The sequence below is a fragment of the Aethalodelphis obliquidens genome, unplaced genomic scaffold (genome assembly GCF_003676395.1).
Source record: "Aethalodelphis obliquidens isolate GAN/ISIS:26980383/991018 unplaced genomic scaffold, ASM367639v1 scaffold30, whole genome shotgun sequence".
Lineage (NCBI taxonomy): Eukaryota > Metazoa > Chordata > Mammalia > Artiodactyla > Delphinidae > Aethalodelphis > Aethalodelphis obliquidens.
The window spans coordinates 3,596,970-3,668,091 of record NW_020837974.1 but is presented as its reverse complement, the minus strand read 5'-3'; the positions used below and the strand labels follow the sequence as shown (position 1 = coordinate 3,668,091).

The following is a 71,122-nucleotide window of genomic DNA, read 5'->3' as shown; positions in this document are numbered from 1 at the left end:
CAAGAATAGGGCAGTGAAAACCTAGAGACCCTTCCCCTCGAGTCACAAGTTGCTAAGATCACCATCTTGCATTATTGATGTCCAGTGTTTTATTATTGCGTGCACATCAATTTTTTTTTTTCCGCACCGCGAGGCTTGCAGGATCTCAGCTCCCTGACCAGGGATTGAACCCAGGCCACAGCAGTGAAAGCGCGGAGTCCTAACCACTGGACAACCAGGGAAGTCCCAGGTGCTCATCATTTTTAAAAATTAATTAATTTATTTTTGGCTGCGTTGGGTCTTTGTTGCTGTGCGCGGGCTTTCTCTAGATGAGGTGAGCAGGGGCTACTCTTCCTTGTGGTGCGCGGGCTTCTCATTGAGGTGGCTTCTCTTGTTGCGGAGCACGGGCTCTAGGCACGGGCTTCAGTAGTTGTGGCACGTGGGCTCAGTAGTTGTGGCTCATGGGCTCTAGAGCGCAGCCTCAGTAGTTGTGGCACATGGGCTTAGTTGCTCCGTGGCATGTGGGATCTTCCCGGACCAGGGCTCGAACACATGCCCCCTGCGTTGTCAGGCGGATTCTTAACCACTGCACCACCCGGGGTAGTCCCCAGGTGCACATCATTGTAAACCATCCCCCAACAAGTCATTATTACTGTTTTTATTTTTCTGTAATCATCCGTATGTCTTTATATCCACCAACAGATTTTCCATGTCTTTGCTCATCATTCCTTTATTTTTTTAAACGGGGTACATTTTTTTTCTTTTATTCTTGGTTTTTTTTAATTCTTTTTTTTTTTAATATCTCTCTGGAGAAATATATAATTGTTCACTCATTCAACAAGTATTTCTTGGGCAGCTGCAGACATTGTAGCCCTTTTCCTAGAAATCCTACTCATTTCTCATCACATTAAATGAATTACTCAGTGTTTTATATCTTTGCCGCTGCTGTGAGTGACAGCCTATTGTAGTGGGTTTCTGTCACCGTTCTATTTTCTAACTAAGTATCCCCTGGTCTGTAGAAAACCATTCGTAACCACACACCTAGTTGAGCATCCTTATTGGTCCTAACACATTCCCGTGGTTTTCCAGGTAGACAGTCACATTGTTTGAGGATAATGATAATTCTGTCTCCTCCTTTCCAATATTTTTTGGCTTTTTTTGTTTTTATATTTTATAGTAAAATATACATAACAAGATCTCCCATCTGAGCCATTTTTAAGTGCACTGATCCGTGGCTTTAAGCATATTCACACGCTGTGTAACCAGCACCGCAATCTATTTCCAGAACCTTTTTATCACTCCAGACAGAAACTCTGTCCCCCTTATGCAGTCACTCCCCACCACCCCTGCCCCGGGCCCTGGCACCCACTCCAGGCCCCCTGGGCGATGCAAGCGTCCTGAGTCTTCTTCAGGGCTTGTGGCTGGGGCTGTCTTGCCCCTTTTCCCTGGGCAGCGCCTAGTGATTCGTGTTTGGAAAAGCAGCCTCTTTTCCTGTCTCCAACCTCAAACGGATTCAAGATCCAGCCCCGAGTGGGGGTCTGCCCCTGGGGTCTGTACCCCAGGCCCCTGTCCCGGAAACCCAGTCTCACTGCTTTGCCTTTGAATCTCTCAACCTGAGAATTTCTCCTTTTTTCTTTGGAGCTCAGTTATGCATTTGCGTGTACAGCCGAGAGCAGGGGTGTCTGTATCCACCAGTTTATTCCTGTTGCTCAAACCCTCCACCAGACCACACAGCCTCCTGCAGCCTTCCATTCACGGAGCAGGACCAACGAAGCCTACATCTCCGCCGTCCGTCCACACACCCCCAGGACACGAGCTGAGGCTCTCAGGGCCTCTCTCTGGACAAGTGAATAGTGTTATCTATTCAATGACCAGTCTAAAATCAAAGTAAGGCAAACCCTTGAAAGGATTTGAGGGCTGAACACGAATTCTAGATGATGCCGGCTGGGTAGTCGCATCTCTTAACTGGCCTGTTCCTTTACCAGGTTTTATTTTAAGCGCTTCAGAGCATTTGTGTTGCTCTTGCGAACATTTGCTCAGAGCTCGTTGGCGGCCCAGCCCTCCCCCAGCTTATGCAGATATCAATCCTCCCACAAGGCGGCTCCCACGAGACTGCAAAGGACAGAGACAGCACATTCCGCAAAGCTCTGGGTCCTCAACCACCGGGGGCCATGGTCGGGGGAGGCGGGGCTTGGGGGCGAGGCAGCCTCTCCGCCGCCCCCAGAGCCTCGATTCAGCTCTCCTGCGATGGAGTTGGTGAAGCCTCCTGGACGCAGGGCTGCCGCGTGAAAGGCTCCTCTTCTTGTGTTTTAAAAATATGAATGTATCACAGATGTTCAGCGTAGTACGGGGTTGGGGAAGATGTGAATCAATCGGAAGTCTCACATGCTGCAAGTGAGAACCGGTGCAATCCTGGGGTTTCCCCCAAAGGCGGTGACCATCACCCCGTCCTTCCTGCAGGTCACCGCTGGTCAAGGGAGTGGATTTCCCTCCCTTAAACCTGCCCTGATCTCCTGGCTGGTTTTGGCCAAGAGAATGAAGTCCAAGTGACACTGCCACTTATTATGTTATTATTATTATTAATTTATATTTTTGGCATGTCACGTGGCACACGGGGTCTTCATTCCCCCACCACGGATCGAACCCGTGCCCCCTACGGTGGAAGCGTGGAGTCCTAACCACTGGACTGCCAGGGAAGTCCCTATTACTATTATCTTTAAAGAAGCCTGACAGCTTCCACTTCCACTCTTGGGAAGTCAGCCACGGGGTAAGAAGTCTGGTGCCTGGGGGCCGCCATGCTGTGAGGAAGCCCAGGCAGCCACGTGGAGGGGGAGGGGTGGCATCTCAGGGCTATTCCAGCCAAGTGAGTGAAGATGCTTCCGGGATGTTCCGGAGAGTGGAGAGAAGCAGGGCCCAGCCAGATTGCCGAGGAACAAGAAATCGTTTAAAAGCCAAGTTTGGGGTGATTCGTCACGCAGCAGGAGAGCTCTAGCAACAACCATTTTGGAAAACACTTTGGCGCTGTCTTCTGAAGCTGGACATTTGCATATCTCGTGCCCCAGACCCCCCACTCCTCGGCATTAACCCCACAGGAATGCCCCCAAAGACGCAGGCACACAGTGTGTAACAGCCCAGAGTGAAAACACCCACCTGTCCGTCCACAGGACGAATGCCGCTGCTCTCACACGACGGAGAAATACACAGCAAGGAGAACACACAAATTCCTGCCGCGCACCAGGATGGGCCTCACAGATGTAACGCTGAGTGAAAGAACCAGACACAAGAGCGTGGCGTTGGGTCTCCGTTTCTAGCAACCGGACGCAGTTCCTCGTAGACCAGGGGCAGCATGGAGGCGGGGAGGCGGCCCCAGAGGCCTCTGCGGTGCCCAGGAGGGTGGAGAGGAAGGCTCGCCAGGACGAGCCTGTCCTTCACTACCCCCTGGAGGACTTCCTGGCCGCTGGGCCCCCACCCCACCCCGCGTTGTGGAGCATCAGGCACGAGGATGAAAGTGCCCGTGCTGAAGAGTCAGGCAGGCAGTGAGCGCCTCACGGGCGCCAAGCCGGCCCGACCACTGACTGTGTCCAAAAGCTGGTCCTCCTACCCCATTGTTTTGAGTTTAAGGCTCGCTCTCTGGCCCTGAGGACAGTGGTCCTTACTGTGGGCCGAGGCCCGCAGCGTCAGCATCTCCTGGGAACTCAGCTAATGCACAGGCTTGGCCCCATGCCAGCCACTGTATCGGAATCTCTCGGGTGGGGACTTCCCCCGCGGTCCAGTGGTTAAGACTCTGCGCTTCCACTGCAGGGGACGGGGGTTCGACCCCTGGTTGGGGAACTAAGATCCCACGTGCCGTGCGGCGAGGCCAAAACAAAAACCAAAAAACCCAGAAACTCTGGGGTGGGTTCTGACGAGCCCTCCGGGTGGCTCTGGTTCATACTCACCTTCTGAGGCCAGTCTGGGCGGGGGGATCCCACAGAGGGAAGGAGAAATGCAACCACCAGCTTCCCCCGGCACATCGTCTTGGGTCAGGAAGCTTTGTGGGAAAGGAAAGTAACGCTTACCGAAAGCTGAGGGCCGAGGGCTGGACCAGGTGCTTTCAGTAAATTATTTTGCCTAATGGATAAGCTGTAGGTGTGAAGGACTACTACGCTCACCTGTGAGGAAACCAACGCCACGGGGTTAATAACCTGCGCAGCAACCTATGGGAGGGGTTTGAATGTGTCCCGCCCCAATCCATGTCCATCTGGAGCCTGAGTTTATTTGGAAAGAGGGTCATTGCAGATGTAATTAATTAAGGCTCTTGAGAAGGATCATGATGGATTTAGGGCCGGCCTTCTACCCAGTGGCCAGTGTGCGCAGCAGAAGAGGAGAGGACACAGACACACACAGAGGAGCCATGTGAGGAGGGAGGCGGAGGCTGGAGGGGCGTGGCCACAGCCAAGGGACGCGGGGCGGCAGAAGCTGGAAGAGACAGGCTCCTCCCCTAGAGCCTTTGAGGGAGCGTGGCCCTGTCGACACCCTGACTTTGGACGGCCGGCCTCCAGAACCGCTAGAGAATAAACGTCTGTGGTGCTTGGTTAAGGCCACCCTGTGATGCCAACCCAGCTGGCAAGCGGTCCAGCTGGGATTTGAACCCGGGTTCGCCGCATCGGAATAGACACGAGTCCTGGGCTCCTAAGAAAGGAGATGGCTGCCTCCTTGGTACTTCGTGCAAAGTCCCCCTCATTCTCCAAACAGCCCAGGGCCCCCGCTGGGCACGGTCCCTCAGGGCACAGGCCCAGCTGCCCAGGGTTGGGGGCTGCCTAGGGCCCATCTGGGCCCGTCTTTATTGGCAGGGACCCAGCCTGGACAGAGGGGCAGGGAGGCTCGGGACACGTTTGGTTTTTCTTTGCAATGCAGACGAAGGTCTGGGTTCCCTGTGACTGCGATGCTTTCTGCCACAGGCCACGTGCTGTGGCCGGTGGGCTGTTAGGTGGTGCTTCAGTGAATGACGGAGAGGACATATTTTCCGATCCCGCCTCTGGCCTAACTGAATGGGAACTTCTGGGAGCTCTGGGTGCTGTCGCTGGCCTGGACCCAGACAGCAGCCACGGCAGGGAAGCCCCCAGGCCCCGGCGTGCTCAAGCAGCCAGCCCTCCTAACCCGACAAGGTTCCCCCGCGCTGTCTTTTGCAGACTCAGAGTCTGATCAGCGGCCCTGCTCTGCCTGGCTCTAGGACAGCCCTCTCCAAGCGGAACCAAGCAGGGAAATGCATCCCTGCCGTTCTTCATTCTTTTTTTAAAATTTATTTATTTAATTTATTTATTATTTTTGGCTGTGTTGGGTCTTCATTGCCGCACGCGGGCTTTCTCCAGTTGCGGCGAGCGGGGGCTACTCATCATTGTGGTGCGGGGGCTTCTCATTGTGGTGGCTTCTCTTGTTGCGGAGCACGGGCTCTAGGCGCACGGGCTTCAGTAGTTGCAGCACGCAGGCTCAGTAGTTGTGGCTCGCGGGCTCTAGAGTGAAGGCTCAGTAGTTGTGGCGCACAGGCTTAGTTGCTCTGCGACACGTAGGATCTTCCCGGACCAGGGATCGAACCCGTCTGCCCTGCATTGGCAGGCGGGTACTTAACCACGGTGCCACCAGGGAAGTCCCTTTTTCTCTCTTTTTAAGAAGAGCTTTATTGAGATGGAATTCACACACCATGCAATTTGGTGGGTTTTTTTGGGCATATTCACAGATATTGGCAACCCTCACCAGTTGATTTTAGAGCATTTTTATCATCGCAAAAAGAACCCCCCTCCCTTTAGCTGTCAAGCCCATCTCCCTGCTCCTAGGAAACCACGGGTGTACCTTCTGTCTCTGTGGATCCGCCCCTTCTGGACTTTTCCTATAAATGGGACCACACAGCACGTGGCCTCTGTGTCTGGCTTCTTTCACTTTGTGGCGTTTTCAAGGTTCATCCACGCTGTCAGCACGGCCTGCCTTCTGATGGCTGAATGATACCCCTGGCTGCGGATGGACTGCATCTTGTTGTCCGATCATCACTGACCCCCTGCCGGGCCACTCACTGTCCTCCTCCCTCCCCCTCCATCCTCCCACGGCGCCAGAGGCCGGCCTGAAATTCATCCTGGCGAGGCTCAGGCCACACCTGACTTTTCCGGCTCCTTTTTGACCTTTACGTATCTGAGCCTAACAAGGCTCTGCTTTCCTGCAGGGAACATTATTATGGGAGAAACACGCAGTGGAAACAGAAAGGGGAGGAGCTGAGCATCTGTGGGGAGCTGGCTGGCAGGGCCGTGGACCAGCCACGGTGACCTCGAGTTTGGTCTCTAGAGTCGTACTGAGCATTGGCTGGTCTCCACTAGGATGAACATGTAATCGAATCACCATTTATTCAACTATTATCTCCCTATGTGGGTGTCCCCAGGCTCAGAAAAGTCAAGGGGAGCTAAATATGGAAATAATGCGAAGAAACACACATCAGGTGTGGTCCCTGATGATTTGTTATTAAACAGAGTGAGACCACAGGGCATGGGGGTGGGGCACCCATGGGGGTCAAATGTCTCCTATTTTCTCAATAAGGAAGGTTCAGCCCAAACAGAAGATGCAGAAAATTCCCAGGGTTCCCGGGCAGTGACTGCGTTCAAAATAAAACAAACAACCCTGGTCAGAAAAGAGGAGAGAGGGCACTGGATAAGGCCGGGCTTTGAAAGGCAATGAGGAAAGCAAGTTCAGAGTTTGCCTGAGCAAACGGACGTGAGAATTTATAGGCAAATTGAGCTCATTGGGTTCCATATGGCAGATTATACGACTTTCCTGAAAAGCCCAAGAGAAAAATGTACTTAGGTGTCATTTTCCAAATTTATCCTCTGAGATAGCATGGCTGTGTCTGCAAAACCCAACAAAACCCTTTTAATTCCTTTCATCCACTCTCGGAACCTACCGAATATTTACAGACCGTAAAGGAAATAGCCTGTTCTGGAGGAAACTGCAGGCTGCAAGGGAAGCAGCAGGGTGCAGGGCGGGAGGCCTGAAACGGGACTGGAGGAAAAAGACAGCAAACATGTCCCCACAACCGGCCATTAGCCCTGAGGCTGCTAAGGGGACCCGCCTGACTTTGGGGACATTGACCAGGTGATGGAGGAGGTGGCCTGCCGGCTTGCACGTCCAACTGCCCACGGCCACATGGCTACTGAGAGCCCAGACCAGAGTCCCAGTGGCTGGGATACCACACACACAAACGCACACGTGTGCAGACGGACACGCACGGCTACCCACTGCGTGTCCCAAATTCTCCTACGTTCAGTCCTAACCCCAAGCAGGTGGGACTCTGGGAGGTGATTAGGTCACGTGGGCAGAGCCCTCATGACGGGATTAGTGCCCCTAACGAAAGAGACCCCAGGGAGCTCCCCACCCCCTCCGCTGCATGAGGACACAGTGAGAACCAGGACGAGGGTCCTCGCCAGACACGGAGCCCCCGCGCCTTCCAGCCTCCAGAACTGTGAGTAGTGAACGGCTGTTTCTGAGCTGCCTGGTGTCTGGTATTGTTTTAACAGCAGCCTGAACGGACTGACCCACAGACACGCACATGTGACTCACACACACACTACACACATACACACAGGTGCACAAACACATCCCTCACACACTTTAATCACGTACATCAGACACACATCACACGTGTGCACACACACCACGCACACGTGCACCACAACGCACACGAGCATGATCGTGCACACACCCGGCATCACTCACACGAGTCCCACACACGTGCGTGCACACTCGTGGTTTCAGACTCCTCACCCCTGCTCTGCGGCCCCAAACCTCTGAACACCCTGTGCGCCCACCACAGAGAAGGCATCGTTTCCAGGCCTTGGTGTCCAACCCACATGTCCTTTGTCAGAGAGCACATTCCAGTTTGGGGGGGGCTGGAAAAATAAGACCCCCACTACTAATGCAGGGAGAACATGGGGTCGCTGCAGAGCTGAACGGTAATTTAGAGAAATCAACTTATAAAGGGACCTCTCCGTGGAAGGAAACACACCACGATGTCAGCCCAGAGTTACCCGGGGGGATTGGAGGCGACCTTGATCCTCCTGACGGCATCCCTATGTTTCCAGAATGTTCCATGTTGAGCCTCTACATTTATAGTCAGGAAATGGTTACTGAAGTTTATGTTTGAACCAGGGATCAGCTGAAATGTGCTTGTCTTCAACCAAGACGACCCCTCGTGGTCCTTGTGAATCTGTCCCTACGTGGCCCTCCTGCCCCAAGTGTTCAGTTGCGAACCTGCTTCAAATCAGGAGGCGGGCTGGAGAGGCACAGTGCTCCGGGGACGCCAAGACCAGCACAAGCCAATCACGGTGGTCCGGAGGCAAACTTCCCCAGTGGAGGTGGACGGACCGGGAGTCAGAGCCCTTAGAAGCCCTCACGGTGGCTTCCCTGGTGGCGCAGTGGTTAAGAATCCGCTTGCCAATGCAGGGGACACAGGTTCAAGCCCTGGTCCGGGAAGATCCCACATGCCTCCGAGCAACTAAGCCCGTGTGCCACAACTACTGAGCCTGCGCTTAGAGCCTGTGAGCCACAACTACTGAACCCGTGTGCCCGCGCACCTAGAGCCCATGCATTGCAACAAGAGAAGCCACCGCAATGAGAAGCCCGTGCATCGCAACAAAGAGCAGCCCCTGTTCGTGGCAACTAGAGAAAGCCCACGCGCAGCAACGAAGACCCAACACAGCCAAAAATTAAATAAACAAATAAATAAATTTAAAAAATAAATTAAAAAAAAAGAAAAAAGAAACTCTCACGGCCTCAGATCTTGTCTAGTCCGGATGTCATGGACTGAACCGTGTCCCCTTCCTGCAAACTCGCACGTCGAAGCCCTAACCCCCATGTGGTAGTATTTGGACGTGGGGCCCTCAGGGTCAATCAGGTTCAGATCAGGTCAGGAGCGGGGGCCCTGGTCTGAGGCGATTAGTGCCCTTATTAGAGGAAGCAGACACCAGAGATCTCTCTCTTCGCCATGTGAGAATGTAATGAAGAGGCTGGTCTGCGAGCCAGAGTCCTCCCCAGCAACTGAGTCGGTGGGCACCTTGATCTTGGACTCCCAGCTTGTGAGAATAAATGTCTGTTGTTTAAGCCACCCCTGTCTGTGGTACCCTGTTGTGACAGCCTGAGCTAAGACAGCCCATAGAGTGAGTCATGCCCACCAGGGGTCACCCAGCCCTGCTTCACCTACCAGCAACGGGGCCTCACTGTCTCGCCAACACTGGCTGTTCACGATGTTGTGGAACCGCCATCTCTTTCTAGTTCTGAAAAGCTTTCATTGCCCCGGAAGGAAATTCGTGCCCACCAGCAGTCGCTCCCCACCCTCACCCCACCCCCCCAGGCCCTGGCAACCTGATGCCTGTCTCTGGGGGTTTCCTATAAACGGAATCACACGATATTCAGTCTTTGTGTCCGGCTCCTCTCACTAGCATCGTGTTTTCGAGGTCTTTTTTTATGGCTGAATAATATTCTATCATGTGGATGTACCACCTTCTGCTTACCCATCCATCCGCCTGTGGACATGTGGGCTGTTTCACTTTTGGAACATTGTGAATAACGCTCCCGAAACCGTTCGCGTACGACCACCTGAGTACCGGTTTCCAGTGCTCTGGGTACACGCGCACGCGTGGGATCGCTGGGTTGTGTGATCCTGCGTTGTGCGTGTTGAGGAACCTCCAGACTTTCCATGGTGGGGGCCCTGCCTGGCGCTGCCCCCAGCCCTGCACGAGGGGTCCCGTTTCTCTGCCTCCTGGCCAGCACTGTCACCGTCACTGGTTTTGATGACCACCCTATCCCAACATGTATGCAGTGGTTGTTTTTAAACAGGTCAAATTATCAGGATTCCAGAACTGATGAGAACAACTATGGCTTACTGAACCTCTTCCCGCCAGCTGGGTGACGGGGGAGCCTCACCCTCCTGGGACAGCCCTTGGGGTCTCTGACGGGAGGGTGCAGACGCCTCTCGGCTGCGTTCACCTTTCCGGTCAAGTTCCGGTTCCCTCATCACCTTCCGGGCTTGCGTTCCCATGCGAGGGCGGCCCGTCCGCACACAGGTATGACCAGCCGGGCAGCTCAGCCCCTCACTCGGTGGCTGGCACGGCTGAGTCACGCACTGCCCTGCTGGGTTTCTCCAGGGTCTCGGCTAGCATGCCTGCGACCACACTTGGGGATGCCGGCCCAGGACCCAGTCGGTCACAGGCTTCCTAGGGACCCCAGCTCACGCTCTCTGCTGCCACCAGGCCCAGGAAATCACGTCCCAGGAGTACCACTCTGCTCTAGCCTCCACCCAGCCCCAGGCTCCCAGCCTCCCCGCAAGGCCGACTGAAGGACAGACTCAGGACAGAGGCGACCACGGAGCAGGGCCGCAGACCCACTTTCCTGGTCCCCGGGGGCACTGAGGCCCCTTCCCACCAGCAATGACATCTCCCTTCCACTTCCCCGGCCCCAGGGATCCTTCTCCTGCCATGAGCTGTGGGCCGTGGTGACCAGTTGGAAGGCTGACGGGCCTCTTCCCTCCCCGACCCCGCATCAATCCTGCCAGTGGGACAGGAGGAGGGAGGAGGGAGGCCCCACACAGGCCTCTGAGTGCCCATCGCTGCCTCTCAGGGGCTAAATGGGGAGAGTGGAGGGTCTTCCAGGGAGAACCAGCCCCCCGAGGCAGACACCTGCTGCCTTTGGGGAGGGTGGGATTGGGTTCTGCCCTGGGCGGTGGGGTGAAGGGAAGCAGGGCTGGCAGGGAAGGAGAAGTGGTGCCCAGAGGAGGCCTGGCCTTAAGACCGGATCAGCAACGCCACCTGGCACTTATGGCTGTGTGTCCTCACACAGGTTGCTCAACCTCTCTGAGTCTGTTCCCACATCAGGGACAGCAATGCCTCCCACTCGTGACAGCTGAACGAGGAAACATACCTAGTGCCAGCAAGTGTGTTGCACACAGTAGGTGCTCAGGAAGTGGAGGCTGGTGTCATCAGGGTGTCACCGGTTGGTCCCTTCAGTCCACGCTCAGTCCAAGGTCTTGCTGGGATGGTCGGGGCAGTGGCTCTGCGAAGGGCAGGGCGGGTCCTGGGTCTCATAGCCGGGCTGGGCTGCAGGGGCCTCTGCGTTCAGAGTGGGGCAGCCCACACCCCCAGCCCAGGCTGTCTGGGGAGCTCCTGACGGCGGGCCTGGGGGCCCACCCGCCCGCCAAGCTGGGTTGACTCAGCTTCAAGGTGCGCGCACGCAAGCCCCTGGCCCCCGGCCGGCTCTCCGCGTTCCCACCCTCTCTGTGCTCCTGGGGCAGACGGGGCTGGTCATTAGACCAGCCCTGAAGCAGGTGGGTGGAGACGCCCACACCCAGATTCCTCACAAGGAGGCCAAATTCTCACGGGCCTCTGGGATAGAAATGATCCAACCATCATGTCAAACACGGCTTCATCATCTCCCCCCAGGAGCCTGGTGGCTTTTACAGATTTAGGAACATTTCCTCCACCCCCGCCAAGCCCTCCCTCTATGTGTGGGACCCCAGAACCTGGGAACTCATCCCGCCTGCTGGAGATGGGAGCGAGGGGGCTGATCGCACACTCCGATCATGGGCAAAAGGAGCAGGAACTAACCTACGCTAACCAGAACTGAGCTGTGTAAAAGAAAATGAACCAGGAGAGACTCCCCACACCCCTCGAGCAATGGGACTTGGAAGAAAGCAAAGTTTCTCCCCTCAACGGGCGAGGCCCCGGCTTGCCCTGCGACAGGTCACACCTCAAGAGCTGGCAGGATGGAATGGAGCTTCCCAGGATGCATCTGCTCATGGAACCCAAGATGTAAATGACCACCGAGCTGGCGAGAAGCCAGGATGCAGGGCTGGCGTCAGCCTCCGTGTGACCAAGCTGTCTCCTGGGGGCAGCACAGGGCTGGCTGGGAGGGGGAGCCTGGACCTCGGCCACGCTGGGGCCTCACCCTGGGAGAGATCACCCTGGCTGCGGGTCCCCAGGGGGTGGGTAAGCTGGGCTGGGGGCAGACGGCAGAGGCTCTGCATCCTGTAAGGGGCTCAGGGAAGCCCGAGTGGGTGGGGAGTGGGGAGGGTGCCTCAACTAAGGCTCTGGCCTCCTTCTCCAGACACCGCACCCCACTTTCCCAGGGTGCCCGGCCCCCCAGAACAGCAGCAGGGGAGCAGCAGTGATGGAGCCCCAGAGGGAGGCCCCCTGCAGGGGACACTTCACACAGCATTTCCTGAGGGGTTTGCACAGGGCAGGGGGTGTGCCGTCTGCCGCCAGTCTGAGGTCACAGCAGCCAGCTATGGTGACAATTGGAAGTGTCCTCCTTCATCTGAAGATCTGGGACCCACGCACCACGTTGCATTTTTAAGTGGCAACAGATCAGGTCCTCTCTTGGGAAGGGCACACCTCTCTTGTGAGGGCCGCCACAAGCTTCCACGTGGCCCCTGCCAGCTGCAGGGACAAGGGCGGGGGCGGGGCAACAGCCAGCGGAATGAAGTGACCCTCTCTCAGCCCCACCGGGGAGGGGAGAGCCGCCCTCAGGAGCACAGTGATGCCCAGGTGGCAAGGAGAACAAAGCCGGGCACCTCCCGTGTCTCCCACTGTGAGTTCTCCCAACCAGGCACCCCGCCCAGTGCGCCACCCCAGGCAGCCCCACAGATGGGCCACCCCGTGTCCCGCAGCCTGGGGGCCGAGAGGAGGAGGAAGGTGGCGAGGCGGCCTCCCCCTGCGCGTCTCGCTTCTCGTGTTGGGATCTGCGCCGCGGAGGATGTAAGGGCACGCGGCTGGGAGACAGCATCGGGCCCAGCCTCACCCAGGGGCTGGGGGTCCACGGGGTGCCAGGGGCGGTGGCTTCTGTTGCAGCCGCTGCCCAGAGGAAAAACCTTACCCTGAATTCCAAGGAAGAGCCCTTAACTGTAGCCTAACTGTGAACCAGAAGATTTTCATAGTTTCAAATATATTCACACTTTTTATTTGGAAAAGAGCACAGCAACCGCAGAACTAGATAACTCTGCACACTGCCCTCGCAGGTGAACGGAGCGGGCCGAGGGGGGAACTGCGAGGCTGCGGGACCCCTAAACACACGGGGGCACAGCCGAGCCCCAAACACGCAGGGTAAGGACACGCGTTTCTCCTCCTGTGACGCTGCCCGGGCCTGGCGGAAGGGAAGGGACGCAGAAGCAGGTTCCCTTGGAAAGCACAGGTGGCGGGGACCTGCCCACAGCAGCATCGCTCCTTTTGCTTCCCGCACTGGCTGTTTCCCCCGAGAGGTCACAGCCTCCAGATCCCCGCGCCCTCGCCGAACCCAGCTGGTGACAACGCCCACCTGTCCTCGCACCGCCTCCCGGGAGGCCTCGCGATGAGCGCGATGAGCGAGAACGAGGTGGGAGAAGACGGTGACCAGCATCACCCGGGGCTGCACGTGGGCGGAAGCGCGGCTGTTTGAGAGCCACCCGGTTGTTATTCCCCGTTGCCGCAGGGACAGCGCTGATGACACGGGCAGGGGACCTGCCAAGGGCTTCTGGTTTAAAACTCACTTGATTTTACTGAAGGGCTTGTTCTAGAGCTCTGCCTCTGAAAAGCTGGTTTGAACAGAGCATCCCAAGGGCACCATCTCAAAAGACGGTGGTTGGCGTTTATAACACCCTCTGCTTAGGACGCACTTCGCCTTGTTATGCCAGGTGCTCTATTCCCCACAGGCCCAGCTCCCAGCCGTGTGCAGATGGCAGTGTGACCCCCCCGACCAGCCCGAGCCCGCGGGGATGAGGCGCTAACTCCATCGGGGAAGGTGGACAGTGGGGGCAACGGGACCTCCTCCAGGGAGGAAAAGGGAGCCCTTCTCCCCCCACCCCCCGTCATCCGCCTTCACACTCACTTGAGGAAAACACCTGGCTGTTCTGAAGGAACTCGGGTACCTCTTCGTGTTTCGCCTCTAAAAAAAATAATTTAATACCGTAGGAAGAAAATCACAAATGCTCTCCCTTCGACAGGAACCAAAATCAGCACATGAGGAAATCAGGAGAGACTCATGGAGTCTCGTAAGAAGCAGAAGGCTGTCCCAGGTGTCTCCTCCGAGAGGATGGCGGCCACGAGGGGGCCGGCCTCAAAGATCTCAGGCACGGACGCAACTCCAGCAGCTACGAGCAGCTGGCCTTTCAACCTCCCCGGCTGGTGTCACTCATGCCTTATTCAGTAGCACAGACACAACACGTTTCTTGGTTTTGATATAAAAGCAATGGATTCTCCAACCCGGAGGGAGATTTGGGACACAGCAATTCCGTGACAGAAGGATCTGCTCCAGGGACTTCCCTGGTGGTCCAGTGGTCAGGACTCCGTGCTTCCACTGCCAGGGCCCGGGCTCAATCCCTGGTCGGGGAACTAAGATCCTGCAAGCCACACAGCACGGCCACAATAAAAAAAAAAAAAAGAAGGATGTGCTCCTAAAGGAAGCCACCAAACCAGCCCTTTTAATCAGAACAGACGTGAGCAGAGCGGCTTCATCTTGTCTCCGCCCCATCACGCACAGGCTAATGATCTCCACCAACAGTCACGCTGCCTCAGGGACACCAGGAGCACATACCTGCTTAATCCCACCATCCTGTGAGACTCGGGTTTTTTTTTCTCATCTTTCAGATAAGGCCAAGAATTCCAGTAGAAAGAAGCGTATAACCTGTTTCACAAAGGACAAAAATCAATTCTGGACGCACAGCTTTGTAAGATCTCAGCTGGGCTGCAGGACTCTGCTGTTTCGCTATAATATTCTAAGTAGAGTGACAGTGCATTTAAATATGGTACAAATGAGCCGTATGGCCTGTGAGTAGGCAATGAATCGATGAAAACAAACAACACAGGTTTTTTTTTTTTGAAAGCCAAGAATGACAGTCAAGTCATTTCTTGCCTTTTTTTAAAAAAATATTTATTTATTTATTTATTTGGTCGCACCGAGTCTTAGTTGCGGCATGCGAACTCTTAGTTATGGCATGCATGTGGGATCTCAAGTTTCCTGAGCAGGGATTGAACCCGGTCCCCCTGCATTGGGAGCGCGGGGTCTTAACCACTGTGCCACCAGGGGAGTCCTAGGTTTTAATTTCTTAATGCAGTTATAAAATGCTACCAGCATTAATGGGGCTTCTGGTCCAATGTGGTAAGGAATGTTACCAGTAAGCACAACCATGGCTTAGACACGTACAATCACACACATACAAACACACCCCGCCCTCCCCCCATACATACTGACAGTGCATACGACAGGCTCACCGATAAGGAAAACGTAAGAAGGAATAATTAAATTACATCTCAGTAAAGAAGGAAAATACAGGGCTGAGGAATCAAAACAGTCTCTTTAAACTCGGAGCTTCAAAAAGATTTAATTCTCCCAAATTAAAGACTTTTCTGGTCAGATACCTTAGGGAAGGCTAAGGGCTGGTCACGCCTCCAAATCCAATGTTTTTTGTGCTTCACAAAATCCACAGAATAAAAAGGTACAACACGGGCCAAGGATTTTGACCTGGGTAAGAACTAAAATACACAGCAGTGAAATCTGTCTGCTTGGCTATTAGCAATCATTACATATTTTCAGTAAGAAATAAGTTACTCACGAAGAGAATCCCGTGTAAAGCGTCCCCCCAAACCAAATGCCAATGGCTGGAGTGCACTTTGTTTTCACATTTCTGACACCCACACCCGAGCCCAAGTTCTCAGCCCACCCACCTGGAGTTTAAGAATGATTAAGTACACTTGTAAAATAACGTATTTGGATTCTCAGCTGTGCTAGCTACGGTTTCACATGTACATTTAAAACCAGAGATCCCGTCATTCCCTGCATGCAAAAGAGGACCTACAGAGATTTTTTTGGGGGGTTGGGGGACAAACACCACCCCCGAGCATGGCTCACGGGCAGCCCCGCGCCAGCGCATCACTGGAACTGCAGCTGCCGGCTGGCCACAGGCCGGGAAGATGACCCCATTGCTGGCCGTCCTGTGCTCCTTTGCTAAGCAGGGACCTGGGCACTTCTCGTCTCTTCAGCACGTGGTCACTGTTGGCCGTGGGGGAGACGAGATTCTCTCTCTTCTCTCCTCCCCAAACGAACCCGTGAACAGGCAGAGCTCGGTCGCCCACTCCTGGGCTGCGAGCCCTGACAGAGGGCAGGGCTGGACGCTCCAGGCGACACCAGGAAGGCAGGAGTTCATGTCCTGTCTTGGCCGGAAGGGGGTTTGTGCTGGGACGAGAGCGCAGGCCCCAGGGTCTGGTGGTGAACCGTAGCCACGTGGGTGGTGCTAGCGTCTGAGACGCGCCAAGTCTCCAGACCGATGCCCATGTCCACCCACTGCTCTGGGCGTCCAGGGGATGAAAGGGAACCACACAGAACCTGGTGTGCGGAAGTGGTTTATACCGATTCCCACCGGCTTTGTGCTCAGGAACCAGAGCTGAAGGAAAACGATGCGTTCGGTTCCGTAAGACGGGTTTCTGTTTCAATGCTGGCTGGGCGCCCACTTCGAGTTACACGTCGCGAGAGCCGTGAGGCAGGGACGGCTCCCGCTGTCCAGTCCAGAGCCCGAGGCTCCAGGTGCCACCGCCAGCAGTGGTAGAATCGGGGGCTGAATTCAGTCCTTACCTCCAGGTTCAAGCTGACGCTTGGCCTCATCATTTAGAAAGTACAAAAGAGCTGGTCCCGATGCACGCCAAGTCCATCAAGTTTCCCGGCAGTGACAAGTAATCTTAAGTTTGGAAAACTATGACATAAAAAATTAACACTGGTGTGTAGTTTGGGGGTTCAGCCACCCAGGACACGTGCTCTGCTGGGTCTGGCTGAGTCCCCCCTCGTCCTGGCAGAGTCCTGCTGTCGACCAGTCAGCGGCCTCTGGCCTTCCTGTCCAAGTCTCCTGCAGGGGCCTCAGGCCGGTGACGCTGGGACTCAGACCCACGTGGAGCAGAGGAAGGGATATGCTTGGGCAACGGAAAAGGCAAAGGGAAGTGCAGGGGCGCTCACCCCTCCAGAAGCTGGTCAGCAAACACCCACCCATCCTTTCAGTTCTTCTCAACCAAGAATCCTCGGACCCCCTCTCGGGGGCGCGCAGGTCACAGTGACCCGGGTGAGCAAGGAGCTCTCATGTCCGAGAAGACAGTGCCTGGGCCAGCTGGGCCCCACGGCGGGGGGAACTGACGCTGACCCCGTCTGCTGGGATGACTGACCCCAAAGAACGACGAAACCACGTGCCTTTCACAAGAGAAACCTGGCGAAGCAGATCTGGTTCCCCCAATCACCCCAAGCGTGGAGTCGACCAGCAGGGCCGGGACCAGTTGACAGGGAGGCTGCTCTCTTCCTGGGCAACACAGCAGCCACGGACACCCCGACACTAAGGAGCTGGACGCCGAGCCTGCTTCAAGAGACAGAGAGGGAGGGAGCTCCAGGCACAGCCGGGTGGACGGGGCCGCCGGGCCCCTCTGTCCTCGCTCAGGGCTCAGCAGGGGCCCGGGTGCCAGACCCATCGCCGGGGCTTCCTGTTTAGTCAGGGATCCAGGACAGACGCACAGAGGCTCTGGGGGAAAGCTGACTGTGTTCCCACCTTCTCCTCTAACGTAGCACTTCACATCGCTGCCACAACGAGCGTTTCTGCAATTCTGCTGCGGTCACATGCGCCCCGGGCACCCCTGCCACCAGGCCAACCACTCGACAACAGCCTGAGGCTCGGGGACTGACCTTGGAGCTGGGCACTGGACGGGGGCAGTCAGTTTGACAACTGCTTCCCCGTCACGAGCCACTCGACCGCCACAACCCAGGTACACACACAACCCGGAACAGACACCGCAGACCCTTCCTCTGTTCAAAGAGGGAAGGCAGACACTGTCGCTTTTCCGCTTCCAGCCTTAACCGTCACCGTCCCCAAGAAGCCAGAACCCACTTTTATGCCGCCAACTCCTCTTAAAATCTCTCAAAACTTTAACTACTACGTGTCTTCGTTTGGAATGCAGAGTTCGAGGTATTTGAGGTTGTTTAAATTCTATGAGAATGAGAAGGGAAGCCAGGCAAACACTGAGCTTGTGACCACAATCTCTCATCACTTTTGCTGATCAATTTTGAAGACGAAAACAGATAGGCCCAGGTCACCCTGTAAGCAAGATGTCTCCAGCCAGCTTCCTCTCACCTCCTCCTGACACAGGTAGGAAGGACCCCCCCCCCCAGACAATGGAGCTCGAGCTAAGAGCACAATTCAGGTGCCTATCACATTTGAATTCTGTGCTTTATGGGCAAAGAAGCAGCTACAAACGTTCCTTAAAAAAACAAACACAAAAACACACACACGGGGCTTCCCTGGTGGCGCAGTGGTTGAGAGTCCACCTGCCGATGCAGGGGACGCAGGTTCGTGCCCCGGTCCGGGAAGATCCCACATGCCATGGAGCGGCTGGGCCCGTGAGCCATGGCCGCTGGGCCTGCGCGTCCGGAGGCTGTGCTCCGCAACGGGGGAGGCCACAACAGTGAGAGGCCCGCGTACCGCAAAAAATAAAACAAAACAAAACAAAAAAACACACACACAGTTGTCCAACAGGAAGATCACAGCAAAGACCAGATGATTTACCTACGTGGCCTTCCCTCACTCTGTTGCTCCTTGGCGGTCTTTCAAGCTCACGTGCTATCAGAGAAAAAGGTTTTCAATGTTGGGAAGAACCTCTCTCTTCTAACACCCACGTGGAAAACAAGACCAGAAACAAAAATCCACCGCAGAAGAAACCCCAGAAAAATCCAATTTGGAAAGAATTTAATTAACAAAATAAAACGGGGAAAACGGTCCCGGAGGGGCTCTAGGGAGAGGGGACCCCCTCCAGGTCGCCACCCGGCCCCGCCTGACCCGCTCCGGTCGCTGCTGCCTTCTCGGGGCCGCTCCTCAGTCTGTACAGATTGAAAACCCAAACGCCTGCAGGTGGTTAGGAAGTGGCTCTCCCAGGCTGGATCGGCACATTAATACATGCAAAGCAAGGCGGTTTCAACGGCTTCACCGAACAGTTAATTTTGGCAAAATGAGAAAACCAACAAAAAGCTGAAATTCATAAGCAGGATTAAAAGCCACTGAAGTGAAACCAATGTATTTCTCGACAGTATGGAGCGAGACTACAGCTACAATCTTTTTTTTCCTCTTGAAGTCTCTGCCATTCTCTCCCCCAACTCAGGTCAAAGTTCATAGCAGCATGACGCAAGTCCTCTGTCAGCGTTCTCACAGGTCACGGTCAGTCTGTCCGGAGGATCATGGGAGGCTGCTCGCTGTCGTCCTCCAGCCGCAGGGCGCGGGCCTCGTCCTCCAGGCCTGCGCCGCCCACCGCGCCCAGCTCGTCTGCGTAGGCTGCGGAGAGAGCGGGCGCTTCAGGCCGGGCCACGGGTGGGAGACCTCGAGGCCACACCCGAGGCGGGACCTGGGCCAGCGGGGAGCTCAGAGCCCATGGGGCTTGGAATTCTCGCCTCTCCCCTGACCAGCAAGCTCCCTGCAGCCTCAGGCACCTCAAGAGGAAGTCGCTGACCTTCCAAGACCCACGAAGGCCAGAAAGGGGCGGGCATGGTAACAGGGCCCTGGTGCACAGGCTGCAAACCAGCCTTGGTGAGTGGCGGGACGCTGAGGACAGCGACAGGGACACAGCCTCCCCTAACCGTAAGAGGCCTTCATCTCTAAGAGTAAAACAGTGAGCAAGGACGTCGCAGCGTGAGCAACCACAGCACCATCCGGGTGAGGTCCCGGTGGGCCTGGGGGGAGACGGCTCACAGGGCGCCCCGGTCTCCGCTGTGCGTGTCTGCCCGAGGGCCTCCCCGCTCCGTCCTGCCCGCCTCCCAGCAGGGCCTGCCTGCTGAGTGATTCCGCAGCCGGGAGGGTAAAGACTGAGGGTGCAGGGCAGCTTTCCAGCTGAGGGGCGGCAAGCAGGGAACAATCCATGTGCACCCAAAACCACGAGGACTGCCGCTTCTTCAAAGATGGAGAAAACGAACTCAGCCTCGCGAGGCCTTGACAACCGCACTTTACAACAGCTGGCCTGTCTCAGCGCCCCTGCCCCCGCCCCTGCCCTGTCCCCGCGGCAAGAGGCAGGCGGGCAGCCCTGGTGAGAGCGAGAGCAGGAAGCACGAGACCCACGGGCCTGGCCTGATCTGCCTTCCAGGCCCGTCCGCAGCCCTTACCCAGTGCCGTTGGGGACGAAGGCACGTGAGGACCCTTGGCCACAGCCGTGCTGTACGTCTGCGTCACCAAGGGGCAGTCGTGGGACGTGGAGTCTAGGATCTCGTTGGTCGTCTCCATGCTGCCGTCCAACCTGGAAGGGGAGAGACAAAATGACAGCAGGGACAGTCAGGGGCACGAGGACAACACAGCCCGTGGGCCAGCTGGGATGGACCTGCAGCCACAAGGCAAAGGCCCCTCGCGGGAAGAACACGCATGCGCTCGTCACACTGCGCTGACCGTGGAGTGACCCCCGCGATTCTGTTCACGGGCATTTCTACACGCTGAGTCTGATGAAAAAAGCTGTACCTAGGAAGGCAATCTCATCGCATTTTTAAAGACTGAACATAAACAGAATGCACTATGGAAAAAACAAAATCACCCCCACGTTCACCCTGACTGTAAGGGTATTACAGTATCACTGTTTAAGAAAAAAAGCAAAAACAGAAAATCCAACTGCACTACCTTCCAACTGACTAATATGAACTCCTTCTTTTCAAAGAGAAAAGCTGCATCTCAGTGAGCCAGCAGGCTCTCAGAGAACGTGCCCTGCGTTGTGGACGCACCCTGGGGCCATCCCTGCTGTGCGCAACGCTGAGCTGCATCCCTAGTGGATACGGTTCCAAGGAAGAGGCCCACAGGCCCCTCCACAGGGAGAACAGTGCGCACCGGCCGCTCCTGTCTCTGCCTGGCTACTGAGCCGGAAATGGGCAGAGGCGTGGAGAGCGGGGTCCGTACCCCCATGGAATTCCGTCTGGCAGAGCGAAGCTCCCACGTAGCACAGGCGGCTGCGCTGGGACACGTCCCTTTGCATCCCCGGCTTCTGGGGAAATGAGCAAACCCCCAACAGGCGCCCAGCAGCAGCCTGACCACTTGGAGGAGGTGTGGCCGGGGTGTAGCCAACTCACTTGTGCTGCTTCATCAAGGTGCACTCTCCTCCCTCCTGGGGGTCCAGGTTGTACATGTATAAGTACCCGTCCGAGGCTCCCACCAGCAATCGGGGAATCTTCTGGATTCTAGCGAGAATAAAAAGCAACCAAATTCTAAGACTGAAACTTTCACAAAGTTCTCATTAAACTAGCAGCTTTTAGCCTGGCCAGGGAAGAACCCCCCTGCCCAAAACGAGCAGATTTAGTTTCATGAACTCAACATACTGTCCACATGTAAGAGAATAAGGATCGCTTCTGCTGTGCTACCTGAGGCCGTAACACCAAGGCCAGGGGGAACTTGGTGTGATTAAACACTGAGGCCCACAGGAGAACAGGTGGAAACAAAATCAGTTTCATGGTTTCTGCGATTACTAACGGTAGATATTTTCATAAACATTTCAGCGATGCAAAGTGGATAAAAAGGATGTAGAAGAATGTTTCTGAGATCCATGGAATCGTGCAGATGTGCTCTCACTGAATTTTCAAGACAATCTTTTTTTTTTTTTTTGTGGTACGTGGGCCTCTCACTGCTGTGGCCTCTCCCGTTGCGGAGCACAGGCTCCGGACGCGCAGGCTCAGCGGCCATGGCTCACGGACCCAGCCGCTCCGCAGTATGTGGGATCCTCCCGGACCGGAGCACGAACCCGTGTCCCCTGCATCGGCAGGCGGACTCTCAACCACTGCGGCACCAGGGAAGCCCCAGTCTTTTCTTGCGTGGCTGTACTGGGACTATCACAGTGAGGCTCAGAGAGGCCCTGTGCGGCCTGCAGCTGACTCGGCTACACGGGGGCCTTGAACCTCGTGAGGCGCTGGCGCTGGAGGACCAAGGGTTAAATACCGGCGCTCTCACGTGGTCTTGACCTAATGATGTTTTTCTAAACGTTCTCAACAAGAACAGAAAGAGGAAGATGTGAGGATCAGACACCGCAGAGACAGCACCAGGGTCCACAAACAGCACAGGCCCACCTCACGATCCCCCCCTGCTCCTGTGACTCTTGCCTAAATCCAAGGTCTAGGTTTGCAGGTTATCCTGGCGCCACACCGCCACAGTCCCCGGCGCCCCGCGATCTGTTCCAGCTGGATGCGCGGGGGATGGGGGTGGGCCCAGAGGCGGCGCCCACTCTACTCACGTGGCCAGCGCACAGATGTTCTTGTGGCCACAGAAAGGCAGGCGGACTGTGGCAAAGGCTCTGCCCTGGTTGAACATTTCTGTCACTTGGGAGGGCAAGTAGCTGGTGGACGCCATGAGCACCTTCCCGAAGTAGCCGGTCCAGGTGGTAGGCTCCTCCTGAGGCCTGGAAGGAGGAGACGCTGTCAGACATACAAGGCTGGGCCCTTCACTGAGAACGACCACGTCCCAGTCTCACCGAGGCAAGGATCAGCCCCCAAACTCAAGAGAAATTTCCCAGACTTCAGGGAAGAGGGGGCACAGGAAGCGATGACCTCTCGGGACCCTGGGGACATTACAGAGCGTGTCCCCCGAGGGGCCCTGAGGCCCCTCCCTAGTGGCCACCTTAGATGATGGCAAACGATTAACTCCCTGCTCTGTAGCCTATGTGAGGACACGAGGGCCAAATCCAGAGTCCCCCGCCCCAATCTTTCTAACGGGGAGTCTCCAAAAACCTCAGCCGCACAAACCCCAACTGCTACTTTCCCGTAGCCCATCTCTGCTGTTATCCACCTTGTATGTATGCTTGTAAGTCATCCTAAACGTTCCTTAGGGTAAGACACACTAGAAACAAACAATACTGATCCTACTGCACGGTCATCAAGTGTAAGAGAAAAGGTAAGGACCACGCCCGCTGCCGTGCACGGCCACTGCAGCAATACGCAATTCAAACCAACCGCTTCACAAATGGAAACGGCCTCTGTGCAGCAGGGGGGCAAGCACCCCTCCCAGGGCAGCCCTCTCAGAAGGGCTGTGGGAAGAGGCGCTGAGGGGACCGCCCTCGGGGCCTCACGGGCCGCCCACCATGCACTCCATACTCCACCTGCCCCGCTGCTGAGCCGGGACGTGGCGCTGCTCAACCCGGAGCCAGCAGGACAGCGCTCACGTGTCCACCCAGTCGGCGGACGAACCGCTCTGCGTTACCTGAACAAATGCACCTCTGAGACTCACTTTTCTTTCACAGTCTCGAGCTTGAAGATGTGCACAGTCTCCGTGTTGCTGGAGGTGGACAGGAACACGCCGTCCGTGCTGAAGGCCAGGGAGCAGATACTCACACACCTGGGGCGAGGGAGGCCCGAGTCACACTGTTTTCTGGGCACAGAGTGCAACCAGCAGTGCCCCCGGGGACTTCACGAAAGTCACAGCGAAGGAAGGGCCCCGTGACAGGCACATGTGGGGCTACTGGTATCTTTCTTATTCCTTTCTAGTCACCCCCTCAAAACACGTGTTCAAAGAAGCAGAATGTCTGAAAGGTGACATCAAGTACGAGTAACCCTTTAATAGATCCTTATGTGGTTAACTCTTTGAGATTTCACGTACCTAAGGGAATCAGGACTTCACTAAACCATTTTTAGCTGAATGAGGCTGGCTTTACAGCACTAAGCTTAGTAAAAGAACCCAATAATTGAGATATAGCAACTCTTAACACGGAAGAGGGTAAACTGGCAATGCTGATAATGTTTAAAAGCAAACTTTCGATAAACTAAGACTCTACAGTTTACCTGTTAAAATCCCAAAGCCACCAAACAAACCTACATTTCCTCGTAACCCTAGAAATACAAGATGTATTCAGCCCTGTCAACAGTCAAGGGGCTTTATTCAATCCAATACATATTTACGAGAGCTCATGACGCACCCAGCGTTGTGCTAAGGCTCAGGATATGATTTTTGCCTCAGTGGAGCCTGGAGGGAGGTGTGAGCAGGAACTCAATTCACCGCAAGCAGGGGACTGAGAAGTTTAGTGGAAGGTGCTACAGGAGCTCGGAGGGAAGTGCTATTTCCGCGGGAGGTCAGGAAAGGCCTCCCCAGGGACACTCAACAGACCCAGAGGTTAAGGAGTCGGCAGGTCACAGCCTTGACCTCCATGGAGACAGAGGTTCCTCTCCTGAGGAGCTGGGAGCGACGGGGAAGGGAAACCAACCACAGCTGGAAAGGAAGGATGCTGGGAGGCCTTGAAATCCAAGGCCTTTCGGGGTCTGGAGCCAATCCCAGGGGCAAGAAGACGACCCTGAGAGGCTCCAAACAGCTCCCACGATACTCCCATCTTCAAAGAACGACAGGCGGGGCTCAAGTCTGAAGGATGGAGCCCAGGGACAAGAGCAGAGCCCAAGGCGAGCGCGAGGCTGGACGGTGACCCGGGTGGGGCCGCACGGGGAGAGGCCGGCCCTGCTGTGTGTGGCACTGAAGGCCAAGCATCGCCGGTGGGAGGGACCCGGAGAAGGGTGGTCCCCGGTCTGAGGAGACCGGTACTGCAGATGGGGAAGCGGACGGAGCGCCACGCGGTGACTGTGGCTTGGTGTTTCTTTAGAAAGAAGGAAACTACTATAAGGGCCAAAGCTATCTGCCGGAGTGCTGGGGAGCCGGGGGCGCGGGTTACAGGTTTCCGAGCAGAGCCTGAGGGGAGGAGAGCTGCTGACCAGGTCAGGAGCCCCCGGCTGCTCGCCCCACCCGCCTGGGTGAGCTCATCCTTCCCCAACCCCGGGCCATCCGGCCACCGCTCTGTGTTCAGGGGAATCACGGACAAACAAAACCCAGTTTGCTCTGATAAAAATGTCCCTCTAACCTCCCACAACAAGACTTCCAAACCCCACCTGACCACTCCGCTGGGCTGAAGCGGCTGGTCACTGAACTGGGACCCCAGTGTTTGCGTTTCCCCGAGAGCATAAGAGTGAAATCTGAGCTGAAGCTCCAGAATCCGTTTCGGATTTATGCACTTTACCTCTTCACTCCTCGCCGGAACTCGAAGAGCTTTTGTCCTTCTGGAATGGAAAATACCCTAATCACGGTCCCCTGTGATAGGGAAAGAAGGAAAGGAAAAGGCATTTTAGCTGGGTAGCATCAGGTTTGCATTTCCTGCACATCAGACCTTAGTGGACGGAGTGATGACAGCTGCCCTGGGCCGGGGGGCCTCGGGGGCCCTGCACCTCCTTCACACTTGACAGGCCCTCACCAGAGCACGCCCTGCTCCACTGTTCACGTGATAATATGACGTCAACCCACTTTAACTCACTACTTCTTCTAAACACTAAGGGCCTTGAAGTCAAAGCTGGAATACAATAGTTCTATTTTCCCTAAGCCATCTGAGGTTTAAACTATTAAAAATCCACCCTGGGAATTCCCTGGCAGTCCAGCAGTTAAGACTCGGAGCTTTCACTGCCGTGGACCTGAGTTCGAGCCCTGGTCAGGGAACTAAGATCCCACAAGCTGCGTGGTGTGGCCAAAAAAACCCCCCAAAAACAAAAAAAACAACAACACCCTTAAGCATTACTTGGAGGCCCCTCTTTTTTTTTTTTTTTTTTTTTTTTTTGCGGTACGCGGGCCTCTCACTGTTGTGGCCTCTCCCGTTGCGGAGCACAGGCTCCGGACGCGCAGGCTCAGCGGCCATGGCTCACGGGCCCAGCCGCTCCGCGGCGTGTGGGATCTTCCTGGACCGGGGCACGAACCCGCGTCCCCTGCATCGGCAGGCGGACTCTCAACCACTGCGCCACCAGGGAAGCCTGGAGGCCCCTCTTTTAAGTGGAGCCACTGATCAAGCGCTGATTAGCAACTGAATACCTGGAAATGTTACTTAATTGCCTAAAAAGGAATGAAGCCAAACTTACAAAATGGAAGACCTACACCAAGAAAAGGTCTACAACCAGGACAGAAGAAAATCTGACTAAACGGGGAGCTGCAGCACATCACATCGGGCAGGGGAATGAAATGCTGTTAACATGCAGATCTCCCCACCCCTCCCCCCAAATTCCCAGGGCTTGTGTGGATGCGGGGCAGGACCTGGGCATCTGGGTGAGTTGGTGAGATAGGACAGCCAAGTACGTGAAAATGAGTGGTACTTTCAACATCTAAATATTAAAAGAAAACTACACGCTACAGTAACAGACTAACACAGAGACAGTCTGACAGAGCAGAATGGAAACACCTTAAAACAGGCAGCATCTTGAATCTCTGGGGTAGGAGAGTTATTAGACGTTTAACCTCATACTGTACAAATTTTAGAAGGTTCGAGCTGTTAGATTTAAGAAGCATTGAGATTACCTGACATGTTTATAAACAGGAAAACAAAAACCCCAACCTATAACCAACCCAAATGTACAGCACCAGGAACTGTTAAATAAATTGTGGTAAATTCATATAACAGGACACTACGCAGCCATCAGAAATCAAGCTGGAGATAAAATGGGTCCCTTTTGGAAAATATTAATCAAGACAATGGCTCTCTGGACAGAAGGACGCCGAGTCTGTACTGTTGGTCGTCCACCAATAGCCACGGCCAAGGTTCTGTCCTTTGCAGCCTGAACGTTTAGATTTAGACATGTTCTTAACGGCATACCTGCTGCGTAAGACTAACTAAGAGCCGTGGGCCACAGCCTGACTGCAGTTCCTCGAAAACAGGATTAAGCCCCACACCTCGGCGAAGCCCCAGCACCTAGTGCACAGCAGTGCCGAGAAGGCCACTGGTGGTCTAAGGTCACAAACTGAAATCTGTGAAATTAAGCATTTGCTCTTTAAATCCCAGAAAAAAAATGTTCTATTTTTACTAGCCTTGAAATCCCATGAAGTGCTTTAAGGCCTCTTAATACCTAATAAAAGGTCATAAAGATTAAGACTGATTAATCAAGGGATAACAGAGTTTCGTGGCTGTCGTGATCCTCCCAGGGGAGAAGAAAAGGACAAGGTGACGCTGTGATTACCCAGCACAGTGTTCAAAACAGTCAGGCTTGGAGTCCAGTTCCTTTGTCGCTGCCCAGCTGGGTGACCCTGGACCGACGACTTAACCTCTCTGAGCCCTCAATATGAAGTAGGGAAAGGTTTACCTTACCGAGGGGGTCAATGAGGTAAATGAACATCAAGGGTCTAGTGAGTGGCCCATAAACAGTAGCATCATTATCACAGAAAGTGGGTGTGAGGGTCCAGACCCACGCGGGAAAGGTAGAGAAGCGAGCCGACGTTTATGTACCTCATTTGGGTGGCTGGTTCCAGGGGAGAGGTGACTTAGGAGGGGGCTCCTTTAGGTTTTCAGTGAGAAAGCATCAAAGTAAACTAGGCAGTGGGCACTGAGAAGAGAGCAATGAGCCAGGAGAACGTCGAGCAGGCAGAGAAGGGAGAAGACACAGCAGCTGAGTTGGGAGAGGACAAAGGCCCACCAGGGTCACGGGGCCAAGAGAAGGGGGCAAACGGAAGGGATGCCCAAGCCATTTTGTCCTCCGTGCAGGGAGCTTAAAAAGGGCCACGTCCCCTTACCCCAAAATCCTTCTCACTGGAAACTCATGTTAATGTTTAGAGGTGACCATGAAAAGTTTATACGTTAAGACTTACATACTCTATCTATGTTCAAATTACTACTATAGGGCTTCCCTGGTGGCGCAGTGGTTGAGAGTCCGCCTGCCGATGCGGGGGACATGGGTTCGTGCCCCGGTCCGGGAAGATCCCACATGCCGCGGAGCGGCTGGGCCCGTGAGCCATGGCCGCTGGGCCTGCGCGTCCGGAGCCTGTGCTCCACAACGGGAGAGGCCACAGCAGTGAGAGGCCCGCGTACCGCAAAAAAAAAATACTACTATAAATATATATTAACACAGCTGAAATACTGGAAACACTAAACCATCCCAGAAGGATGGCTAAGTAAATGACAGCTGAACACGTACAGCCGTGACACGTGCTCCACCGAGGCGAGTGCGGCCGTGGAGCCCTGCCTTGTCTCTCCCCGCACCCGCCCTCCGGGCCGTGGACTGTGCCTGGATGTGAGCTAGCTGGTACAAAACTGCTTTGCTGGTTAGCAAACTAACTGTGTGAACAGAGGTGACCCAGTTTTCCACAGGGCTGCAGCAGCCTTACCTTCTCGGAAGCAGTGGCGAGCTTGGTTCCGCTGGCGTCGAAGGCCAGTGCGGCTAAAGGGCTGTCGTGAGCCGGGATCATGTTTGCAGCTCTCTGGAAGGAAGGGTAAAGTGACACCATGACCGCCGTGCCCTGCGCTGCCCACCGGCTGTTACTACCAGCACGGTTAACACAGACGCCAAATCCCCCTGATTAACCAGGGGTGAGGGGTCCAAGGAAATGCTGCTCAAAACCTTTTAAAAATACGCAAAGCAATGTCTCCGTGGAGTTTTACGGTTTTCTCCACTGCTTCTAGCACTTGTGCCGCTAGGCGTGCAGCACCGCGGGGACAGGAACGTGTCCGGAGGCAGGATGACTCGGACCTGCTCGACGACGGAGAGGGTGGCAGTGGAAACGATGCCCAGGAAACGAGGAGGGCAGAGGCCCCTTGGCCCTCCTCTTAGGAAGCAGGGGTGCTGTAAAGAGCTCTCCAAGGACCAAAGACCCTCACCAGGTTGATGGTGTCGAAGACCTGCACCTCCCCGATGGTCGCGCTGCCTGGATACGCCAGGTAACAGTTGTCGTTGTTGATCGACAGCGCACACAGGCCTGCGAGCAACACACGAGGAACAAACGCGGGTCAGATCCTCCAAGTGTCACCAGAACTCGTCACTTAGCAAGAACACAGAAATCAAGGGGAGCTCTGATGCGACCTTGGTCGTCGTATCACTGGGTTTTAAGTTCCACACGCCCCAAACTGCCACCGTAGGTGACAGCAGGACTGTAAAAACAGACTAAAGCCCTTTGGGTGGAACTGGTTAGAAACCTCAAAATTGGAGGCTGACCGAACCAACAATTTATGTGGTCACAAGACCAGAGCCAGAAGGACGGTAGCTTGCTTTAAGATCAATACTTTTAAAATCTGTGGAACCTAAAAAGAGAAGAAAATCCCTCTCACTGACAGCTCTTAGAAAGGCAGACTGTCTGGTCCCCACGCGCTCACCTGCGGGGTTCGGGGGCGTCTCCCGGATGGTGTGCAGCACCTTCATGTCCCGGATGTTGTGTATATACAGAGACTCCTCCAGGCACACGATCAGCCTCTGGAAAAGACACAACGAAACACGGAAAACCAAACGTAAGGCAGAGCCGGTACGACGCTCGCTCCCGACCTCCAGTTAGCGGACTCCTGCACCAAGACGCCGTGTCCCTTCCGGAACCCTTGCCCTGGGTGCTCATGGCACAGTCCCCGCTCGCCCAGGGTGGCGTCTGTAACCACAACTGCTTCCGCCGGCTCTACCAGGACTTCTAACTGTACGATTTAATTCAACCTTATAGAAACTAGTCTCCAGCTAAGAAAAACAGGGTTTGCTTTTGTTGCGCTCTTGGCCCTCCCCTCACGAAAACCAGGTCTAGAGCCTGGGACAGGTCTGGTGAAGGTTTCCAAAACCGATGCTGAATGAGGCACGGCAGGATGAAAGTAAAAACTAGGGCTTTTAAAAAAGTGTAAAATTCTCCACCCAGACTATTTTGCAGGTGTCGAAGTTCTCGCTCCATTTTAAGGAAGATGGATGTGGAGCTGACGCACCGAGGGGATGAGTCCAATGTGTTCACTTTGTAATTTACCATTTTAACCAACCTTCTGTCAACAGATCCAGCTTCAGCCACGTCAGGGGTGTCCACTTTAGTCACGCATGGGCCACCCGAGGCCACGTAACAAGCATTCCCTGCACAGAACAACTGGTTGTTGACAGAACGTGGTGACAGCCCTTAAGGACAAGGCTGTACTTTGTAAGCCAAAGCCATGTGACCATCTCATGGAATAAACTCAAGAGCCAGCCACCAGGTCTACACTCTGGGCCAGACATTCTTGTGGGTTTTGGGAGAGACACAAAAAAGTAATAAATCCTTCATCTTAAAAGTTAAATTAACAGTTAAAGGGATCGGGAATTCCCTGGCCGTCCAGTGGTTAGGACACGGTGCTTTCAACTGCCAGGGCCCGGGTTCAGTCCCTGGTCAGGGGAACTAAGATCCTGCAAGCCATAAGAGGTGGGGAAAAAAAAAAAAAAAAAAAAAAAGATAAAGATGCTCACAGATTTTTTAAAAAAGTAACATTTATAAAAAGCAAAAGAAGGTTCATGTCTTGAGGGATAGTAAAGCAAACGGCAGAGGCCAGGGAATCGTCAGGAATGGGGCTATCTGAGCAAAATTGCTGAGATGAGAAAACAGAGTTGAGTCCAGGTGGGGGGTCAGGTGAGCAGAAGCATGGCCAGAGGGACCAGAAACGCCGCCTGGGGACGGTTGGCTGTGTCCGAGGGGCGCCACTGAGAACTCGGAGACACAGGCCAGAGGCCCCGGCAGCTGAGTGGGGTGAGAGCGTGGCCCACCTGCCTGTTCAGCTTCACAGCCAGGATGGTGTTGGAGTAGCTGTAGTTGCAGATCTCGGTCCCCTTCTTAAAGTGGCAAACCTTCAGCTTCCGGGGGGCTTTGAGGCTGACGATGGCCACTAAGCTGCTTGAGAACAATCTTTCCACGATGCACACATCTTCAGTGTCAGCTGAAAGGAGGAAAAAACCCCACATCTGTGTGTATCCCTGTCAACAGGCACAACGCGCTCGTGTGCGCAAACACGTGTCTACGGGCGGGCTCCCCACTGCAAGCTCTGGGGCCAAGAGAGCGGGTCAAGCTCGCTGCTTATGAGGCCTGGACAAGCCGCCGGCAGGTCGCCCTGCACTCCGCAAGGAGGACCCACTCCTCAGAGGCCCCCCCATTCCACACGTGGCACCCTGTCACCGCCCCCCCCGGGGGGTCACCCAGAACCACCTTCATCTGCTCCCTGGCTCACTGGAATGTGAGCCCCGCCCAGACGGAGGCCTCATTTTCGGGCTCACAGCTGTAACCCCGGCACTTACAACTGTACCTGACATATGACGGGCCCCCAAGCGTTCCCTGAATGACTGCGTCTCTGGAGAGCTTGCTTTCCTGCCTGTAAACGGGGCTCACGGCCACCCTGGTGTGAGGAGGGACTTACAGACTCCAGCACGCAGGCAGCCCTCGACCCCCTTCGCTCCCTGCTCCCCACCCCCGCTCAGAAGACGGTGGGTAATGAACTGTGTGCACAGCAGCCCACACAGACAAGAACAGACACGGTGGACCCTGCGCGGCTGTTACTTCACCCCCATCTCCTGGGAGGCCCCCATACCCGCACTCTCTCCTTACTCTCCCCTTGGTTTCATTGGCAATTGCCTGGGGCAAGTTCAGACGGAGGGGCAAAGAGAATTCTGGAATGCAGGAAGAGCTCAGAGCCAAGAATCTAGATGACTTTCATGCGCAGCCTGTCTCGACCTGAGCTACGGGAAGTACCGCCGAGCCGGGGTTAAGCACAGAGCCGGGGTTAAGCACAGACCCGTTCACCACCCTAACAATGATCTGCGGCCACACTCTGTCTGGAGCTGAGCGGAGCACAGAGAACAGAGACACCCAGATGGATCAGAGCCCAGGGGACCTGGGAGGCCGGACTAGCCGGAGCCTCGAGAGCAGCTCCACCGTGAACAGGAACGCTCCTGTGCAAGTCCGCACACCAGACCAAGTGCATGGCTACTCGAAAGGCTTCCTTCCACTCAGCTGTCGCTGACCTTAATGGTGTAACTTAAAAACACACGTAGGTTAGTTTCAAAACCAAACTACTACAGTGAGCAAGTGAGCTCTACAGGTCCCCGTAGAAAGACACAAACTGTTCTAGGAAAGCGCGTGCTATCAGTCATCTCAATGTGGGTCTGGCAGCCCTACGTGCTCAGCACAGGGCCCAGCTACTGGGTGTCAGCCAAGAGTTATATCCAAAGTGGCGCAACTCATATTTGTGGAAAAAAATTAAGATACCGCCATTACATAGACGGAATAGGCAATAAGATCAAGTGCGTGATTCCAAGCTCCTCACAGTAATTTAATCACAGCTGCTTTCACACAAATGAGAATCACTTCTCTTGCCTGCAGCTACAAACTAACCTCCCTTCAAAAAGAACCACGCAAGCCTGAAGCTTGTCTGCCCCGCAGCATCTCAGGGGAGCTGCCAACCCCTTCCAGGATCTGACCCTGGACTGAAGGGCACAATCACGCGTGACCTCCAGCACAGGGGACGCGGCCTCGGCCTGTTTTCATCGGCTGACTCGAGGCCAGCACCTGCACAGGCAGTGTTCCAACATCAGGCCGACACGACTCGGGAGAGACCAACCACCACCCAGAACGGCAATGATGTGCAGTAAAGATAACCTCCCTCGGGCCCAGATCCTCACCTTCTCCCGTGCAGGGCCCGTGGCAGGGAGGGGCTGGGTCCGTGGCTGGGAGGGGCTGGGCCCGTGGGCTGGGAGGGGCTGGGCCCGTGCCAGGGAGGGGCTGGGCCCATGGCTGCGAGGGGCAGGGCCCGTGGGCTGGGAGGGGCTGGGCCCGTGGCAGGGAGGGGCTGGGCCCGTGGCTGGGAAGGGCAGGGAGGGCCGTCTCCACAGCCACTCTTGCTCCCACGAGGCTCAGGCCCATCCTGCCCGGCGTCTCACCCTTCAGGCTCCCACCTCCGAGTCACCTCACTCTCTCCTCAAGATCTGAAGACGGTTTGGAGGCACACGGCCCTGATGGATCGCACCCTGCACTTCTCACGCAGCGCTGTCCTGTCATCCCTGGGAACCCGGAGGCCGGCTCAGCAGGGTGACCCTCCCACCCCCGCCCAGGCCCAGTTTCCAAGGGCAGGAGTGTGTCTGCCTGGGCACACTGCCCCCTATCGGGTCTGACGCTGGCTGGCACACTGAATGTGGTAACACGGACGCCATCCGGAGACCCCGACAGATTCTGATGGGGAGGCAGAACAAAATGTGAAAGGGAGGTGAGCGGGGAAGTGGACAGAGAACTCTGGCAGCTGACAGCAGGAGCTGCGCAACGAGGCGATGCAGAGACGGGGGAGGGACGGATGGTCACGTGCGGGACACATATGGCCAAAGAAAGTGCCCGTCTTGAGATAAATGAGCAACTAGAGGCACCGATGGAGAGACAGACAATGCAGTAGAGACAGGATGACGTCTGAGAAACCGGAAGGTGTGAGACCCAGCGGGACTGGTTTCAACAGACAGGTACCCCCCTCTTCCCCATCTGAAAGGAGGGAGATGACAAGATGGCACAGATCGGGGTGAGGGGGGTGGTCCTCTGAGGGAGGAAGTACCAGGGAGTTCCACGCTGAAAGCAGCCGTTTCTCCTTGAGGCATGCGAGCGGCTATCAGCTCTGAGGGGCACAGAGGTGGGAGGTTTAATGAGGGAGGACAGCATGAACAATCACCTCCCAGGGTAAAAGCAAACAGTCATTAGAAAAAGGTCGGATCATCAGCAGGCACTGCCAGTCTCCCGCTGAGGCCGCGGTAATCAATTAAAATTCAAGCAGAGGAAAATCGTATCAATGCAAGAGATGCAGAAGCAGCACGAGAAAACTCACTGCCTGTTCACAGTAAAAACTCAGAAACCTAAGGATCAGAGGAAACTTCTTCCATCATAAAGGACTTCTGTGAAAAATGTCACAGCTAGCACCACACTTCATCGTGGACTTAACACTGAACTCTTTTCCTTTTAAGACCGTAAACAGGGCAGGGCAGCCCCTCTCCTCACTCTGGACTGGAAGCTGACAGAAGGCCACAGGCAAGAAGAAGACATCAAAGGCACAAGGACCAGAAAGGAAGACAGCAAACTACTACTCTGCAAGCTCATGGACTCTGCTAAGCACCTATTAAAAGTAATGAATGAATTTAGCAAAGTCACAGGACACAAGGTTAGAATACAAGAATCAACCATATTTTTATACACTCTTAGCCAACAACTGGGAAGGAAAACGCAGAAATTCCATTTCCAACACTCTCAAAAACCAAAACATGAGGACGAAATTTAACAAAAGATGTAAGACCTCCATACCCAAACCCACAGAGTATTGCTAAGAGAAATTAAAGAAGATCTTCATACGTGGAGAGATATACCACGTTCACAGACCGGAGTGCTCAACGTTGTATGTTCAGATACCGATTCTCACCCAGCTGACATCGGGCCCAACGCAGCCCCAGTCACAGCCCAGCAGACTTCTTTTGCAGCCACTGGCAAGCTGATTTTAAAGTCAGAGAGGCAAGGACCTAGAACACCCGAGGCTGCCTTGGAAAGAACGAAGCTGAAGGGCTCACACATCACGTGACTTTAAACCTCAGTACACAAACAAAGTGACAGGAAACAAGACAGTATGTTTCCGACATAAAGGCTAATAAACAGACCAACAAAAGAGAGTAAAGAGCAGGAACAGACACACACGTGTAGGACTGTTTTTAGGCACCAAAGCAATTCAGTGATGGAAGAAAAATCTTTCCGACAAATGGTGGAGCAGGAATTCCTAGGGAGAAGCTTAAGGTGACTCATAGCTCATACCACACACCAGAATTAGTCTGAGAAGGAACCACTGAGCTAAACATAAAAGCTGAAACTACAAAGCTTTCAAAGAAAACATAGGAAAAGATCTTCATGACTTGACAGTAGGCAAAGGTTTCTTGGAAAGGACAGAAAAGGCAAAAATCATAAATGAAAAAAATAAATCAGACTTCATCAAAATTCAAAATATTTGCTCAAAAGACAAGTCAAGCCACAGACTGGGAAAAAATATTTACAAAACGTATGTGACAGAGGTCTGGTATCCAGAATATCTAAAGAACTCTGACAACTTGACAATAAAAAGGCAAAACAATCAAATTTTAAAAGGGACGAAAGATCTGAACAGGTATTTCACAAAAGACACACAGAGGGCCAACAAAGACATCAATGTGCCCAACATCATTAGCCATCGGGGGAATTTAAGCTAAAACCACAAGGAGATATTATTAGACACACATCAGAACGCCCAAGATGAAAAAGCCCGGTACCGCCAAATGCTGGTGAGAATGCAGAGCCACCAGGCTGTCACAAGCACTGGTGCAAACGCACAAGGGACAGCCACTAGGAGGACCTGAGAGCTTCCTGTAAAACGAAACACAGGTTCCACTCCTATTTACCTAAGACAAATGAAAACATGTGTCCACAAAAAGATTTCTACAAGAATGTTCACAGCAGCTTTATTCGTAATAAATAAGTAATAGCTAAAAACTGGAAAAAGCCCAGATTCCCCTCAATAGGAGAATGAATATACAGTCAGCAGTATATCCATATATTGGACAACGGAGATGCAACAATATGGACAAACCTCAAAAACATGCCTCTGAGCAAAAGAAACCTTACTAAGGAGGCATATGCTGCATCTATATGATGCAGAACAGGCGAAACTAACTCCTTGCCTCTTGGCAGGTGGAAGGGAGCTGGGAATGATGGGGGAAGGGGTATGAGGGAACTTTCTGGAGTGATGGTAAACCCTGATAGTTCAGGTTACACAGACGTCTGTGCATTTGTCAGAACACAGAATGTTGACTTAAGATCTGTGCATTCCACTGCATGTAAATATTACCTCAAAAGGAAAAAATGAAAACAACGCTAGTAACTAATATTCATGGTATGGTATTTCAGGGAATGTGTACTGATGTCTGCAAGGTACTCAGAAACGCAGACACAAAAAATAGGATGGATGGATAGATGGACGGATGGACGGAGAGATGGGTAAGTATGGTAAAGTGCTAACAATAGACTAAATGCTGGGTACATGGGTACTGGCTGTAAAATACTTTCAACTTTTCTGGGTGTTTGAAAATGTCCATTAATAAAATGGTGGAAAAAGAAAAGGGATGTATCGTTCATTTGGTTAAACCAGGTGTAGAGAAAGTAAAGAAAATGGGTTTAGGGTGTTGCCATCCAACTATAAGTTTGAAATTTCTTTTTTTAAACTTTAATGAAAACAAGCAGAAGAGACTCCTTTTAGAATTTTAACAACAGGGGAAGTGTGGTGCGGAGGCAGCAAAGCTGTTTTTAGCTGCAAACATTCATAGAAGAGAACATTATAATGAATCTCCACAGACCTGCATCACCTGGATTTCACAAATGTTATCTTTCTACCATTTAGCTTCAGCTATCTTTTTCTTTGCTGAAGTTTCAAAGAGAGGCTCATCACCTTGATATTTCACCCCTAAATACTTCAGTAACCCCTCTAAATAGATCAAGACATAGGAAAAATGTCTTTTCCAGCTCATGAGTAAAGTGGAAAATTTCTTACATCAAAATCAATTGCAAGTAGACGAGTATTTAACGTAAAACACAAACCCAAGGAACCAGAAGATGACGTGAGAGACCATTCATGCACCCCCGGAACAGGAGGAGCCTTCCTAGTACGCAGAAGCCTTACGAGCAGAGACGGATGCATCTGAATACACAGGAAGTCAAGACGTCAGAATGGCAAGGAGACCACGAGCAAGGTCAGAGAGCAAACAACCCGGAAGAAATATGAGCAACCCACAGCCACTGGCTAATGTGCTTTAAGTCTGTAAGAGACAAATAATCCGACAGAAGGGCAGGCAAAGGGGGAAAAAAGCAAATCAAGAAAAGAACCGCAAATGACCACCAGCAACGCCACGCCTACGGTATCCATCTACTCCAAGAGAAATGAAAACACACGTCCACACGATCACACAATCGTGCACAGCAGCACTATTTACGACAGCCAAAAAGGGGAAACAACCCAAGTGTCCACTGACAACACATGGAATGTCCACACCCTGTAATACCAATGAGCAACAAAAAGAAAGGAAGTGCCCATCCATGCTCCAACACCGGTGAACCCTGAGAACACTCCAGGTGAAGGAAGCCGGTCACCCGTGACTCCATTTATCTGAAACGTCCAGAGCAGCGAATGGACAGTGGGAGAAAGGAGGTCAGTGGTGGCCAAGGGCTGAGGGGGTGGGGGTGGGATGCAGTCGCCCTGCTAATGGACTGAGGGGCTCTCAAATGTTTTAAAATTAGCTTAAGGTAGGCTGCACAACTCAGTAAATATACTGGAACCCACTGAATTGTACACTTTAAACAGCTGATTTTTACGGCGTCCAAATTACATCTCAAAAAAGCTATTAAAAAAAAATAACCCACTCAGGCAGACAACTGAATAAACTTGAATTCTGGCCACTACATTGAGATCTGCTGTATGAAGGACAGGGCAGCAGGGCCCTGAAACATCAAGCTGTGCTCCTATGAGCTCGTGAGTGATAGAGGGCCCTTCACCGGGATCCCCTCCAAGACCACGCGGCCCTGGACCCGGGAGCACACACAGGCTTCCAGGGTTCTCTCAAACTGCCAGAATCATACACTAAATATTGGGTTTTCTCTGGGAAATACCTGCAACTTCCATCAGATGTCCAAAGGAGACAGGAACCAGAAAACGGCGGAGGCTGCCTGCAAAAGGCAGATGAACTGCCGGTCACCCCGGAGTCACCGCATTTTTGTCATTACTTAAGTAAAAAACAACCAACGGGATTCACCTCAGAGACCCTTTAAGGCCTAGGAAGCAACGTGCTTAGGTCTTTTCAGGAATACACCTTCATAAAGCAACCTACTTTGACACGTTGCCAGCGGTTCCGGTTTGTTATGCCTCTGCTGCATCGTCTCCGGCTCTTTAACGTTGTTACGTTACACCTCGCTCCCCAGAGAACTTTTACAAACAAGCACCCACAGAACCCACAGACCCAGAGCGGTCAGTTTGCACTGAACTGAGGCACGCACAGCTCAGCCCTCCCATGAAATACCAGCGCACAGCAATCAGGCTGATAACTGAGGAGCAGGGTGCCCAAATGAAAAGACGCAGGGCGGTCGGCACGCAGGGCGACCACGGAGAAAGCCTGAGCGCAAACCCCAGTGGCCTCCAGTGTCTAAGGCCTTTGCTTCCACGGCCCTTCGATGTGGCCTTGGCCACAGTTTCTGCCACACTTTCTTCCTAGAGAGTGCCTATCCAAAATTTAAGAAACTACTTCATTTAGGAAAGAATGTTGTTGGGACTTCCCTGGTGGCGCAGTGGTTAAGAATCCGCCTGCCAATGCAGGGCACACGGGTTCCAGCCCCAGTCCGGGAAGATCCCACATGCAACTAAGCCCGTGCACCACAACTATAGCCTGCGCTCTAGAGCCCACGAGCCACAACTACCGAGCCCGTGTGCCACAACTACTGAAGCCCGCACGCCTAGAGCCCGTGTTGTGCAACAAGAGAGGTCACCGCAATGAGAAGCCCATGCACCACTGCGAAGAGCAGCCCCCGCTCGCTGCAACTAGAGAAAGCCCGCACGCAGCAACGAAGACCCAACACAGCCAAAAATAAAAAAAACAGAATGTTGTTTTGCTTCTGCTGGTGCTGTTCAGAGCCGGCGATGATAAAACTTCCCGTGGTGGGAAGAGGGGAGGGACAAAGCCATGAACTAACACAGCACACTCCGCAACCAGGCGTGTCGGTGGATGCCTGGGGCTCCGAAGAGACGCACGTGTACAGTCCACCCGATCTTTCATTACAACAGGCTCAAGAAGAGAGGCTACTGGATTTCTCCCCTGGAAGATCCTTTAGTGTAAATCTCACTGAGGTGAATGTTCCAGCCAGTGCAAGGTCTGCCGAATCAGAACCTAGTCGGCCAGCCTGCTTATGCTGAGTTTCAGAACTAATGCTTTGTGAGGTATGATTTCCTAGCTCAGAAGCATAAAATGCAAAGACAACACACGATGTAGAATCTGAAAAGGCCAACTTTTCCTTCTGAACTTCTGTGATATTTTACAAGTAATAAAACTACAACCTTTATTTATATTGCCTAACAGGGTAGGATTTTGTTTCAGTAATGTTTCAGGGAAGAGAGACCACATATTTGCACTTTACATACCTTCAAATAAATGTAAAAGGACACACAGAGAGGGAAAGAGAATGCAGGGCACACACGGGGCAAAGCACACATGGGAGCTCCTGCTACTTCCCTTAAGTTTGAAACTATAATACAGAGAGTTGGAAAACAAAAACCTTCCAGTGCTGCTGGGCAAAGGTTTTTTGTTTAAGTAAACGAAACAGAACAAATAGCTGTCCATCTTGCTTCTCCCAAGACCAGCTCTGGCTCATTCTTTCTGTACCGGCAGCGGTGACCGACAGCGAAGACCTGACGTTACAAGGGACAGTCAGGAGGCACGAGGGGGCGAGCCCACTGAGCCGGGCTGAGCGTGGAGGCGTTAAGTTCTACTCTGCCAGAATCTCCATGTACGAAAATACCGGAAGGTGATCTTAACTCAGCAGCTAGCCTGTTTTCTAAGAGACGTTCTTCTATCTGCTTAACGATGTTCTAGGGGCAAGAGAATTTCGCAGCTTCAGTGTCACGTGCTCACCCTGAAAGAGCTCTCTGTCCATTCCCACCTATTTTAAGGGCTGAAGCTCACTAAGAACAACAAAGAAATCTATATACCACCTCAACATGCTGGTCAGTAAACACCCACTCTTTCATGATGCTATCAAGGCATCACATTGTGTCCCATCAAAAACTTCTGAAGGGCTTCCCTGGTGGCGCAGTGGTTTGGAGTCCGCCTGCCGATGCAAGGGACGTGGGTTCGTGCCCCGGTCCGGGAGGATCCCACATGCTGCGGAGCGGCTGGGCCCGTGAGCCATGGCTGCTGGGCCTGCGCGTCCGGAGCCTGTGCTCCGCAACGGGAGAGGCCACAGCAGCGAGAGGCCTGCGTACCACAAAAAAAAAAAAAAAAAAAAAAAAAAAAACCTTCTGAAAAATGAGGCACCAAAACCCACTTGATAAACTTCAAGGAAACAAATTAGTCACTGAACTGATTCAAACTGAGAAGGTGTCAAGACAAGGTTTTGGTATTCTGATACCCCATCTAAGCACTGGGTCTCCATTCTGTGGTTGTCAAACCAGTCGACCCTAATCACGACAGCAACAATTTAACAGCACGATTCAGGCGCTCATGGGCATGTAGATTTAATAAATGTTTCAGTCATTCATAAAAGCCCGATGGAATCCTGTTTCCAGGGATCAGGCAACCCTTTGAAGGAATTCCCTACAGGAAACAATCCTACCAGTGATCAAGAGAAGGCTGCCAATCTGGGGATTCCAGAAGCGCCTCCTGAGATAAGCGAGCACAAGCACTCCAGTTCAGAGAGACTTTATCACCCCGATCACGCCTTCCAGCTACACACTAGGAGAAAGGCTTTTTCAGAAGATTTAGTAAGCACCAGGAGGCAAGTTTGAGGACAAAAAAGGAGTAAAACCTAAGGCAGGAGCCGTGAGTTAGGGACACTTACTGTAAGAATCCCGCTTCCAGCCATCTCCCCGTAAAGGGCCCGGGTGCTGGCCTTCAGGGGCAGCAACAAACAGGGGGCTTGTTGGGGAATGTCAGACACCATCTGCTGATGGAGGTGAGGGACACCAGAGGGCGGACTTGGAGAGGGGAGGCCAAGGCCTGGAGGGAGTCTGGCGAGCCTCTGAGCCCCAGTGGGCCACAAGAACTCTGCAACTGCAAGTACTGGGCACAAAGAAAGGACGTTTCTCCTGGGTCCTCACCTTATGTTAATGCAGGAAGGGTGGGGGGCGGTATTTACATGTGTGTTCGCTCCACACTGTGTCCCCAGCCTAACATCCGACACAAATGTATTTCCTTGTTCTTTGTCTGCCTCCATTTAAACATAAGTGTCATGAGAGCAGAAACTTTGTCACCATTGTGTCTCCACAGCCAGAACAGGGCTGGCACATAGCAGGTCCTCAACGAATGTTTACGGAGTGAGTGGAACCAGAAATGAATATGAGATGTCTCTTCATATCAACTCGCTGAAACTTCCCCTTCTTAAGAGATATTAACAGGCAAAGGAGAATTCCAAAATGGAACACCAAACCACAGTGAAAGCAAAGTTGATAAGAGTGGAACATTCAGGAAGGAGATGCTGGCATCATTAATAAGGAGAAAACTCAATTCCCCCAAACTGCATGCTCAGGTAGATAATTAAAATGATAAATATTAAATCTCTCCTTGAATCCATAACCCAGCGTGACTAATTACAATAATACTGACCTCCTCAATCCTCCGTAACAAGAATTCTTAATTAGATCACACCACGGGCAGGCTTCAGGGCTATCATTATGTACAGAGAAAATACCTACAAACCACGCATACGACAAAGGACTAGTATCTAGAATATATAAAGAACTTTCAAAACTCAACATTAAAAAACTCCAAGTAATCCAATTAAAAAGTGGGCCAAAACATGAACAGACATTTCACTGAAGAGAATGGCAAACAAGCACATGAAAAACTGTTCAACATCATTAGCCATTAGGGAATTACAAAGTAAAACCACGAGCTAGCGCTGCACGCAGCCATGAGAACGGCTAAAGGAAAAAACACTGGTAACACCAAATGCTGGCAAGGATTCTGAGGAACTGGCTCACTCACACATTACTGGTGGGGATGTAAAATGGTACAGCCACCCTGTAAAACAGTTCAGCACTTAAAAAAGACAAAGACAGGGCTTCCCTGGTGGTGCAGTGGTTAAGAGTCCACCTGCTGATGCAGGGGACATGGGTTCGTGCCCCGGTCCGGGAGGATCCCACATGCCGCGGAGCGGCTGGGCCCGTAAGCCATGGCTGCTGAGCCTGCGCGTCCAGAGCCTGTGCTCCGCAACGCGAGAGGCCACAACAGTGAGAGGCCCGCGTACTGCAAAAAAAAAAAAAAAAAAAAGACGAAGACAAAACACCACACATACAACCCAGCAATCACACTTAGACATTAATCCCAGAAGTGGAAAGTTACATCCACCCAAAACCCCATACACAGCAGCTATATTTTTAACAGCCCAAATCTAGAATCAGCCCAGATGTACTTTGCCGGGTGAGGGTCAAACAGCTGGGCTGCGTCCGCACGTGGAACCAGCTTTAGCAACAGAAAAGACGGCGCTACTGACACCCGGCAACTTGGGTGAACTTCCAGGGAAAGATGCTGAGCGAAAACAGCCAATCTCAAAAGGTTACATACTTCCATTTATGTAACATTTGCGAAAAGACAATATTCTGGTACCAGAGAGCAGATCAGTGGCTGCCAGGGATTAGGGACAGTGGGGTGGCAGTGGGGGAGGGGAGGCAGGTGTGGGTACAAGGGCAACAGGAAGGACCCTGCGGTGTCAGACGGCCCCGTGTCTTCATTGTGGTGGACACAGGAAGCTAGATGGGTGTTCGGACTGTACAGAACTTTACACACACAGGCTGGACTATATCCACGTAGCCTTCCCGGCTGTGATACTGTACTGCACTTCTGCGAAACGTTACCACTGGGGGAAACTAGGAGAAGGGTACAGGGATCTGTACTGCTTCTTACAACTACAGCAATGAAAAAAAAAGATGTATGTGCAGAGAGTCAAAGCTTTCCATCCTATTCTCACTGCGTGAGGGTCTGTACCTACTACTTACTATTTATTCAGCAAGTACTCTCTCTCTCTCTCTCTCTCTCACATACACACACACACACACACACATACACGAAAAACAAAGAAACTGAGGTCCATGAAGCGATCTATGTAAAGTCACACTAGGTGACTTAGCAAGGTATCGAAGCTCATGGCCCTCCTGCAACCCCACAGGTATCTGACACACAGCCACTCAAACACCATAAAATGTCAAATGGAGAAAATAAATCACTCCTAGGGGGATGTAAACTTTTCAAATTCTGGAAGCCCTCTATGACAGAAATCTAAGTGGTTTAAATGGCATTTAAAAAGGGGAGAAATTATAGAATAATGCATTTAGTATGGTATCATGTATTGGAAATGGCAACCCATAAAGTATTTCTACATGTACATTTATAAGTATGCAAATGCACAGAAAAAGATCTGGGAGGACACATAATTGTTCAGTCATAGCCATCACCTCTCAGTAACACTAAGGTGAAAGAAGATTATTGGTCAAGGGGTAGTTGGATTTTAACCATAATGTGTGAATTTAAGAATGCAACCTAATTCAAGTATAACTTGTCTATTTTAAGAAGGGGGAAAAATAAAGCAAACACTTACTGCATTCATAGATCTGTTCCAGTTTATCCACAGAAGAAAGGGAGAAAAATTTATAACCGGATTTACTACCAACAGCTAGAGACCTGCAAAAAAGCCAAATTCAGAAATAAGAGCTGATACGTGTAGGCAGATAACGCACAAACTAGCTCCACGTTACCAAACAGTCACCAGCATCTACCCATAATCAGCACAAATAAAGTCATGTAGTTTGTACCAGGCGAGTGGCGGCAGAGCAGAAAAGAGAGCGGCGCGGAAGACGCCACACCTCACAGCCAGGAAAAGGGGAATGTCAGTAAAATAAAGATAGACAACGTTCTTATTGAAAATCTATAAAACTTTAAAGATAAGTTTGACATACAAATAAAAGTAATCAGCCCTAAATTAATGATCCCCTCAAAACACAGTGCGGTTTCTCAGGTGATCTGATATACATGCCTGGTGTATGGGAGAGTCCAAGTTAGGATAACATTGTAAATATTAAACAAAGATATTTACAACTTTGGTGGATGATGGTGTCTTTCTGCACTGCAGTTAAGGCCATAACAAATGCAGCTCAGTCACTTACGTTAGGCTATGGCTCTGCAGTAGGATGGAAAGAGCTAACTCAGAGCCTGGAATGGCAAGACTACGTGACACAGTTGGCCTGTGTGTAAGATTCCATATTCATCACCCAACACTGCTGCTTTTGCTAAGAGGCTTGGAGGGAACCCTGAGCTCTCCAGATCCCTAGTGCAGGAGAGCTGTGCCGCTACATGAAGTGTTTCCTCATAGAAGATTACCACTGTCCAGAACGTAACTGACCGAGAGGGGGAGTAAAAGGACAAGCACGGCTTTCAGAAACAGAGAGGATAGAGCATAGAGCAAGAGGTGGTGGGACGTGAAGAATCAGATCCTGGGGTCATTCTGGTATTTAATGTCTGGGAGAACAAGTGGAAACAGAAGGTAAACCAGAAGCCTAGAAATAACGAAGACTGACATCTCACATGATGGGTATGTGTACTCATGTGCCAAGATAAAACATTAGGGCTCTTTTAATGGCCATTTCATCTATGAGAAACTTGAGCTTTCCAACCTCTTTCACACTTATGCAGAGGAAATACATTCCAAGAGCAGAGCTGCTATAAGCACTACTAAACACTGAAACTGCAACTGCTTCATCCTGAAGTATAAACAGAAATGGAACTCCCACCAGTTTATATAATTTTTCTCCACAAAAATGCTTCACTGTATTGAATTAATCACATCAATGAGGTAATTAGGCATTGTTACCTGTACATTTTTTGAAAAGCAATAAGGGGCCAACAAAAACACAAGAATATCCAAGAAAGCTAAAAATAAAACAAAATCTCAATAATTCATAACTTCTGGAAAATTGATGTTCAGGAAAATGTTTTCCAGATAACTAAGGGCTGCTATTTTAAGCACCAAAACCTTATATCCCACCATTTCTGATTTAAATAAAAGTCGTCCTCATACAGTTTTCTGTATGGGACGGCAAGTCCTCACCATTTGACTGGACTCACATCATGAAACAACTTTACTATCATGACAAAGTGACCCTCTCAGACCCTAACAAGGAGTTGAGGGTCTTGTGTACCTACATCAAGCAGCAGTCTGTTGGGCTGGGTAATAAAATACCCTCTACCTTTTGTTTCGCTGACAAGTTGTCACTGCTCCCCAAGCATCCTACTAGCATTAACAGCCCCTCCCTCTTTCAAATTTGTTGACTTGGAAACCAAGTCACCAAGCTTATTAGTTTCATATATAAAATAAGCGTAGAGAGGGCTTTTTCTACAGGCAAAATTAATGAGCTTGAATTAATTAATGAGGACCTGGATTTTGATACACCCAGGATTTTGGCTGTGCTCCAAATAGGCAGAATTTGTTAAAACTGATCAAATATTAGCTCTCTGATGTTCTTCCAGATATTCAGAAACTGATTTTGGATATTAAATACCTTTGCTAGAGTTTTAATCGCATGGCTTCCTACCTGCACACCCCAATCAGTAGGAAATGTAAGCAAAAATACACCAAGTACTTTTTGATATGTACATGTGGTATAGAGTGAGCATATACTTTATCAATAAAGGCAGACATTTTTTTTTTCTTGCGGTACGCAGGCCTCTCACTGTTGTGGCCTCTCCCATCGCGGAGCACAGGCTCCGGACGCGCAGGCTCAGCGGCCACGGCTCATGGGCCCAGCCGCTCCGTGGCATGTGGGATCTTCCCGGACCGGGGCACGAACCCGTGTCCGCTGCATCGGCAGGCGGACTCTCAACCACTGCGCCACCAGGGAAGCCAAGGCAGACATTTTTAAAGGATGATATGAAATACAAATAGGTTTGATATTTACATCTCGAATATCAATGGTCAGGTTCACACACCCCTCTTTGGAGATTCTGCTTTTAATAACATCTCATGATTTGCCTGACCATATGATACATTAATGGGAGAAGTACAGTAACATATAAGCATGAGATTCCCCTAATAAATAATCTCACTCCCCACTAAGTGTTTACAATGGTAAGGTTTGTTTTTTTGTTTTTTAAGGTAAGAGATCTTTTATTGACAAAGGGAAAACCCAGCAATAACAAAAAAGAGCATATATTTACTTAATCCCCCACTTCACTACCATACCCCTGCCTTCAACTGTGCGTGGTGTCAAAACCCAGAGCCCCTGCTGTGCCCTCTGGAGACAAGGCCCAAGTCCCTCACCAGGCAGGAACAGTGACTGCTTCTGCAACACACTCTGGGCCAGCCTTCTCGATCTTCGCCACACGCGACTCCGCTCCACTGCAGAGCTCCTGAGACCGCCCATCCTGAGCCTTTGGGGGATTCCGTGGTTTCCAGTAGGTTGTTCTCTGCTTTCCCCACTAGCAATGGAGGATCCACTTCCCTTTATCACTTGCTGGCTTCCAAAATTTTGTTGCTAGTGTCTCCTCGTTCTATGGGTTTAAGCTTTTTAAAGTACCTTTTTGATATTTCACTGACTGTGACATTTTATTAGGGTTCTGAGAAGGAGGGCCAAAATAAATGCTTGTGTTTAACCCACCATCTTTAACTGCAAGTCTCTGTCACTGAATTTAAACTTGACTGCTCAGTATTTAAAAGACAGTGATTTCCATTAAAAAACAAAAAAAATTTTTAAGAAAACATTTTATAAATGTTAAAAACATTTTAAAAGAAAAAAAATCATTTTCTTAATTCCCTTTTTTTTACCCACTTATGCATGATCAGCCCATTAATGTTTTCCCTTTTCATCATCTTCGTCAGAGAGCCATACTCGAGGACAGGGTGAAGTGGAAACAGTGACACCCATAAAAAGGAAGCCACCTGAACTGCTGCTGAGACCTGGCCGGCCCCGGGGCCCTACTCAGCAAGCTTGTGGCCATCCCAGACCTCCACCTGGACATCCCTAAGGCCTTTCAAACTCAGTAATATCCAAAGCGGAGTTCATCTTTCTCCCTAAACTGAATCCCCCTCTGATCTTTCTCCCATAATGTGCTGTCACTGCTCGTCTAGAATCTAGGCTGGAGACTTGGGAGTCACCTTAACTTCTCCCTTAAGTGCAGCACGCACGTCCCACGGGTCACACCAAATCCTGATGGCTCACCAGTCTCCTTTCTACTGGCCACGGCCGCTGGACAATACCCTCCCCAGTGACTGCCCTGCTTCCTCAAAACACATCCTCCACACGGCAGGCAGAACCACCTAGAACTTTAAGGTGGAAGAATCCTTACTTCCAAGTCCCTCGATTTACTGATGAGGGAAAAGGAGAGAAGTGACCTTCCAGGACAGTTGCTGTAACCTTAGAAGAAACCTGGTTCAAGAAAGCAATCAATTCAGACCAATGCCTTACTACCTCTATGCCCATAACTTTTAGACACTAACAACATCAATGCTACAAACAGAAGACTTCGGAAGTCAAGTCCCTGTCCTTATTCTATTTCTTTTAGAAATGTAGTTTCTAAATGATGTAGACGTTGCCCAATCAATGACTTCCACAAGCTGCGTGGGGTCCCCTGCAAGTACTTAGCCCCTGATATTTCCGTTGAAGAGCCAAGTGATACCCTGCACTTCTATTAGTTTCTTAACTTCGATATCAAAGCACCAAAAATTCCTCAAGATAAGCCTTCCAAAGTGTTACTTTCAGAAACCAGGATTGGAACTAACCAGCCAAGAAGAAGAAGACGATGGGGACCAGCTTTTCTTGATGCCTTTTTCCCAATTCTAGTTAAACAAACAAAAACAAATGGTAAAAACAAAACAAAAAAACCCCAAATAAAACGTTCAAACTTTTAGAATAAGAATCACAGAAAAAAATATTACAGTATTTGAAACCATATTACCAGGAAAAACAGAAAGGACAGATATAGTTTGTTATGAAAGGAACACTGTTGTTCAAGCATTACTGTATAACGTAGAATACATATTCTATTAAGTGAAACGGCTTCCAGGTTTCCTCACTGAATACCGTGAATGTGAATCTAATATTCTTTGCTTTGTGAAAAACTGTGTTCCTCTATCAAAGTAAATGCTGGAGATGGACAAGGGAGGGAAAGGAGTGAACTGTCAAGCCTCTCCCCAGAACTTCTGTATTTCTTTCAGGTATAGATTTAAAACAAATTAGTCACTTTCATCAATAAACTTTTAGTATAATCCTAACTTACTATTCCTTACAATTTATGCTCACACTGTATCAAGGTCTCTTTAGCAAATCAAAATTATGACACACAAATCTTGTCTTAAGGGGCTTCCCTGGTGGTGCAGTGGTTGAGAGTCCGCCTGCCGATGCAGGGGACACGGGTTCGTGCCCCGGTCCGGGAGGATCCCACATGCCGCGGAGCGGCTGGGCCCATGAGCCATGTCCACTGGGCCTGCGCGTCCGGAGCCTGTGCTCCGCAACAGGAGAGGCCACAACAGTGAGAGGCCCGCGTACCGCAAAAAAAAAATCTTGTCTTAAACTAATAACTTCAGGACTCACGGAAGAGTGCGAAAGCACGATTTACAAGTCCAAAAAGACCTTATTTCAGGCCAGAGTGACATTCTTCTCTTATATAGGGAAAGTGGTATTTGAATGCCATTTAAAATAAGAGCAAAAGAGAATGTTTTCTCATATTTGATTTCCTTTCAATATAAATGATGAGCAATGAAAAACTTAAAGAATGGTAGAAAATGTTTTGGAAATTCTCTAATTTATACAAGACATAAAAATCCATAAAGCTACCATTCTTACTGGTCTCAAAATACTAAGGCCTTAAAAACGGAATCACAGTTGGTTTGAAATGTCCTCTTCCCCACTTGGATTGGTATAACATAGTCCATCTCAGTTACAACCTCCTGCAACAGGTGGTCCAAACTGTTTTTGTTGGATTGGCTTTTGGTCATACAGAACACTAGTATTCGGCAGTTTTCACCTTTAAAGATTGCTATGGGCTGCTTTCTACATTCACTGTCCTCCAGATCCTACTCTGTAGGTAGAAACAACAGCATGGTAGATTGGAAAGGACACTGGAAGACAATTCAGGAAAGCTGCCCCCACTCCACTGTCAAATGAGGGTAAGATCCAGGCTCTGCTCTGAACCTTCCTCAACTTCGGTTTCCTCTCCCTGTAGTTGGAGGAGGTGATCTGCTCCCTTCCAAGTCCCAACAGAGGCCCACTGTGGGGCTGTCTGCGCTACTTCCCCAACTTTGGAAGGTGCTACCAAGCGCCCACTGCACGCCACTGACTTGGGGGCTTGCCGTTCTACAACTGACTTTTAGTTTTTTAAAAGATGTCATGTTCTACTTTGCTGATTCCATTCAGCCAGGAACAACTCAACCGACTACTTTGGTACGAAGCCAATGACCCACTCCTCCTCCCCTCTTACATCACTTCCTCTTACTCACTTCCCAAGATGGCTTTCCTCCCTTCCAGTCCCACAACTTATCCTTCCTTCTCCAGAAACTTCATCTAGTAACTATCCTCACACGTCACTGGAGACAGCCTCCGAAGAATCGGCTTCAAACCCATATGGGTTGGGACAAACAAGGGCTGGCACCATGGGCCTCGCTTCCCCTGTAAGGATGGCCCATGCCCCGAAGCACCAAGACCTCTGGGGGGGGGAGGGGTTCTCTGTCACATCCCCCTTGGCTCAGTTTCTCCCCAGGTCAGAGACCACGTTTACTGCTAAGTTTGTTTCTTGCTCGAGGAGGACATCAAAGTTACCTGTCAAAAAGAACAGCGAGACGGGAAGAAAAGGAAATCAAAGGGACCCTAAGATGATGAAGAGATGAGGAGAAGGGGCTGAAGAGGGGAAAAACCGGAGCAAGAGAGCTGAGGTACAAGAGGGAGGCGGGTTATAAGGGAGAAACCCACCCCCACCGCTCCAGAGGCGGCCGAGACAAGTCAGGCCACAAAGTTCTGCTCCAACTTTGTGAGAAGTGAGGTCCGAAAAGACAAAGCCTTCCCGTGCTGGGTAAAATACCTCCCCTACCTCCATCGCTTTCCCGGCTCAGAGATCGCAGCTCCAGGGCAGAGCCTGGAGGGTCCCCAGAGAGGGCGCCCCTCCCTCCCAGCACGCGCCGGGCCCGCCCCGAGGATGCCTCTGCCCTCCCCGGCCCCAGGCCCCCAGGCTCCGGCCCCCGCCCCGCGGCCCCCGGCTCCGACCCCGGCCCACGCCCGTCCTTACGTGACGTCTTGGTTGAAGTTGGCGAAGAGTAGCTGGCTGGCGCCAGCCTCGCCACTCTGACTCGCCAGGTTCATGGTGGGCGCGCGGCGGGTGGGCCCGGCCCGGAGCTCGCGCGCGGGAGGGCAGGTCGGGGTGAGCTCAGGGTCGGCGCCGAGCCCCGCTCGCCGCCACTCGCCGCGCGGACATCAACAGCCGCCTCATCCCGACCCCGCTCTTGTTTATGCTCCAGAGCCGGGCCGCCAGGCGCGCCTGCGTGGCCCCGCCTCCTCGGCGCACGGCCTCCCACGGCGCAGGCGTACTGCGGAGGTCCGCCCCTTCACCTCCGGCCTGGCCCCAGGTTCCGGTCGAACACGCGCGCGCGTGGGGACGCGCGGGGGCGCTATGGGCTGGCCTTGCGGGCGGGTCACGGGCCGCGCATGCGCGTTGTAAAGAGTAGGCGTTCCGCGTCCCCCGCCCCCATCTTTTTATTAATATTAAAAGGGCCTGCCGCGTGCGAGTCATTGTGCCAGATACGTGCGTTCTTATTTGGTGCTTATAGCAATGCTTTGTAGGGAATGTTGCATTCCCATTTTATGAATTTGAGAACTGAGGCTCAGAAATATTAACTTATTTGCTAAGTGTTAGATCTGAGAATGGAACCCCCGTTGTTTCTCCAAGGCCCACGCGTTTTGGGTCTCTGGGGAGGATTCTGTTTTACACGTATTCATTCATTCAGTAATATTTAGAGAGTGCCTTCCATGTGAGCTAAACAGGCCTCCTCCTTTTCTTCAGCGAAGTTACAGTGGGAGAGGTAAACACAGTTACAAAGCCGGGGTGCAATGAAAGCACGTAATGAGGTCGCTTAACCTAGACTTAAGGGACAGGGACTGTGCAGCCGGGAAGGCTTCCTGGAGGAGAAGAGGCCTGAAGTTTGAGTAGCAGGTAACCGACCTCAGGAATGGAAGCGTTCTGTATGGCAAAGGTCCACGGATGACAGTGTGACCTGGACAAAGAACTCCATGGTGTGTCTGAGCTTGGAGTGGGATGGTACACATGACACAAGATTTGGCTTGAGAAACAGGAGGTGTCCGGATTAGGCTGGGTGTTAAGGTAAGGGACTTCCCTGGTGGTCCCATGACTAAGGCTTCACCTTCCAGTGCAGGGGGTGCTGGTTCCATCCCTGGCGGGGGAGCTAAGCTCCCACGTGCCTCCTGACCAAAAAAAAAAAAAAAAAAAAAAAAACCAACAGAAGCAGTATTGTAACAAATTCAATAAAGACTTTAAAAATGGTCAACCCCCCCCCCAAAAAAAAATCTTAAAAAAAAAAGGTACGTTAGGCAAGAGACTGGTCTTTGTACCAAGAGCAATATGCCACCATTGAAAATACAGAATGGTGTGATCAAGTTCGTTAATTCTAGCCATGGAGTCAAGAATGCATTGAAAGTCACTGAGGAAAGTAGATCAACTATACTTCAATTTAAAACAAAAAACAAAACAGAACAAAAAAACCTTGGACTGAAAAAAAATTTTTTTAATCCAAAAAATAAAAAGAAAATCATTGAGGAAAGAATGGTCTTTTCCATAAAATATGCAGACCCTCCTACCACATACGGTACTCAAGCATTCATTTGAGATGGATTGTAGACCTAAATGTTGAAAGGTAAAACAATAAATCTGCTAGAAGAAAGCACAGGAGAATGCCTTAATGTCTCTGGTGTAAACAAAGTCATCTAAACAGGTGCTTTAAAAGTACTAATCACAGGGCTTCCCTGGTGGCACAGTGGTTAAGAATCTGCCTGCCAATGCAGGGGACACAGGTTCGAGCCCTGGTGCGGGAAGATACCACGTGCCTCAGAGCAACTACGCGCGTTCACCACAACAACTGATCCTGCGCTCGAGAGCCCGCAAGCCACAATTACTGAACCCACGTGCCACAACTACTGAGTCCACGTGCCACAACTACTGAAGCCCACATACCTAGAGTCCATGCTCCACAACAAGAGAAGCCACCACAATGAGAAGTCCTCGCACCTCAACGAAGAGGAGCCCCCACTCACCTCAACTAGAGAAAGCCTACGCACAGCAATGAAGACCCAATGCAGCCAAAAATAAATAAAATTAAAAAAAAATTTTTAAGTACTAACCACAAAATAAAAGATTGGTCTTCATCAAAATTAAGAACATCTGCCCATCAAAAGAGACCATTAAGAGAGGTTGGAATGGGATACATATATTTGCAATACATATTTTTTGACAAAGGACTTATTTCCAGAATATTTGAAGAACTTGTACAAATCAATGAGGAAAATACTGACAACTCATTTTTTTAGTGGATAAAATACTTGAGCACAGACACTTCACAGAAGAGGATATCAAAATGGTGAATGAGCACAGGCAAAAGTGGCCATCATCAATACTCATCAAGGAATTGCAAATTAAGAGCAAACAAGATACTACCAAGCATCTGCTAAGTTGGATGAAATTAAAACGACTGACAGTACCAAGTGCAGGCAACAACGTGGAGCAACTGGAACTCTGATACACTGTAAGTAGAAGTCTAAATTGTTAAAACCACTTTGGCAAAGTGTTTGACAGTATCTACTAGTGTTAAACTAGCATATTCCCTATGACTCAGCCATTTCACTTCTACGTATATACTCAAAGAAATGAGTGCATATTACCCCCAAAAGACAGGTGTAAAAATATTCATAGCTGCTTTATTCATAACCCCAAACTGGAAATAACCCAAACATTCATCTACAACAGAATGAATAAGTAAATTGTGGTACATTCATATAAAAGAATACTATGCAGCAATGAAAAAGACATACACCCGTGGATAATCTCACAGATGTCATATTGAGTGAAAAAAGGTAGACACAAAAGAATATAGACCATATGAGTCCGTTTATATGAAGTCAAAACAGGCAGCATAGTGATTACTTCTGGTGGGGAATTGTTTGCGAGGGGACGTGAGGGGGCTGGAGCTATTTTAGTGGTTGGCTGTATGGGCATATACGTATGTAAATGTATAAATATATGTATATGTGAATGCCTCTCAAGATATAGGCCAGGAGCAATGTCTTTAAGTGGTTCTGTATTAGTTGGCACAGTTTCCTTTGGACCATTATTATTGAACAAAGGCACAAAAAGGGGTCCCCAAGTGAATCCCCTGGGCTCTGGACACAGTCCTTGACTTCATTTTGAAATGCCACCCAGTTTCCCCTTCAGTCTGTCAGAATCTATCTGTCCATTCAGGATAGTATCTCCTTCTCTCTCTACTGGTTCAGCAAGTGAAGATCCCTGAATGGCCAGGGATTTGACTGTTTCCAATTTACCAGAACCATGACTCTATTCCCTGGAGTAATAGGTGACTGGATCTCAAAATCTAGTGAACATAGGGTTGTGTGGATGGAAACAAAAATTTCTTAAGTGAATAGTTAGATGTAATACGCAAGAAAACACTACCCCTTCCACTCCTGGTTTGCAGCCATGTACTGCGTATTGTAGAATGACACCCTGACCTCACAGGGTGTGGTCTCTTAGCTGGTACCACAACTGAACATTCAGTAAGCCATTCCATCTTCTACTGAGTAATAGGGCTCGTGATAAGGGTGATGAATTCCAAGGGCAAGAGCTCATTGTCAAGCTTCCTTCACCTGTATGTAAATGACTTGGTCAGAAGACATGTGGTATGGACACCTGAATATCCTTGAAAACACTAACCTCCGCCCTTCTACACATTCCTCATCTCTTTCTTTGCGTTATATTTCTGTATAGCACGTATCACATCCAATGTGTCATATAATGCCCCCTCCCAATTAGAACCTAAGCTCCATGAAGGCAGAATTTTTGTCAGTGTTGTTCACTCTGTGTTCCCAGAGAACTAAATTCTAGGCCCCCATTCCTTTTATAAAAAAATTTTTATTGGAGTGTAGTTGATTTACAATATTGTGTTAGTTTCTGCTGTGCAGCAAAGTGAATCAGTTATACATATACCCACTCTTATTTTTTAACAATTAGGTGTTAGATTTTATTTTATTTATTTACTTTGGCTGCACTGCATGGCATGCAGGATCTTAGTTCCCCGACCGGGGATTGAACCTGTGCTCCCTCCAGTGAAAGCTCAGAGTCTTAACCACCAGACCACCAGGGAACTCCCCTATCCACTCTTCTTTGGATTCTTTTCGCATATACGTCATGACAGAGTATTGAGTAGGGTTCCCTGTGCTCTACAGTAGGTCCTTATCAGTTATCTATTTTATATATAGTAGAGTGTATACGTCAATCCCGTCTCCCAATTTATCGCTCCCCTCCCCCCACCCCAGGCCTCCATTCCTGACGACTGGGATGGGCTGGAGCTGAGGGCTGCTGCCCACTCACTCAGTTTTTGTTTCACTGCTTTATTATCTGCTTGGTATTGGGAAACACTGACAAATGTTGTTGGAGAGCAGGCTGGATTTGTGCCAGAGAGCTTGACCTGTGTGTGACTCAGTCATACACCCTCGTGTTCCAGCTCATCTTGAGACAGTATGGGCTGACACTTCTGATGGCATGTAGGGCAGGAAGGATGCTAAGGAGTTTCTATCATCACTTCAGCATTCCTCTAGGTGACTGGCCTGATGCCAATCCCAGGGAGAGGAGCTTCCCTTCCTCTTATCAACCATAGAACGGAACCGTCATCTGCAAGTGCTTAGAACATTCCTCAAGTATTCTTCTTATGTGCAACATTGAGAGATCAGTCCTCCCACAAGCAAGTTCCTAAACAAACTTGTAGGATAAACACCTGGCATGGAGGAGGGAACAAAGGGCTGGAGTGCAAGGATGGTGGAGTGCACGTTGCACGAGGTGAGGCGATGGGAGAGAGGTGAGGATGTACGGAACACTGAAATCAGGCAATGGCTCAGATTCTTACCAGGTATATGTCCTTAGGTAAGTCACCTAACCTCTCTGAGCATCAGTTTCCTCAATAATCACAAGGGCTAAAATAACTCACCTCCTGAGAATGCTATGAAGAAAGATTGAATGGATGGGAGAAGCACTTCCAGAATAGTGGAGCGAGAATCTCTGAAAACGATTCCTCCATAAAAGCAAAGAGAACACTGACAAAAATTGTCAAAAATCAACTTTTTCAGAACTCTGGATATTAACTTAAGGCTTGAAACAAGCTAAGAAGCATTGATTCAAGTAACACAACTGAATGTCAGTAAAAAAGAGTAAGCTGGGACTTCCCTGGTGGTGCAGTGGTTAAGAATCCGCCTGCCAATGCAGGGGACACAGGTTCGAGCCCTTGTCTGGGAAGATCCCACATGCTGCGGAGCAACTAAGCCCGTGTGCCAAAATTACCTGAGCCTGTGCTCTAGGGTTCACGTGCCACAACTACTGAGCCCGTGAGCCACAACTACTGAAGCCCACACACCCAGAGCCCATGCTCTGCAACAAGAGAAGTTACCACATTGAGAAGCCCGCGCACCACAACGAGGAGTAGCCCCCATTCTCCACAACTAGAGAAAGCCCGTGTGCAGCAACAAAGATCCAACACAGCCAAAAACAAACAAACAAAAAAAAACACCAGTAAACTTTGTGGCATTGTGATTTAGCCTAACCTCCTCTGTCTTTCCTAGATCCACAGTAGCCTTGAAAACCATCAGCCATGCAACTATGATAGATGTGAAAACAAACATCTGCTGCTGGAGGGGCAGGATGGGCTTGGGGCTCCCCCACATCCCCATCCCCAGAGAATGGTCACTATCTAACCTGTCTGGCAGTTTGGAAAAACTCAATTCTCAAAGCTTGTGTTTATTTCATTTGAGTAAGAGTTTACCAGTACCTGTGTGGTACAGCTTGATCTGCAAGATATTTGTCTAAAACCATCAGTGGGGATCGTTTAATAATTACAGCTGCCTGAGGTAGTGTTACAAACTGGGGCTAAAAAGAGACACCCCCCCCAAAAAAAGAAAAACAACAACAACAATTTAAAGGAATAACTGGGAAATGAGATATGCATAGGAGACTTTGAAAGGCTCCTGGAATATTCCTGAGGATCTAGAGGGTTATGTGTATGTGCAGGACTGTGCACATGCCCAAGAAAGACCTGAGAAGGTCCTAGAATCTCACCTATGGCTGGTCTTGAGACCCTGCACAAGTAGGAAGTGAAGGCTAAGGCCGAATTGTAAAATGCCTGCAGGAGTGTTGAAGGCGTACCCCCAACATGCACACAGAGCCCCTTGGCAAAGGCTGGGAGACATATTGATTCAAGGCACTTAAAGAAATCTCCATTCAATTGTTATCTGACCACTAAGAGAAACGAGCAGAGACTTCACTGGTTGCACACAACAAAGAACACAGACTTTACCGAATTAGTACAGAAAAGTCACTAAACAAACAAACAGAAGCAAGAACCTGAAACCTTAGGTTGGGAAGGGGCATCTGATTTCCAGAGTTGCTGTATTATTTTAAATGTCTAATTTTCAGCAAAAAAAACTATGACACACAAATAAACAGGAAAATATGGCCCCCAAACAGGGAAAAGCAATTGCCTATGAAGGGGCCCACATGGTGTGTTTAGTGGACAAGGACTTAACAGCATTTATTACAGATACATTCAAAGAACTAAAGGAGACCATACCTACAGAATTAAAGGAAGGGTATGATGACGATGCCTCACCAAAGAGAGAACCTCATTAAAGAGGTAGGAATCAAGAAAAGAGCCTAACAGAAAGCTGGAGTTGAAAATTACAAAAACCAAAAGGAAAAATTCACTAGAGGGGCTCAACAGCAGATTTGAGCTGGTAGAGAAAGAATCAGCAAACTTAATGATGATTCAACTGAGAAAAATCTAGTTTGAGGAACAGAAAGAAAAAAGATGGAAGAAAAATGAACAGATCCTCAGAGAACTGTGGGACGCCATAAAAAATACAAACTTAGGGACTCCTCTGGTAGCGCAGTGGTTGGAATCCACCTGCCAATGCAGGGGACATGGGTTCAAGCCCTGGTCTGGGAAGATCCCACATGCTGCAGAGCAACTAAGCCTGTCTGCCACAACTACTGAGCCTGTGTGCTGCAACTACTGAAGCCCATGTGCCTAGAGCCCGTGCTCCACAACGAGAGAGGCCACCGCAGTGAGAAGCTCATGCGCCACAATGAGGAGTGACCCCTGCTTGCTGCAACTAGAGAAAGCCCGTGAGCAGCAATGAGGACCTAACGCAGCCAGATAAATAAATAAATAAATATATTAAAAAGAAAAAAACGAACTTAGAGGACTTCCCTGGTGGTCCAGTGGCTAAGGCTCTGCGCTCCCAATGCAGGGGTCTGGGTTCTATCCCTGGTTAGGGAACTAGATCCCACATGTCTCAACTAAAGATCCTGCATGCTGCAAAAAAGATCCCATACATGGCAACTGAGACCCAGCACAGCCAAATAATAAATTAATTAATTAATAATAATTTTTTAATAGAAAAATATAAAAACCTGAACTTATGCATAATGAGATTCCCAGGAGGATAAGACAGAGAAAATGGGGTGGAAAAAATAATTGAAGAAGTAAAGCATGTAAATTTCCCAAATTTGATGAGAGACATTAACCTGTACATCCAAGAAGTTCAATGATTGCCAAGTAGAATAAACTCAAAATGATCTGCAACTAAACACATCATAGTCAAACTGTTAAAAGTCAAAGATAAAGAGGGAATCATGAGGGCTGCAAGAATAAAAGGGACTCATCACAAATAAGGGATTTCAATAAAATTAGCAACTGAATTCTCGTTGGAAAGATGGTCACCAGATGGCAGTGGGATGACATATTCAAAGTGCTGGGGAGGTGGGGGGAGGACTATCAAGATTTCTACATCCAGCAGAATTATTCTTCAAAAAAAGAAGGAGAGGGACTTCCCTAGTGGCCCAGTGGGTAAGACTCCATGGTCCCAATGCAGGGGGCCCAGTTTTGATCCCTGGTCGGGGAACTAGATCCTGCATGCTTGCTGCAACTAAGAAGCCCATGTGCTGCAACTAAGACCCGGCACAGCCTAAATAAATAAACAAATAAATATTAAAAAAAAAATAAAAAGGAGAAATTAAGAATTGACAAAGATGGGCTTCCCTGGTGGCGCAGTGGTTGGGAGTCCGCCTGCCGATGCAGGGGACGCGGGTTCGCTCCCCGGCCCGGGAGGATCCCACATGCCGCAGAGCGGCTGGGCCCGTGAGCCATGGCCGCTGAGCCTGCACGTCCGGAGCCTGTGCTCCGCAACGGGAGAGGCCACAGCAGTGAGAGGCCCGTGTACCGCAAAAAAGAAAAAAAAAAAGAATTGACAAAGAAACACAAACTGAGAGGATCTGTCCCTAGCAGACCTGTTCAAAAAATACTAAAGGCCATCAGGCTAAAATGAAATGACAGAAGACAGTAACTCGAATCCCTATGAAGAAATAAAGAACCCAAGAAAATCTACTGCATAGGCAAATATAAAGATAGGATAAATGTATTTTTGGTAACTCTTTTCTTCTATCTGATTTAGAAAACAATTGCATAAAAAGTAATAATAAAACTGTGTAGACAGGCTTATAATGTAAAAGATGTAATGTGTGTGACAATGATTGTGCACAGGTCTTAAATTTCTTTTGACAGTGTTTTATAGTTTTCAGTATGCAAGTCTTGCAGTTGTTTTGCTGAATTTATTACTAAGTATTTTATTCTTTTTGATGCTACTGTAAATGGAATTTTCTTAGTTTCATTTCAAATTGTTCATTGCTAGTGCAGAGAAAAACAATTGATTTCTGTGTATTGATCTTGTATTGTGCAACCTTGCTGAACTTGTGTGTTACTTCAACAGTTTTATTTTAACAGATTCCTTATACAAGAGCACATTATCTGCAAATAAAGATAGTTTTACTTCTTCCTTTCTAGTCTGGGTGCCTTTTATTTATTTTTTTACTTGATCAATTGCCCTACATAAAACTTCAGTACAATGTTAAATAAAAGTGGCAAGAGCAGACATCTTTGTCTTATTCCTTATCTCAGAGGGAAAGAAAGCACTAAGCTTCTCACTGTTAAGTGTGAGGTTGGTTGTGGGTTTATTGTGGATGTCCTTTATCATGTTGATGAAGTTCCCTCTATTCCTGGTTTGTTGAGTGTCTTATCATGAAAGGATGTTGGATTTTCTTATAAGTGTATCACATTGATTGATTTTCTTATGTTGCATTCCTGGGATAAATTCCGTTTGGTCATGGAATATAATTTTTTAAAATAAGCTGTCAGATTCAGTTTGCAAGTGTTTTTTGTTTTGTTTTGTTTGTTTGAGGATTTTGTATTGGTAAGAAATATTGGTCTGTAGTTTTGTTTGTTTATTTTCCTTTTGGTGTCTTTCTCTGGCTTTAGGATCAGGGTAATGCTGGCCTCATAGAATGAGTTAGAAACGTTCCCTGCCTTTCTATTTTTTGGAAGAGTTTGAGAAGAATTGGTGTTAATTCTTCTTTAAATGTTTGGTAGAATTTTTCAGGGAAGCCTGTGTGTGGGTTATGCTATCCTGTCTCTTCGCACATCTCATGAGTTCTCTGGAAAACTGGACATTTTATATAATATATTGTAGCAATTTTGGCTACTAATCCTCCCCCCACCCCCACCTCTACCCCCTGGGTCGTTGTCATTGCTGTTCGCTGGGTCGTTCGCTTATTTGTTCAGTGACTTGGCTGAACTAAGTCTGAGAAGTCACTTCCACCCCCCATCCCCCAATCCCACAGTGTGAAGCCTCCGACGTCCCTGCTCAGATTTTCTCCTCTTATTTTTGTCTTTTAACCTGGCGACCTAGGGTCGCCCCTGGGTCAGCCTAAGCCACTTACAGGTCAAAGGTTGTGCGTAACCCTCTTGGCCAGTGAGATGTTTGCCCTTTACTGTTGTGTGTGTGGCGTGGAAGCTGCCACCACCGTTGGGAAAGTTTACTTGTTTCTGCCCTACGTTCAGCCAGGCACTAGTAGCTTGGGGTTGTCTCTACGATCTCTCCCGGGAGGGCGCAGCCCTGGCACAGGATCTGTCTTCCAGGTGGCCAGGGCTGACCAGGCTGTCATCTTACAGCCTGGCTTCCAAGAACAGCCACTGAGTGGGAGTAGCTTGTGGTCTGGTGGCTGTAGGTCAGGAGCTCTGGCGACCCCCTGGGCCGAGGAGGCTTCCACCTGTCTGGATGGGGCTGGATGCACGTGGGGGTTGCTTTCAAGTTGACCCCGCCTGTTGCTCTGCATGCTCCTGAGTGGGTACAGTCTTCCCGCCCCCAGGGTTGCCTATGATCCCAGGAGGGCTTTTCTTGGTTGTCTTTCCCTCTGGCTCTCTCTCTTAAACGTCGAGATGTTCTGCACATCTCCACCAAGACGTGCAAGATCTCCCTTTAGGTGGGGCATGTTCAGCTCAGGGTTCCCAGTAGAGCCAGTCCCCTCCGCCATAGCAGCCGAACTCCTCACCCTCAAGTCTTGCCTCTTCCTCCGTGCAGATCCCTGGACCAGCCTTTCTTGGAGTGACACGCACGTCACTCCAAGCTCTTCAAGTGAGCACAGGAGGGGGCCGGTGGCAGCGCCTGGTTTCCTCCACATGCACCTCTAGGGGTCGAGAGTGGACCGGGGTTGGGGCCAAGGGCGCCTCAGTGTTCTCAGCAATGCCATGCACGCAGCTTCCACCTGGGGAGGACTGGGTGGAGAAGAGGGATGGAGTCCTCTAGGCTGGTCACATCGGCCGGGACTGGAGCTTCAGCAGCATGGGGTGATGAGAAACGCTGGCAGTCCTCCCCTCCCAGGGTGAAACCATAGCCCCAGACTGAGCTGGAAGGAGAAGGAGCCGGTTTTCTTGACGCCACCAGCCCTCGGTAGAGCTTCTGTAACGTGGCGCTGGGGGTAGGTGATACAGGGGCTCCTGGCTCAAAAGCCACAGACGGCTGCTTTTCCGTAGATTTCGTAGATTTTCTTGAAAGAATGTTGCTCTATTTGCTGCATGCCCTGAGGACCGTTCCCAGAGATGTTGACTGATGGATCTGGAATATTTTCACAGTTAAATTGTTGCTTTCCTGGAGAAGGGGTCTGCTGAGTTCCCTACTCCATCACTGTGGAAGTACCACCTCTACCTCTTGCTTTTCCACTTAACCATGTACCCTGGGGACATTTCCAGGCCACTTCAGTTTGAAGGCATTCTTTTCTACAAGTTGCTCCGGATTCCACTCTACGGCTGTCCTACCACGTTTAACACAGCAACGCCGAGTTGATGGGTGTCTAGGACGTTTCCAGTTTTTCACTGTTTCAGGATATGTCATCCCTTCTCTCGTACCATCCTATGTTTGACTCCCAGATTTATTCCTCCTGCCCTGACCTCTTCCCCGGGCTCTAAAATGTTGCAGCCAACTCTTCCCTTGACAGGGACTCCACATGGAACATCTCCGACTTAAAAACTCAAAGCACGTTCTGGGTTTCCCTGAAGCCATTCCTCCCCTAGGCCTTCACCACCTCAGTCAGTGGCCCCTGTCTCTCTCTCACACCTGTGGGAGTCAACAAACACCACCCAAATGAGGACAATCAGAGGCTATTTATTCTGCACTTGCTATAGCAAGAGAGTTGCCCACCATCACTTGGGTTTGGCAGAGACTCAAAGGCAGGCAGAGGCAGGGAAGCTTCATGGTGAAAAAAGAGATGGTTTTAGGTGGGTCCTGCCTGGAGACCATCACCTGGCGAGGCTGGAGATGGGCTCACTGGAAGTGGGGCATCCCACGTCACTGGTTAGGGGAGCGTATTTGGTTTTCTCTGGTTGGTCCTAAGTTGGAAGTGGGGACAAAACTGAGGGCAGTTGTCAGTGATTGATCAAGTGCCAGTGTTTGGGGCTGATGGCTGCAGGGGGGTTGTTTGGGGTCTTGGACTTACTGGTCTGGCGATGGTATGTTTGAATATCCAGTCTGCCACACCCTCAGGAAGTAGGGCAGTTTCTACTTCCAAAGTACAGTTAGAAACTAACCGCTTCTCCCTGTCCACCCCCATCAATGTCCTGGGTACCATCATCTCTCACCTTGGGGTGAGAAAAGGCTTCCATCTGGTTTCCACATTTCCACCCTCACCTCATTTCAAACTATCGGAAGCATCACTCAGAGGCATCCTAAAAGGCAACGGCATCATAGACACTCTCCCCACCCTACCTCCCAACAAAATCCAATTCCTCACCGTGGTCTACAAGGGCCTGTTCTGGACAGTCTCTGCTTGCCTCTTCCATCTCACCTGGGACTACTTGTCTTCTCCTGCCACTCTCCAGCCCCATCATTCTTCTTCCAAACCCTTTCTTCTCTCTTTCCCACCTTGAAGACTTTCCCTTTGCCTTGAATCTGCCCCACCCCCAACTCCCATCTTTCAAGTCTTGGCTTAAATGGGACCCCTTGGGACCAAGGCCAACCAACCTCCCTGACTGTAACTGAGCAGAACCCTATGAGGACTTCCAGAACAGGTCCGGCCCCCCATCCCCCCAACCCCGTCCTCCGCCTGCCTCTTGTCTGCAGAAAAACTTTAGCTTCCTAGGCCTTCCCTGAGTTCCAAAGAGTAAATCTAATCAGAGAAGTGAGAAAATGCAGAAAGAAAACTGTCAAGTAAGACAAAATAATATTAGTGTAGCCGTTAAACAAAGTCAAGGACCCTTCTTCCTCAAGGGCTGTAGATACTGTTCTGAGCCTCGTCCTTGGAGCTGTTTTGCAGAGACTGAAGCCCCCAGCAGGTGGAAGAAGTGAACTGCATGCTGCCCACAAGCACGTAGACCCCGGACCAGCTGGAACCAGAAGGTTGATGATGTTGACCTCAAATTACCTCACCACCAACCAATCGGAAGAATGTCCACGAGCTGATCACACGCCCCACAACCCATCTCCCTCAGCTGGTCTTCAAAAACGTTTCCCTGAAAGCCATTGGGGAGTTCAGGCCTTTAAGCGTTTAGCTACCTGGACTCCTTGCTTGGCACCCTGCAATAAATGCTGCACTTTCCTTCACCGTGACCGAGTGTCGATAGATGGGCTTTACTGTGTGCGCGTGAGCAGACCCAAGTTTGGTTTCGTGACGTGACCCCGTCCAGCTGTCTTCTCTGTTCCCCTTTTATTTATTTATTTATTTAGGCTGCACCACGCGGCTTATGGGATCTCAGTTCCCTGACCAGGGATGGAACCTGGGCCCTCGGCAGTGAAAGCATGGAGTCCTAACCACTGGACCACCAGGGAATTCCTCTGTTCCCCTTTAAGCGCTTAATTTTTTTAAAAAATTATGGATATCTTCACATACACCAGAAGCAGAGAGGAAAGCACAACTCATTTCCACACACCCATAACCCAGCTTCGATGACGATCGACACTTCACCCCTGTTTCAGCTACACTCCCTGACATCTGGTAGAAATACTTGAGAAGTAAATCCCAGGCATGATTTCATTTCACCCATAGGTGCCTCAGTATACACCTCAGAAAACCCCTTTTTTTCTTTAACGTGGCCATAAAACCGTTGTCTCATCTCACAAAATGAACGCTTATTCCTTAATGTCATCAAGCACGCTGTCTGGGCTCCATCTCTCCTGACTGTCTCACAAAAGCCTTTTTTACAGTGGTTTCCTTAGAACCAGGATCCAAACAACGGCTCTGCGTTACATTCATGATGAGCCTGGAAGTCTCATTTTCATCAAAAGAATCTTCCCCCTCCCCGTTTTTATGCCAGGGATTTGTTGAAGAGACAGGATCACTTTTCTTGCAGGCACCCCACGTTCTGGGTTCTGTGGTTTCTTTTTTTTTTTTTTTTTTGCAGTACGCAGGCCTCTCACTGTTATGGCCTCTCCCGTTGCAGAGCACAGGCTCCGGACACGCAGGCTCAGCGGCCATGGCTCACGGGCCCAGCCGTTCCGCAGCATGTGGGATCCTCCCGGACCGGGGCACGAACCCGTGTCCCCTGCATCGGCAGGCAGACTCTCAACCACTGTGCCACCAGGGAAGCCCCCTTTTAACTTTTTACTGAGAACCAGAGGAAGTATGTTTCGGCAAGAAAATATCATCGTTGATTCCCAGAGCTGGGGTCAATGGGTCGAAGAGTCTTTGCATTTCAAATTTCAAGATGTACCGCTGAGAAGGTTTTCTCAAGTTACACTCCCCCCGCACACCCCTCACGCCCACTCTCTACCCCAGCCCCAATCAGAGTCAACTCCCAGACTGTCATACTTTTTAACGTGTGATAATTCTACTGGCCACAAGAGGCCAGCAAGGCCCAGATTTTGGACCCAAGGGACCCTCCAAGTCTGGATCCTGGGCTTTGGATCCTCTTGAGGGGCCTGGGATCAGGGATGTCCAGTGACCAGGAGGTGGGTAAGTGGGGTGGATGGGGCAGGTATGGATGAGGGGCTAAGCATGTCAGAGAGGCCTGGATGAGAGAAGGGCTGACCTGACCGTCAGGGCTAGTGGCCAGCTCCTGGGAATTTGAGCACTGAACATTTCCATGGTTAAAAATGCATGTAGGGCTTCCCTGGTGGTGCAGTGGTTGAGAGTCCGCCTGCCGATGCAGGGGACGCGGGTTCGTGCCCCGGTCTGGGAGGATCCCACATGCCGCGGAGCGGCTGGGCCCGTGCGCCATGGCCGCTGAGCCTGCGCGTCCGGAGTCTGTGCTCCGCAACGGGAGAGGCCACAGCAGTGAGAGGCCCGCGTACCGCAAAAAAACAAAACAAAACAGAACAAAAAAAAAAAACGCATGTAAGTTAAAGTTGATAACCATCAATTACAGCAGCAAATGGGCGCAAGAACACCACACATTTGCTCTCTACCTTTCACACACACACACACACACACACACACACACACACACACACACAGAACAGGTCTTTTCAGTCTAATTACAGTATAATTTACACACAGCAAAATTCACTTGCACGAAGTGTTCAGTTCTATGAGTTTTGACAGATTCATACAGTTGTGTAACCACCCTCACAAGTGAGATATAGAACCGTTCCATCACCCCCCAAAATTCCCTTGTGTCCCTTGGTCATCAACTTTGGCTACCCTTGCCCCCCAGCCCCTGGAAACCTCTGACGCCTATGAGTTAATTTCTGTATACGATGTGAGATATGGAAGCAACACTTTTTTTTGCATATGGATGTTCTATTTTTCCCAGCACGATTTGTTGAAGAGACTATCCTGTGTATCCATTAAATTGCCTTGACATCTTTGTTAAAAATCGAAGGGGTCTGTTTTATCTCATTGATCTGTATGTTTGTTCTTTCCTTGTATTCATATCTTTAAAAAAATATTTATTTATTTATTTTTGGCTGCGTTGGGTCTTCGTTGCTGTGTGTGGGCTTTCTCTAGTTGAGGCGAGCGGGGGCTACTCTTCATTGTGGTGTGTGCGGGCTTCTCACTGTGGTGGCTTCTCTTGTTGCGGAGCACGGGCTCTAGGCGCACGGGCTTCAGTAGTTGTGGCGTGTGGGCTTCAGTAGTTGTGGCTCGCGGGCTCTAGAGCACAGGCTCAGAAGTTGTGGCGCACAGGCTTAGTTGCTCCGCTGCATATGGGATCTTCCCGGACCAGGGATTGAACCCGTGTCCCCTGCGTTGGCAGGCGGATTCTTAACCACTGCGCCACCAGAGAAGTCCTCTTAATGTTTTGATTACTGTAGCTTTACAGTAAATGGAAATCACATAGTATGATTACTCCAATTTTGCTCTTCTTTTGCTGTTGCTATATTTTAATTTTACAGTTTTAGAGCTGAAATACCTTCTCCCCCTCCCCCTCCTCCATCTAAGTCCCCAGGTCATTGGAGAACATAGGTTTGAATTTGGCTTCATCCTCTCAGGAGGTCTCTCCAGCCCTAGTGCCCTCTTTGAAAATGAGACCGGTTTCACCTGAATTAGTGCCCTTGTGCACTTTGCAAACTGAGATGCAACACTACCGAGTCTCTCCTCCTACAGGATTTGGGCAGTAACTCCTGGGCACAGGTACACTGTGCAGAGACAACAGGTGTCTGGAGGACAAAGACCAGACCCATGATGGGATCCAGACCCACGCACCTCCTCCTGTCCTGGTCTCTGCTGCTTGGGAAGTTTGGGGTTTGGATTCCCAGCTAAGTCAGGAGTGGAGAAGATGTGTTTGGAGGAGGTGGGAGGCTGGGAAGAGAGTCAAGGGGACTCAGGAAGAGCCGGACAGTTTGGAGCAGTAAGGTTCCCAATCAGGGGAAGCTCTCGGCAGGAACGAGGGGAGTTACCCTCCAGGCTGTTGGCCCTCCGAGGTTGCCTCGCCCACCCCTGCCCCTTCCTGCAGCTGCATCCGATGACTGACGGTTAGGGTGTAAAGGCCCAACTCCCTCACTCCTGGAGGGTCTCCCCAGCTCCAGAACTCGCCTGAGATCTGCGGAAGACACCGTCAAGAGTGCCCTGCGAGAAAGTGAGAGAGTGGCATGGACATATATACACTACCAAATGTAAAACAGATAGCTGGTGGGAAGCAGCCACATAACACAGGGAGATCAGCTCGGTGCTTTGTGTCCACCTAGAGGGGTGGGATAAGGAGGGTGGGAGGGAGACGCAAGAGGGAGGGGATATGGGGATATATGTATACATACAGCTGATTCACTTTGCTATACAGCAGAAACTAACACAACACTGTAAAGCAATTATACTCCAATAAAGATGTTAAAAAAAAATAGACTGAGATGCAAAAAAAAAAAAGAAAAAGAGTGCCCTGCAGCCCAGACGCTCACTCCGCCCCTTCCTGCCTCTTCCCCCTGCCCCTGCTGCCCACCCCAAAAATAGTCCCTTACTAAATCCCCTCAGGTTAATCTCATCTCAGAGCCTGCTTCCGGGGAACCCAACCAGGGTGGAGCTGGCTCCTGGGAGCTGCTCTTTTCCTTTCTGGGAAGATCTGAAGCTGGCTGGTGGGGGAAGGGAGTCAAGGGTGTAAAGGAGGAAGACTCCCCCCCCGCCCCCCCGCCCCCTGCCCCTGGCTTCCCTGGCCCAGCAGTTCCATCAGGCTCGGGGCCCTGGCACGTGGTAGCCTGAACAAGGAATGAATGGTCGGGGTCCCAGCTGTGGGCGATGACAGAGGACGGAGGAGCCTGGTTAGACTAATACTCCAGTAGTTACATACACACGTATAAAATAAAACATGGAACATGTACATGGTAAAATCTGCAATACGTTATAAAATCTGAGAGATATATGTATATAGAAACCATTTTATATAGTTTCATCCATATACATACACGCGTATATATACACATACATGTATATACGCACACACACGCTTATATACATATACACATACGTGTATACATACACATGTATACACACATGCACACACATACATGTATACACACACACACACACACACACACACATATAGATAAGATATGCGTGGCTCAAAGGTGGCACAAAAGGAAGAAGAAGCTATTTTCCCAAAAGCTCTGGCAGAGCCCTTTGCTCTCGGTCTAAATCTAGAAAAGCAAACAGAGGCCTGCCAGGTGGAAAGGCATTCCAGGCGGGGAACAGCATCTGCATACTCACAGAGTGGGAGAAAGCACGAGTGTTTGGGGGGGTTTAGAGTCATCAACCATTGTGATGGTGGGTGAGGCCCTTTCATCCTGATTCCACCCTGAGGGCAATGGGGAGAGTATCTTGATCAGGTTTGCATTTTAGAGAGACTGCTCTGGTAGGGAGGGGGTGGATGGGAGGAAGGGGTCGTGGCCTGGCAGGGACTTTGCTGGGCCCTTGAAGCCCTGGTGGGGGAGGGACAGGTCCCGGGCCCCCTGTTCTTACCCCGTCTCTGCTCCTGGGGCGCTGGGATGGGCCTGTGAATTCTGCCTCAGGAGGCTTCGGAGTCTTCCCTCCACTCTAGGGCCTGCCTGGCCCACCTGGGGGTCTATAGCAGCCCTCACCAGGCCTGGATCTCTGCAGGGCCCTGAGGAAACAAGTGGTCAGCAGTGGTGCCCTCTTGGGGTAGGACCCAGGCACACTAGGCAGCCCCACTCTCGCCTCCAGGGCGGCTGGCACAGAAGTTAAGCCCTGGACCCATCCTCCCCGGATTTGGCTCCTGATTCCAGCTCTGTTTGCTGTTTGCCTTTAGGCATGTGATTTAACCTCTTTCTGCCTCAGTTTCCCCCTTTGTAAAACAGGGGGAGAAACCTACCGAGGGATGCTGGAAGGATGAAATGAGCGAATACGTGCAGAGCCCACACCTTGCAGGTAATAAATGCTCAATTCCCAGTGGCTCGAGCTGCAGTTCCCATCTTAGCCCTGAAATCAGGATGTGTCTTAACATTTGATGACCTCTTAGCGGCGGTAACAGCCCAACACTGGAAACAGCCCAGGCGTCAATCAACAGTGGAATGGCTGCACTAACCCTGGTACGCCCACACGCTGGGGAACGACTCAGTGATGAAAGGAATGAGTTACTGACCCACGAAACCACTTGGATGGATCTCAAAGACATTATGCTGAGGATCAAAGGATATCAAAAGACATCCAAGGCATTATGCTGAATACAGACTGTATGATTCCATTTATAGAAAGTTCTAGAACAGGCAAAACTAACCAGAAGCGTGGTACTCTCTGGGAGTGGGGCTGGGGGTTGACCGGCACAGGGCATGAAGGAACCTTCTAGGGTTCTACATCTTTATAGGATTTTGCTTACATATGTGTATGCATTTGTCAAATGTCAGTGAATGTGTTTCTTTTTTTTTTTTTTTGAAGTATAGTTGATTTACAATGTTGTGTTAATTTTTGCTGTACAGCAGTGACGCAATTATACACATATATACATTCTTTTTAATATTCTTTTCCAGGGAACTTCCCTGCTGGTCACGTGGTTAAGACTCCACACTTCCACTGCATGGGGCACGGGTTTAATATCTGGTTGGGGAACTAAGATCCCGCATGCCGCGTAGCGTGGCCAAAAAAATAAGTTAAAAAAGAATTCTTTTCCCTTATGGTTTATCCCAGGATATTGAATAAGTTTCCTGTGCTATACAGTAGGGCCTTGTTGTTTATCCATTCTGTATATAAAAGCTTACATCTGCTAACCTCAGCCCCTCACGCCATCTGTCTCCCAACCCTCTCCCCCTTGGCAACCACAAGTCCGTTCTCTATGTCTGTGAGTCTGTTTCTGTTTGGTAGATAGGTTCATTTGTGTCATATTTTAGATTCCACATATGGTATTTTTCTTTCTTTTTCGAGTCACTTCACTTAGTATATCAGTGAATATTTGCTCAAGACTTGTATTTCACTCTTTGATTTCCTCCTAAAAAGAGGACCGTAATAGATAAGTATGCTAGCGTTTATTACGATGTCGCCAAGCTACTTTGAAATGCACTAAAAAAAAAGAAGGTGGAATGATGGATGGATCAAGGCGTAGATTCGTGATAGGACCAAATGTTAGCAGTAGATTCCGGGTGGTGTTTATATGCGTGTTCACCGTACAATTCTCTGAACTGCTCTGTGTGCTTGAAAAAGTTCACAGTACCATGTCGGCAGAATTAATTGCTAGCGATTTATCTTTCTGAGTGGTACACAAAAGTGCACCTTACCTGGATGCTGTCTTAGATTTGATGAAATGTGGTATTGTCATTGAAAAGCTGGGCCCCAGCTTGAAATTGGGGGGCCACTCCAATGCCTTCCTTCCCTTCGTTTCCACTTGAAGACATGTAGATTCTGTCTTCCAGCATCTCTAGTCTCTGCTCCCTCAGCTCAGCTGGGTGTCTCTGCTCCTGCCCTAAATGGCAGCCCATCTTCCACGAGCATCAGAGCTTCCGTAGCGTGGAGAGTGCCGCTCGCCTACACCCTTGCTTAAAATGCTTTGCTTCTCCAATGCCTAGAGGGTAGAGTCCAGACCCCTCACTCAGGCTGCCCCGTGCCACTGAGCCTTTGCAGATGCTGTTCCCTCTGCCTGGAAGACGCTTCCTCCGTTGGCTGCCCCTCGTCCTCCTGGCTACCTTCCAGCCATCGTACAGCCTCAGCTGAGAAAGCTTCCCCAACTTCCTCCCAGCCCTGAGCCCCCAGGCAAAGTTGCTCCCCCTCCTTGGTCCCCAACCCCCCAAGACTTTGTCTGCCCCTGGGTTGTTGCTTTCACCAGGCCTGCCTCCCATTCACCTGTGTGTCCCAGGCAGGGAGGCTGGGATGCTGAAAGAGAAATTCTGGAAACAAGCAGGGGGTTTGCTGTGAGGTCAGCCTGGGTTTGAAACCCGGCTCCACCCTTCCTACCTGCCACCAGCCACCTCTTCAAGCCTTAGTCGGTCAGCGGAATGGGAATCCTTGTCTGGCTGCTGAAAGGATTCATGAGGTGATGTACGTGAAGAATCAGGCAGGTGCCATTTACTCAAATTCACCGACTGAGTGAATGAACAGATGGTTTGCAATTGTCCCACGTCCCTTCTGTCACACCAGACCCCAAGCTCTAGGCGGCCAGGACTGTGGCTCCCTCTGGCTCCCACACCCTGCTAGGCGCACAGTAGGTGCCCTTTTCACACCTACCGTTGGAGATCGACGTCAGCAAGAGGGAGGAGGCTGAGGACCAGGTCGGGGCTTGCTGCGGGGCAGGGAGAGCCTGGTGATGTGCTCAGGGCTCCAGGGAAGGGGACAGAGGCATGGGTGGTTGGGCAGCCTTTATCTCACCCGCCTACTTCCCGCTCTGCACCTCCGAAGAGTCAGGAATACGGTAAGTGCATAATCAACGTCTGTTCAGTAGTGCAGGGGCTTAAGGCTTAGACAGCCCCGGGTCTGATTTTCAATCTAGCCGTGTGGCTTGCTGCGTGGCTTAACCTGGCTGAGCCCGTGTCCTCACCTGTATATTAGCAATGCCAACGCCTGCCACGTAGAGTTACAGAGAGGATTAAAGGGGAAGCAAACTTTCCATAATCATGTCAGCCCCAGGCCACCTTTGCTCCTCGCCGATCTTGCAAGGTGGGTGCTGTTACCCCGATTTTACAAGTGACGGGACGGAGGCTTGAGTGCTAGCACCTCGCCTTGAGTCCCAGGGAGGCCACTTCAGAGCTTCCCAACCCCTGTCCAACTTGGCCCAGTGGGGTGATGCTGGTACCACCTCTGGGAGATAGGGGACCAGAGGAGGAACAGCAGAGAGGGAGGGGGGAATCGCGAGTGGGCTTTCGGCCAGGTGAGGTCGAGGATCTGATCTCCTCTGCCCGAGAGTTGCCACTGTGGCAGGGCCGCAGGTGGAGATGGGGCATGTCACCCAGTCCCAGGATTGGTGAAGTAAGGCTCTGGGAGCAAGGCTGGGCCGAGTCTGGGACCACAGCGCTAGTAGGAGGTGGGCTTGCACCAAAGGGAGAAGATGTTAGAACCACCTGCCATGGTGAGGTGGGTCAGCAGCGAGCAGGGCCAGACTTCCGATCGGGGGGGCGGGTGGGGTAGACCTGGACCCCAGGCAGGCCCCAAG

General features: G+C 50.8%; 1 protein-coding gene across 6 annotated transcripts; it reads right to left on the bottom strand.

The window, feature by feature from the left end:
- Positions 1-18,713: 18,713 nt before the first annotated feature.
- Positions 18,714-49,995, bottom strand: WIPI2 (WD repeat domain, phosphoinositide interacting 2). Of its 6 annotated transcripts, XM_027125660.1 has the most exons (13): positions 49,747-49,975; positions 47,249-47,305; positions 43,076-43,158; positions 30,460-30,629; positions 29,079-29,175; positions 28,587-28,684; positions 28,097-28,189; positions 24,984-25,054; positions 23,216-23,323; positions 22,227-22,391; positions 21,076-21,183; positions 20,131-20,261; positions 18,714-19,309 (listed from the first exon to the last, which is right to left on the bottom strand). In XM_027125660.1, the coding sequence occupies exons 1-13, from the start codon at positions 49,818-49,820 to the stop codon at positions 19,197-19,199; spliced, it is 1,368 nt and encodes a 455-aa protein (XP_026981461.1). In that variant the 5' UTR covers positions 49,821-49,975; the 3' UTR covers positions 18,714-19,196. The 6 variants fall into 6 exon arrangements, with proteins under 6 accessions (XP_026981461.1, XP_026981462.1, XP_026981466.1 ...); XM_027125661.1 differs by lacking the exon at positions 47,249-47,305 and having other exon boundaries at positions 49,747-49,995; XM_027125665.1 differs by lacking the exon at positions 47,249-47,305 and having other exon boundaries at positions 43,076-43,088; positions 49,747-49,884.
- Positions 49,996-71,122: the final 21,127 nt, after the last annotated feature.

What these genes read in the sequence shown, in the direction of transcription:
- WIPI2 (XM_027125660.1), bottom strand. Translation starts at nt 49,820, where the DNA reads ATGAACCTGGCGAGTCAGAGTGGCGAGGCTGGCGCCAGCCAGCTACTC. An exon ending in CTGTGAAGCTGAACAGGCAG is followed by an intron (nt 29,176 to 30,459) that starts GTGGGCCACGCT and finishes TGTCTTTTCCAG; the next exon opens with AGGCTGATCGTGTGCCTGGA. An exon ending in TCTTCGACACCATCAACCTG is followed by an intron (nt 28,190 to 28,586) that starts GTGAGGGTCTTT and finishes CCTTCCTTCCAG; the next exon opens with AGAGCTGCAAACATGATCCC.